This window comes from Apteryx mantelli, chromosome 15, assembly GCF_036417845.1.
Source record: "Apteryx mantelli isolate bAptMan1 chromosome 15, bAptMan1.hap1, whole genome shotgun sequence".
Taxonomy (NCBI): domain Eukaryota; kingdom Metazoa; phylum Chordata; class Aves; order Apterygiformes; family Apterygidae; genus Apteryx; species Apteryx mantelli.
In genome coordinates this window covers 6,164,558-6,235,646 of record NC_089992.1, presented here as the reverse complement: position 1 = coordinate 6,235,646, position 71,089 = coordinate 6,164,558, and the positions used below count along the sequence as shown (strand labels likewise).

General features: G+C 43.4%; 2 protein-coding genes across 16 annotated transcripts; one reads left to right on the top strand and one right to left on the bottom strand.

The window, feature by feature from the left end:
* Positions 1–14,489: 14,489 nt before the first annotated feature.
* LOC106485329 (uncharacterized) lies at positions 14,490–55,776 on the bottom strand. 14 transcript variants are annotated; one of them, XM_067305877.1, is made up of 10 exons: positions 55,350–55,531; positions 36,378–36,465; positions 36,113–36,209; positions 35,882–35,999; positions 35,382–35,731; positions 35,228–35,290; positions 34,301–34,373; positions 32,148–32,221; positions 31,388–31,546; positions 14,490–14,997 (listed from the first exon to the last, which is right to left on the bottom strand). In XM_067305877.1, exons 7-10 carry the CDS (start codon positions 34,338–34,340, stop codon positions 14,716–14,718), a joined length of 555 nt encoding a protein of 184 aa, XP_067161978.1. In that variant the 5' UTR covers positions 34,341–34,373; positions 35,228–35,290; positions 35,382–35,731; positions 35,882–35,999; positions 36,113–36,209; positions 36,378–36,465; positions 55,350–55,531; the 3' UTR covers positions 14,490–14,715. The 14 variants fall into 14 exon arrangements, 11 of the variants coding, with proteins under 11 accessions (XP_067161978.1, XP_067161981.1, XP_067161974.1 ...); XM_067305880.1 differs by lacking the exon at positions 34,301–34,373 and adding an exon at positions 16,645–16,735; XR_010885763.1 differs by lacking the exons at positions 14,490–14,997; positions 34,301–34,373 and adding exons at positions 18,307–18,830; positions 23,797–23,879.
* Positions 55,777–58,775: 2,999 nt separating this feature from the next.
* Positions 58,776–66,796, top strand: NR2F2 (nuclear receptor subfamily 2 group F member 2). Of its 2 annotated transcripts, none has more exons than XM_067305869.1 (3): positions 58,776–60,127; positions 61,731–62,279; positions 65,208–66,796. In XM_067305869.1, exons 1-3 carry the CDS (start codon positions 59,680–59,682, stop codon positions 65,480–65,482), a joined length of 1,272 nt encoding a protein of 423 aa, XP_067161970.1. In that variant the 5' UTR covers positions 58,776–59,679; the 3' UTR covers positions 65,483–66,796. The 2 variants fall into 2 exon arrangements, with proteins under 2 accessions (XP_067161970.1, XP_067161971.1); XM_067305870.1 differs by having other exon boundaries at positions 58,779–60,127; positions 61,752–62,279.
* Positions 66,797–71,089: the final 4,293 nt, after the last annotated feature.

Here is a 71,089-nt window from a genome sequence, read left to right as displayed (position 1 = left end):
AATATAGCTAAATACAGAGAGAGTCAGGAAAGAAGGCCACTTTTATAGAATAGGAAACTGTCTCAAAACAGTTCAAACGTAAGGATTTAGAGTTTAATCTCTACCTCAGCACACAGCTCTGTTTTGTGCTATAGCATAAAAAGGCTAAAACCCTCCAGAGTCCAGAACTAGAATGAAAAAATAAAGATCCAAGTAGAAACAAGGAAATGATCTTGTCTCTGAAAAAGCTGTGGTAAGATCACCACCAGAAAACAGTGTCCAACTCTAGTTTCAAAATGGAGGCAGAAATACTGAAGACCATAGGAGACAAAAATAATCTAGGTACTAGAAAAAAGCATTATTGTGCAAAGCATAATGAACTCAATTTCTGCAGTTTAACAAAAAGAAAGATGAAGGACTTGATTACTGAGCAGTGTTACCTGTATGCTGGGAGAATAGTGGATAGTATGTGGCTTTTCACTTGCTGTCAACAACATGACAAGATGCAAAGCTGGAAACTGAATTTACAGAAACTCGGCTATGAAGTAAGATGCAATTTCCCAGCACTGTAACCAGTTACACTTTGAGATAGATAACCAGTGGGCTTGAAGTGTTTAAGTCAAAATTTGCTCTCTCTAAAAAGAAATGCTCTGCTCTAGCTTTTGAGAGAAATTCTTCAGTCTGTATAAGCAATGGTACAGCTGAACATAAACACAGGTAAATGATGTTTACCCAATCTGATTAGGACAAAATAGAATTTATCTTCTTCATTGCCTGGTTTGGAACACCTAACGATTTATACACACTCATATTGGAGAAGACATGGAGAAGGAAGGGGGATGTGTAGCCAGATGGCTGTGAAATACCTTTCCAGCCATCCATAGACCAGAGCCCTTCTTCCTACTACTCCACGTATTCTGATCTTTGCCTTTTTATCCTTGCGGTTCCACATTAAGAAATGCTTCAGAGCATTAGAGAGGTACTGGCAGTATCAAGAATAATTCTCACACCTTTGTGATATAATTCAACTTTGCTTTAGTCAGGTAGTTTTTCCTTGGCTATATCAAAGACTTTCCAGTGCTACAGATGAGATACTGAATAGGTGGTCAAATTTTTAAGGGGAAAATGGGGCAATCTTACGGGTGGCGGTTGATGGGGGTGGTTTCCCTCATGCACAAGATCGCACTGACCACTAGATTCAGATCCAAGAAAGAAATTAACACCAAATCAGAATAGCAGGACAGCACAGGAATTCCTACAACATGGGATTACCTGAATATATTTCAGCCGGCCAATTTCCCCAGCCCCTGATGCTACCTTGATATGACCTATTCTCTACCTACAGTTAATATTTGGGCAACAAGGAAGGGCAGAGTGTAGGGAAAAAAATCTCATGGAGTTTTAAATAGGTTGCAATCTCTGGGCTTATCGTAGGTAATTTGTAGTACTTAATAGTCCTGATATACAGGAGGTCACATGAAATCATTTAGAAGTCCTCTCTGGATTCAGTTTTGAAGAATTTATTAATCTCTGCCTGGCATGAGAAAGATAATGGCATTTCCTTTAGTAGACCCTCAGTTGGTGCCAAAAGCAGAAGTCAGACTGTCATCAAATAAGCCAGCGAAAACAAGAGGGGTATTTGGTTGTTTATTTATTGAGTCATTCCAGCTTGATATTGGCTTTATGCCAATGCATATAGGTTCAGAGATAAAGAGTTATTCCTAACGATAGCAGGACAATCCGTCTCTCCACATCACAGCACAGAACTCTAGCACTAAATTAAATCCAAGATACGCACGTAACCTGAACCTCGACTTTCACAAGGGAGAGAAGGTTCAGGAGGCAAGCTGGGACAGATCCAGAGAAAGGTCATAAAGGTACAACGAGCCAGATCCCTGAATAAAAGTTTCACTGTCTTTCAACAGGCCAGCGCAGATTTGAACTTGGAAAAGTCCAGGGAAAAACTATTTAAGCCCAGGTCCCAGAATGCAAAGTGAACTAGTGGGATTGCTCAGGAGCCTGAAGTGGCATTTTTTATAGAGCAAACAATATAAAGTAAATAAGGGAGAATGACAACCCTCTGTGTACTCTAAAAGAAAACTAAAAGTCCCACTGGTGCGCTCTGCTTGTCTGAGAAGCACAGGAGCAAAATGCAAGCGTGTTAAAACGTTGTAGCCTGGAAGGATTTTTTTTTCTTTAAAGCAATGAAATGGTTCAACAACCTTCTGAGAAGGTGAAAAATCTTGCCTGTCTACATTTGCAAGAGAAGCCTGAATTACCTGCCTTTCCCTTTAAGCATTTTCAGATACAAATCAAACACAGATGGCCCATTATGTTTATGACCTCACTGTCAATTGCTCTAGATAGTGCATGCATTAATTATTGAAATATTTTCATAGTATACAACTTTTTAGTGTTCACATTGTCACAGATAATTTCAACTTTCTGATTAGAAGGAGGTATAAAGAGGGTTATTTATGAGAATTAATCTCTTGAATGCCATAAAAGCCACAAATACACTGTATTTTTTATAATGAATCCAACCTAAAAGAGAAAAAACAACAACAAAAAAACCTGGCCACAGTCCTAAAAGTCAACATTATGTTAACGTTCCCTGCGATACATAAGCGATGCCAAAATCCATTACAATTGCAGTAAATTTTGATTACAGGAGTTGTTTGTTATTTATGTCTAGAAGATAAAGATAATATTGGGAATAACCCTCTTTTCCATGTATAAATTACCTCCATAAAACATTGTGTTTTGTAAACAGTCAAACAAAAAAAATACTTGACTGACGTTTTCAAATTGTTGCATCTATTTTGGTTCAAAAAAAATTTTCAGAGAGTGAGCAGACAATAGCATTTCCTTAATTCTAGTTTACTTGCATTGGTAAAAACTGAACAACTATAGACCAAGTCAAGAGAGGTCCACAGAATAGCCAAAAGAGTACTGCAGTTCATAGGAGTGGAGAAGAAATCCTTTTCAGAATAGAGTTATCAAAAGTAACAGCTTCACCAGAAACAGCCTATTGACTGAGCGTTAAAGTAAGACTTAACTTTTCACACATTCATGAGCACAGAAGGGACAAAACCTAGATCTCCACTCCCTAGGGGTTATAAAGGATGAAAGGTAGAGAATGGCCCTTCTAATAGGGGAGTTTTGGGGGGGTGGGGGGAGAGTGGCTTGAGAGCATCAGCCAACTGTGAGTCTCCTGGCCATATCCAACACAGAACTTTTAACACCTTACGAACTTCTAGTACGCTCCATCGGTACTATATGTGCCTACAGGCTTCAGCCACCTCAAAAGCTGGATTAGACTTTTGTGACAAACTTTTCTCATTTCTATTTTTATGAACAGAGTAAGGTTGACTTGTTCTGGCTGCTGTACGCTGAGCTGGGTGGCATCCATCTGAGAGGGAAAGAGACTGCACTTTCCCCAAAAACAGGACGCAAGGAGAGGTTCCCCAAGTGCAGGTAGGGAGCTGCAGCACAGCAGAAGTGGAAGCTGCCAGGGAAAGTGGTGAGCAGGTATATAGTCAGGCCTCCAAGATGATGGAGCAAAAAAGATTTCTTTGAATTGGACAGCCTTAAAGCAGTGAAACAAACCTCAGAAACAAAAAAACTGTTAAGAACTGTAGGATGAACACAAACTGGAAGCCCCCTAAGACTGTTATAAAAGAAATTAGAAAGCCTAAAGGGACAAGAAGCTGAAGGCTAAATGAGGCCTATGTTAGAAGCTGACAGAAAACAGCAGGGACTGTTGCAGCTTGTGAACCTGGCCCAGGTCAGAAACACAGAGCAAGCAACCTTGAAAGCTCGGGAAGGGCTAAATAGAGACAGCCGGGTGGTGGTGCCTGGCATCCCATCCCCTTCACCCCTCCACAGGGAACACAGCCCAGGAGGAAACCCCACCTCCATTTCACTCACCGGAAAGCTCCCTCACCAAATGAGCCTTAAGAATTGAAGCTTAAGTGCATGTGTGTTTATCTCCTCCCAAAAGCCTAAATTCATACTGTGAAAAACTTTCTTTCAGGTAGGATCTATCTCTCCCCATCAGAAAAGCAAAGGTTTTGCTCATTACTATTTTAAAGAAACAGCAGATCACCTGCGAGAGGTGTATCTCTATCTAGAAAAAACCTGCAGCTTCTTTTACTTATACTTTTATTGCCTTAACATCTCTGCAAGGCACAACTAGAAAGGGAAACCTAAATTTATGGGGTGAAGAATTAAATAAGCTAATCCCTCCTAGAATATTCCAGATGAGTAAGAGAAAACATGCCTTTTTAATATTCCTGTTTTCAGAAAACCCTTCCAATAAACTGATGCCATCCAAAGCAGAGAGGTTGCGGGGGAGGGGGTGAAAGCAACATCTTATGGAAGTAGCCCAAGGGATAAATCAGTTCACAACTAGCACATTTACACCTTTCTTGATTTATTTAAGGTACAAAAACAGTGTAATAAGCCCTATTTGCTTCACTAAAAAGCTTTTGTATTTGTAGCGGCTCGAGTCCAGACCCACTTTCGGCGATGCAGGTGCCCCCCAGGCCCCACAGCGCAGGCCACACGCAGGCCGGGCCCTCGCCAGCCCCACGGCGCACGAAGAAAGAACAAAAAGCGCCTAAAGAGCCGTTGTTAGCCATATTTTGAAGTGAAGTAGGAGCATCTCCCCCCGCCAGGCCCCCCAGTCCCGCACAGGCTCTCCCAGCCCCTCTTTTCCCACCGAACCAGGGGCCCAGGCCCCCCCTCGCCCCGCGCGAGGAACCACCCCAGCAGGGAGGGTTTTGCGTCCCTACCTGAGACTGCCCTGAACGGCTGCTTTCCTTCCCTCAGGCCGCTTCTCTCCAAGGCCCAGCAACCGCTACAGGCGCCCACGTCGTCAAAGCGGCCAAAAAAAGAGGAGGAACAGCTGGCAAAGGCAAGCCCGAGCGCTCGAAGGCGGCATCACCTCAGGAGCGGGAAGCTGGCGCGTCCTCCGCGCGCCCCGGGGCTGCGGCGCCCAGCAGCGCTGCGCCAGCGCGGCCTGGCCGAGAGGCGCCTGCTCCGGGGGCAGCGCTGCCCCCAGCCCGAGGTGGGAGGCCGCGGCACCCTCCTCTGCCCCTCTGGGCACGCCAGAGCGGCTACCGACTCTTTCTTTTTCCCTTTTCTTCTCCCTTCTCCTGTTCCGCAACGGGAGGCCGGGGCGGGCGGCTGCTCTCCGGGCCAGGCAAATAAGAATCGCACCGCTAGGCTGCCGCGAGCCTTTCCTGCTCGTCCGGACGGGTGTTCGGGACGGGGCGCAGCCCGTGGCGGCGTGTTTGGGGCTGGCGGGGGCGCTGGCTGTGCCAGCACGTCCTCAGGGATTCGTGGCCATCCCTTTTCCACGCATTAGGAAAGCCCGCGAGCACGTTGTTTTTAAATGAGGTATGTATTTAGCACTGCGCCCACCACTCTTTCAGCTCTAATTTTAGAGGGCAGTGGACAACTCTGACACTATTGTAGCCTTGTCTACATTTAATATAGTTGAGCAGCTGCTTATTATCAGAGAGACTGCCTTTTTGCTCCTTAAGGAATCTTTCACTCAAGGAAGGAAGTCGCTGTGGAGTACTCTGCTCGGGGACTGTGCACGCTGTTGTGATACACGAGCAAGAAAAGTGTCCTCTGGGCTGGTCTTTTAAGACCTACCTCTTACCCGAGGCAGGGACTTCAGATACAGGATAAGGAAATAAATGTAGTTGGCCTCGGTGGTATTTTCCTTTCTTTCCTGCAGAAAGAGTAATAACTTGTGCTAGCGTATACCAATAGACTAGTCCTATCCCAACTCCTTATGAGTTCAGATGCCACTAAATAAAGAACAGAGCCAAGGATCTTCCAGTTCACTAGTTGCCTTGTGCGAGGAGTGAGTAGGTGAGGAATATCACTCCCTCGTGTTTGCCTGAATCCAAGGTTCAGGCAGTCCATCCGGAGCCATGATTTTAAGGTCAGAAGAGGAACTATTCTAGTAATTCAGTCTGATCTCTTGTAAGACAAATCCACCAGACCTTCCTCCAACTTTTGGCCATGGGTAAGCGTGGCTCTGAACTCCTGAGCTTGAAGGCAGTCTAGACCTGAATATGTTTGGGTTTTTTTTATTTGTTTGTTTTATGGCCATAGTAAGCAGTAGCATCTCAGTCTCTCCAAATTTGTCATACGATACGCCATTCATAGAAATGGGGAATGATGTGGTGCAGGGAGGGTTTTTTAAGCGTTTGTAAGTGATTAAAGGTGACATATGCAAACATTTTAGTATTAGAGACAAGCTTAATCTGCATAACTCTACAGTGTCAAAGGCTCTTTCTAGACAAAGGGTGTTTAATGAATAACTGTAAAAAGAGGCCTTGCAACTTTCTATAAATATTAGAATTTCTGCCTTCCTTCTGAAAAATATTAAAAGCCTTAAGAAGAATTGCTGATGCTGGCAACTAAGTTTAAACAGCCCTCTGAAGTTCCTGACACTTTGTGTACAACATTAGACTTTTGCATATGGTTCCCCCCACTTAAGTGTTTTGAGGTTGGGGTGACTGCAGGTCTGAAGAAAGCAAGATTGATACAGCAAAGCAATCAGAGTTATTTCCTATGCATGAAATTGATTAAATGCTTCACTAAATGGCTTATAAATTTGGATCTCATATTTCTGTCACCCACTGCAAAGATTATAGAAACTCCGTCTATAACCATGTTGTATACAATACCAAATTACAAAAGGTTGTAAAAACTAATGTTTTGTTTAAAGTTTTGAGCAGGACCATATGCCTTTGGTGACCTTGAGTAAGCTATTTTAATTCAAAACATTTCTAAGAGTAGAAGAGAAGGAAAAAAATCCATCTGCATAACAAAACCAAACTAATACAGTTTAAAACTTAGTATGGAGTATACTATTTCTCACTCCCAGAAAAAAATATATTGAATCCCCTTATACTAGAGTATCATAATTTTATAGCTACTAAGTGTATGTGGCATGAAACCTGGAAGACCAGGTTTCCCCAGATTCAGTTTGGTTCTCTTATTTTTATGAACTTTGTTATCAAATCTATCTAGGAGCTTATATGGTCCCCTTTCCTTGAGAACCAAAGTGCGTCAGGCACTAGTCTTTTTAACCTCACCCAGCCCTTTAAAGTGCAGCTTTACTGTTTCTGTGCTTAACAGAGTTTTATTATTATCCCTCAAAATACAGATAAGAAACTGAGGCACAGAGACACTAAGGATCTCAAGATCCCAAAAGCAGGTGGGAGTACAGTTTGCTCCAATATTTGCTTGCTTCCCTTTCACACGGGATCCCATAAACAGCTGAAGGACTTCTAGCAAGCTGCCTGTTGACATATAGCTGTGGAAGCACAGTAAGCTGCTAGAGGGCTACTGGAGCAATACTAAATTCCTGACAGTACTTAATCACGTGTAGTGTCCCACGCTCATTTAAAAACAGTTGCTGGTTATGAACTGAGTTCACACAGAATAAACTTTAGGTCAACCGAGTCTTCTGTTATTTTAATATATTGCATTGACTTGTGTGTTGGCCATTCTGGTATAATCTGATCTCATCTGAAAAGTTTAGCTAACCCAAACCTATCCAAATGCAGAAAAGAATGTTGCTTATCCCAGATATTAAACACACCAGACAAAGTTATAGGTAGCTGCACTAAAACAGGTAGATATGCTTTATAAATCCAGTAACACTGTTCTTTTGACAGTTGCACATAGGCTATATGGGACTCTTTTTACATATTTCTCCATTTTACAGATGGGAAAACTATGGTTCAGCAAGCAAAAAGGATTCGCCCAATGTCACCGAACAAGTTCTCTGGTGAAGTTTGAAGGTGAACTCTAGCTCTTCTGCTACCCAATGCTTTAAGAACTCAACCATACTTCCTTTAGCTATACAAATAAAGATCTGAAGCGATTAAACATAAGTACTGAAGCAAAGCTCATAGCAAGCAAGAGTGAGTCAGCATGAAATGCAAACGTAAGCATGAGAAAATAATCCCTGTGTTTTAACCATAAATGCCTATTTTCTACAGGAAAAGCTATGATCTCCTATAACATTTACAAGCCATCATGTCCCCAACAAGGATTAACATTTGGCATCGAAGTACTGATCTGGCAAAGAGCTGCCAGTAATGTAATCTTTTTTACAACCAATGACATGCTTAAAGTCTTGATGGACTTGACCTCTGCCCATTGCTAATCCCTCACTTTCTTGCCCATTCAAATGTACATCTTTAAAGAGATGATACCAAATGTATAGCAAACACAGCTAAACTGTAACTGAGGTGAAACAAGAGCTGCCCAGAGAAAAGTGTTGGGTGGAGGGAAATATGAGTGTTTCTTAACAACCAGTCATGAGTTGGAATTTTGCCCCTATCACGGGGGAAGAGATGCTTGCTTGGTTTTATACATACAGCTACTTTGTTTCTTCCCAGATGAGAGAGCACACCTTTTGGTAGGAGTAGTTATAATATACTTGCTTGGATTACAGGAGCCTTGAAGAACTATAGCTACAGTCAAACTCTTTATGCTCAGACTGTCTGAACAGTCCTTGATCCCAAAGGTTAAAACTAGACAAAGCAGATGAAGCTCAAGCATGGAAAAATGAGGTATAAAGTGACCTTATATTTAACTGAATCAGTTTCTCAACTCCCAGTTCAGGAGTCTGGTTGAAAGACCAAAGTGAAAGATTTACACTATGTTCACAGAAAATAACAGTCAGTCCAGTAAGATTCCAGCTGCCTTTTCTTTCATTCATATGACAACCAGTCCTGGGACACATGCCAGCTCCTCAGATATTGCTCTTCCACAGTCTAGTTATTCTAACTTCTGGCAACTGGTTATTTGACCTCTTGGTGGCTTGTCGTTTTAATATTGCTTTCTCTATGTGGGTAATCTAGTGGGAATCCCTTCTTTATAATGCAACAGTCTATACATGGTAATCAGCCAGAACACTGAAGTATTGTGCTGTTAAGTCTCATCTTGAGCTATAGCTGAGGAGCAGATATTGTGGTTCGAGAGTACAAAAATATGGTTTAGTCTTCTGGTCATGAATTAATGTTTTCCAGGCACTGAGAGAAGAATCTAATCCATTCTGTGCCATGTGTTGGATACCAATTTTGGATCACTCTCCTCTAAAGTCATGTGATAGCAGTCTCCCACATGAGCATAGCCCTGGCTCCAAAGGTTGTACTAAGAGGAGATCAGCTGAACAGCATCATCTCTCCCAGCTTTTTCTGGCTTTTGTATGATGAGTTCTTACTTTTGTGTAAGAAACCAGCCGGGTGTAAAAACTTATCTGTATTCTTCTGTCCCATTACCAGTGATTACAAAGTGACACAATAGCCAGCAGAGTGTTCTGTATCCCACAGAGATCCTCCAGTGAGTGGCCAGCACTGTGGGATGAGGGCTGTTTTTCATTAGTTTCCAAAGCGGCCTAAAAGCATCTCAGAAGAGTCCAGTGTCTCTAGACACTCTCTAATCTTCAAATATTATATTCAGTGAAAAAGAGTGCAAGCAATCCAAACAAAAGAAACAGCCATATATCTTTAATTTAAGGCGATATTCCGTTGTAAGCCCTTTGTCCCACCATGAACGGTCAGAACGCAGTCATAGATTTTTCCAGTAGTCTGGGAATGGGATCTTAGAAAGTGGTATATTCAGTCTGACATGGACTTAAATAGGCTTCAGAATAATCTATTATGTATCAAGTGTTTAATTGACATAATTAATATTTTTAAGGGGAGCCATTTACATTGCAGGTTGTATGCACATTATTTACAGTTTCAACAGTAACAGTTAATGCTCTGTGACAAACTATATTGTTTCCAGCTTGTTATCCATTCATAACAGGGTCAATCTATTGCCATTATTTTTGTGAATGTAGCTGTTACCTTGAGGCAAAAAGTTAATTGTAAATTACAGAGGAGGGATTACTGAGTTGTTTCTTAACTGTATTCACTGTAATGTATGGTAATGGTGCCATTTTACGAAACATTTACATTTAAAAGCATTTTGTTATTCATATCAGACATACTGGACAAATTCACTTCCAAACTTTTCAAGAACTTTCTTAATGGGAAGGGAAGGGCCATTTGAGAGGATCCAGCTGAACATTTCACAACTATTGCGGTTAAAACCAGATGCAGTCTCATCTGTTTTTCCCTTGTGTCTGACTGAGACCTGTCCCTCTGCCATTACCATCCAACACAAAACTCCAAGAAGTGCTCAGTGCTCTGAGTAGCAGGAACAGGCTTGATTGTAATTTAGAGTTACACTTTAGCCCTTACATTACAAGAGTCATCTGTAATAGAGATGTATCTTAAGGTTTTATTCAGCCTCTGATCCACACAAAGCACACAGTGCCACATGTCTGGACTCCTCTATCTCCTGATTTTTGCACAATTTCCACTGCATTGGCTGATGCCCTGGGAGAAAAGGTTAGGTCTGTTTGATATTTATGCCATGCTTTGTTTGCTCTCACCTAAGTAAAAGACAAAAAGAGTGTGGGATTGCTGCTTCCCCAGCTCTGCTTCCCAGAGCTCAGTAGAAATTGTCATTTATAAGGTTTCATAGAAAAGGATGGAGAACCATCATAAAAACTCTTTCCCATATCATTCTAATGATTCATCTCAGGGCAAAACCCAAGAGCTTTCCATTAGACTGTGGACTTGTCCATCTTAATGGACAGTGGAGAGCCAGCATTGTTTAACTTCAATCCAGACGGTATTTCTGTTGCTTCCCCAGATACAGCAGGTCTGCATGCCACATCAAGCTCCAGCTCAGTAAAGTCTTCAACATTTGTGCTTTAAATTGCATTTAGATTACTTATTTTACCATATTTGATTCTACCTCGAGTTATAACACTAACGCTAATTCTTCACGATCAATTCCACAGTAACAGAAGGCAAACTCAGAAACACTGAATATTTAGAGTTCACTAAAGGAAGCAAAAGGATGACACTGAGCAGATGCAGAGATTTATCTGTAGTAGCAAAGGAATAAGAGAAAAGTATGTTCATGTTTTATCTTCCTTTCTCTGTTGTAGAACAGGCTTAAGGAGGGTGATGGCTGTTGGGATATCTGCTTAACCGTTCTGTTAGAGTTAAAATGTTCTAACATCTTGGTGATTAAGTTTGTGTAGTATGCTAGTGGTATTTGGGCAAAAAGAAATTGTTCTCCGTAAAATTTCAGGGGAAATCAATTTAAATTTGTTAGACGCTATTGTTCCAACATCCAACTGCTCACCTGAAAAATCTATTCCTTTCTACCTTTAACTCCTAATGAGAGAGAAATTCTTCAGGCTTATATCTTGTATTTGAAAGACTTAATATGCCAGATTAGATCAGGTTTGTCTTTACCACATGGTCTCAGAAATTTCAAGACATTGCAAGATATTAGCATATCTAGCTTGTGAAGGGTTAAGCAACATTATTACTGTGGTCTCCATCACCGGTAGTATGTTCAAAGTGCACAAAGCTCAAGACATGTGCATTCTTCGTCCAATAACTTGTCCAGTAATTGGTATATTGATTGCTAATGTCATCATGTTTTAGTATATATAAACCCTCTCACTCTATCATACAGCCGCCAACAATCCAAGAAGTCATTGTTTATTCATTGTAACTCCCAAACTGGCCGTGTCAGATTCTGCTTGAGGCCTTGCTGATAAAAATCAGCAGATGATTGGGCACACACATTCTTAACATGGCTGACCCATGACATCTTAGGGCCAGCAGGGAGCCTGTCATTATGTGTACAATACTCTTCTTTCTTTCCCCTTATCTATTCCCAGATGACTTTGAGATTTTTATTAACTCATTAATGACTGAAGATGTCATTAAAGAAAGTGGGGGGTGGGAGAAGGAGGGGGAAAAAAGAGTATTTTGTTTGTTTGTTTTAAAGCGGAAAACAGCAAGCCATCAGCTCCAAATGGAGAAAGGTGGAGAAAGCTTTAAGTCATAACTGAAATCCAGAGCAAAAGATCAGTAATTTTTTAGAATGATTTAAGATAAGTTTTTTGCAGGGGAATAGTGGAAAAAATCTTAGGCCGTTTCTAAAATACAGTTAAGGAAGGAGGGATAGATTTCTCCACAAAAAGAAACAGCAAAGACTAGTTAGATTTATATAGTACAACTGGTAGTCTTTACAACTGCAACTGAGTATATTCTGAGCACTGTCTAGGTGTTCAAATATTTAAGTATTACTTAACCCTGAATATACAAACCATTCTGAGTGAGTTAAAATGCAAATCTTATATAGAGAAATAGTATCTGGTTTTTTTACTTTTTCCTTGTAAAAATATCAATTCAACAGATATTGAACAACATTATATTAATTACACCTGCAGTTCCTTCCCAGTTTTCTTTTTGAATCTTAAGTATGTGAATTCTATCTGTAAATGTAGCGAATTACTGAATGTATATTTGCATATTTGTATTATGTAGGCAGGATTTAATTGCATTAAAATATACTTTTGAAGCAGAATTTTCAGGTGAGCTTACTACTGGCCTACTTCTGATCTATTGCAGTTAGTCATTAAACTGTCCTTGACTTCAGGAGGAACAACTAGTGCCTTTTAGTGGTCTTCTTTAGTGGCTTTTTCCATCTTAAAATCTTGCCTGTATTTCCTAATTTCTCTTTAAAGCAATCACACAGCTGATATTTTGGGGGGGGGGGGGAAGCTGGATTCCTATGACAGTGCAAGTTTTTTCTCTTGGAATTCAGGTGTGCTTCCTATAATTAGGGGCTTATTGGTTTAAAACCAAGGACTTACTATTTTAAGGATTGTAATTATTTTGTTTTAATGATTGCCATTTGTGGACTGACTGAGGGACAGTGAATGCTTTTCTGTCTTGGGCAGTTGCACATATGATCAACCTTCATATGTGTCTGATTTCAATCTAGAAATCTCTGATATAATTCTAGTAATACTGGACATTAAGGTGACAGAGCTAGATGTCATCTACGTAGGCTGGTCTTTAATCTTTTTTTCTATGTCTATATTTGAGATGAGTGGAAGAAAAGAGCCTGGTTCCCTGAGAGATCCACAAGTAGTTGTATAAAATGTAGAACGCAACTCACTGCATGGGACCTGTGAAGAATTACTAAAACCAACTCAAACAAGAATTTGCCTACTCCATCACATAAACTGCAGATAATAGGAGACAGGAGTTAAAGAACAATTTAGTTATGCCATACTGGTTTTTGATGACTCTCCATTCCCTCCACTCAATAGATATTCCAAATCACCTAGGTCATAGGGGAAACAATTGTTATTTATTTGAACTTGCAAAAGTTTGAATAAGTCAAACTAATATATAACTACAACATATATTCCTAGGAATACTGTTAATTTTTGCCATATCCTGAGCTCCTGTGAATGCCATGCCTGCCTTTTGCATCACTAGCATTCATTTCTTGTTTCTTTTGTTTGTTTTTTTTAAGAGGATTTTTTTTCCTTTTTTGAGTCTCCTGATGGTTAGTAGAGTTTGTATTGCAGTGGGAGCTGGGGTTCTCCAACAAAGATCAGAGCTTTGTTGTGCAAGGTGCTGTTGGTGACTTTAAAAAGCTACATATATATATGACAAGACTGACAAAAAAAGAGATGAGGGGAACACATCACTGTGTTAATCAGCTATGCCCAACTTAATCAAGGCGTGCCATTTATCTAATACACCTTTTGGAGAATAAGCCTTCCTTCCACCTCACTTTCTAACATCCAGATCCTAGTCCATCCTATACCGAAGCAGGAACCTGTGATGAATCTTTTGATAATGGACTGTTGCTTTGACAAACTACTCCTCTAGTGAAACACGTGGCTGTCTTGGCAACAATAATAGCAAAGTGTGGATTTTGCAGAAGAAATAGAGGCTTTGAGGGCTAGAACACCAGGCTCTGAGTCTATAAATTGCTGGACTGGGATGTTAGATGCCTTTTAATATTTTCAAACATCCAGTAGAGTAATGAAAGAACTGTAGGACTATCCTGATGTAAGATCTCGGGAGAGTTGTTTTCAGAGATCGTGGGAGCTCACAACTTGTTTAAGAACATGAAGTCCTATCCGAGTAATAGCTGGAAATAAGTTGCTTGATTTTTCTATCCCCAAAGACAAATTCTTATAATAGCAAAAGTGTAAAATCCAACAAAGAGAGGCTTGATACTTTGAGATACTCAAGCCACTTCATAGTGGGGAAAAAAAAGACATACTGACAGTGAGACTATTTGGGGTAAATAATGAGGACAGACTTCTCGGAAATAAACTTGGCATGGATTTGGCCATGAGATGTCAGATTCATAACTTGGGAAATGAAAGTCTCTATATACCACAGAGCAGGCCCTATCCAGGCAGTGGCAATTCAGCCTGCTGAGCCACAGGGATTTCTTTATAAGCAGTGGTATATTAAATGTGGAATTGGGTAGGCCAAAGGGACAGCAGTAAAACAGAGACAACGTGCAGCGACCAAAAATGAGCTAAAGGCAGACACACTAATTACTTTGCAGTAATTTTATTTTCCTTTACTGTTGACTATTATATCTTGCTCCTGGAACGTAAATGCTTTTCTTATTACTTAGATTTCACATCTGGTACATTTTTTGTTTAACTGAAGTTGTGGAGGAAAGCAGTTTTTGTCTAATTATCCGATTTAGTGCCTTTATCAACGTAAAGTTGAGGGCCAGGTTTTTATACTGTGCACATAGCTGGAATGGGCTGAGGAGGAGCGCTTTTAGACAGGCCTAGGTCAACAAAACAGATTCATCCATCACATCTGCCAGAATAGAAAGATAGTTGTCTTGATGTTCGGTCAATCTGAGACCTTTCTGCTGAGTCAACTGACAAGATTGCAGATACTTGTGACAAAAAGAACATTTATCCACTAGTAAGTGAACTGAAGACCACCTACATATTTGGCACTGGGTCTTCAGCTTACGAAGCTCTGAACTCATCTTGAATGCCAGGATATTGCTGTTTGCAGTCGTCTTCTCTTTATAAGCTGGGAATCGACACCAAAAACTAACCTAAAATAAGAAAAAATAATAAAAGAAAGGAATTCGGAGATGATAATGGTGGAAGGTGTGAGAGCCAGTAGAAAGTACAGTAAAGAAACCCATGACAAGTCATGATAAATGGGTCGTTATAAAATTCATGTTTAGGCTGCACCAGTCTGGGGATAATGCCATTCGTCATGGCAACACTGGGGCACTAATGAGCCCTCATTGCATATTCATGGCTTTGGCGCCTCTCTTCTCTCCCTCCCTCCCTCCCACCCCGAACCAATGCCTGGTAAATATCTCCACCTCAAGCTGAAACTCGACTTAGGCTGCTTTTTTTTTATTTGTTATGTTGCAGCAATTACACTGTAAAAGTGCTGCACAAGATTGATTGCTCTGATCTGTAGTTCAATTGTAAATTAGAATACACATCCCCCTGGGGACACACGGCCCCTATTTGTGATTAAGAAAAAAGCCCCATAATAGACTAATAGCTAAAGTTCTCTCTCTTTTACTTTCAGGCAATTAGCTTGATGAAATGGCCTCTTTTTGTGTACCCTGGAAGTGTAAACCGATATCATAATGAAGTATATGATGTTTATTCTATTATTTTCACCTTGCCATGTATGCAGGAATGCATAAATAATGGCTGCTTTGTCTAGTACATTTACTGATTCAGAAGTAAACTATGTCTTAAAGATGCAGTGTATGATCCTGCAGCCTTATATGAAGCTGGGCACTGTGACTAGTCCCTATAAAAACAAATGTACTGCCTAAAGAATTTGGAAACCATTTTTAGTCAGGTGATTAAATACTGTTTGCAAGGCACTTCCATTTATAAAGAACTTTAATTGAAAACCTTCCTGATAACCTTGTGAGAAAAGTAAGGTGTCTCCATTTTAGGGAAAGGAAAACTGATGGGGAGACACTGAACAAATTACCAAAGCCCACACTGGACCTCAATAAGTGCTTAAGAAATCCTAGCTCTTTGGAGTTTTTTCAGGCAATCAGAAATGCCCTTTTTTCTCTTGTAAAGTATTATTAACACTGGATGGTTTGTAGAATGGCTCTGACCATGGCTTGCCTCAAAAATATAAAACTCTGTGGTGTCACAGTTGCCTTCATTACCATGTGACATACATGGCTAAAGCTCTTTCACCTGAATCCAAGGTGAATATGGTCATGCCCGTATCCAATATCATGTGTTGGATGTTGGCCTTCCCAAGGCTTAATTTGAGCTGTCAGTCTGAGCAAATGAGTCGTATTGTGCAACAGCACTATAAATGTGGTGAGTGTGTTCGTGCAGTTGAGTTCAAGATAAATATCTGTGAAGAAAACTGCCGTGTAGATGATAACTGTGCATACTTGCTTTGTGACAATAGGACCTTCAGCATTTGCGTTTCAGTTTGGCCCAGGAGTGCACTTTTGAAGCGACACTTCCAATCATCCCTGCTTACCATGCTCCACAATATGAAGCAATCTCAGAGCAGGCAAGCTGAATTCTTTGGGGTGAAACTAAACCAGAAGATGTGGTCTTGGGAGCTCCAACTGCTAAAGTGCTTTCAGTTCATGGATGCATACTAGAGCTAGTCCAAGTAAACCTCTGACACGCAGTGACCTGGGACAGGTCCCTGCGCTCACTTCAGTGCACAGTGTAGGCATACTTTTATTTACCTATTTGCCAAGTGAAGTGGGATCTCTATCCAAGAAGTTTTGAGAAGCTCATATATATGATAGGGAGGCCATGTGAAATAGCCAGAAAAACCTGTGGGAGAAAATGCACTGGTTTATGTATCACCCCGTTGGTTCATCTGCAGTAGAAACAGTTACATTTAGTCTAAACTGCTGTGAGAAGGAGGTTCTACAGGGAAATACAACACAGGAAACATTTTGCCAAGGAACACTACCAGTGCAAGCCTTTAAAGGTAACACTCTGTACATGGCTACAATACCATATTCTGTTTAAACTTGTTCATCATTGTCTTCTTGCATGACAGCCCTGGCATTTAAAATATGTTATGGGTGACACAATACTTTCACCTGGTGCAGACATATATCACTGGAAGGATGTTCTCATAAACAAAGTGCTGCAGGCTATGATCTTATCATTCTGCTCTTCCTTCTTCTTAGTTCAGTTCAATGACAAACACGTATTTCTATTCTTTGCTCCAGTTTCTGGTCTAGAGAAGCCTAGCATTGGAACAACAGGTGATGTTGCAAATCAGGAATGACAGGCATTGGTGGTGGCCTGGTGGGGGAAAGCAACAGACGGGGCAGAGAGAATGCAACATATTTTATAATGCTTTGACTGGTACACTGATTCTACATGGTGCTGCAATTTTACAGCATTAGTAAAAGTTTGCTCATGTGCCTGCCTGCACGTGCACATTCTTGAGAAAAACATAAAGAAAATTAGAGCTTTCACATGTAATTAGCTAACTCTTAGCGTGGTTCAGCTGAGGTGTTGGGCAGACAGTAAACTTCCAGATAGCTCACAAGTAAAAGGACTAAGGCTGTTCCGGAGAAAGCTGGGCGTAATAGTTCAGAAGAGAAATTCCCGACAAATTTAGCAGGCATCTAAGGATGTTCTTGCTCTATGCCATTACACCATAGTGTAGCCATATAGGACTTCCTCTTCCTCCTCTCCTCCCAAGCTCAGCCCCTGATGGGGTCCAAGGCTCCTTCTCCTTGGGTAGCCCAAGTTATCATCTTCAAATTATTTAAGAGTTAATCATCATTTTCTGTTTAAACACACTGGTCTGTGGACTAAAGCTGCGTGAAATTCCCTGTTCTTCCTGAACTTCTTCCTGGGACAATGTATGAAATAGGACCTATAACTCCTGTAGAGGCTGGAACACCTTTTACATGTAACCCTGGTTTTCCAGGTTCTCCAGTTATTTATCTGAGAGTGTGTATGACCAGGCCTAGTAAAAAGTATTGTCACTTACCATATATAAACATCATGCTGAGAATGAAAGAAACCTAAAGTGTGTCCGAGTTTAAGTTTGTGGAATTTCTACAAAAATGTGGGTATTTTGCAAAATTTTTGTGCTAATGAAAATGCCATTATATTTTTCTCTCATTTTATAGCTGGCAGGGAAGTACTTTTTCTGTCCTTTGGGTGTTTTTAGGATTCCATTTTTCCAACTAATTCTTTGGCTAACTGATAAGCTATAAAAAAATCAGAGTGGGTCATTTGAAATGTTTCAGTTCAGTAATTTCAAAATAATTCATTTTTTAAGTTTCATTTATAAATTAAAATTTGAAACCAAAACATATTTCAAAGTAAGTAAATATAACTGGTAATTTAGAAAATGTCAGGCTGGACACTTGAAGTGATTTTGAAATACTCTTTATTTTTTTCTCTCCTTTAGATTGTAAGCTTCATCAAAACCAGTTGTTTCCTGTGAACCTTTCTGATTGTTTGGCATTTTCCAAAACAAGGTTTTAATCAAAAACCTCAGACCAGCTCTACTATTTTTTTCCCTTCTATTCTGCACATAATCCACTTGTATCATCAATTCAGTATTTCGGTGTATTTTTATTTGGAATGGCTTCTGAGGTGAAATTATTGAGAACTTGGTACACTGAGTCAATCCAACATTCAAAATTTCATATGCTGTTAAAATTATCCATGCTTCTGTGTATCCATTCTGTCATGCATTAATGTAAAAGCTTATGTTTCTTGAGGCCTGCATACGTATGGTCTGTTGTCATTTCTGTTCCTCTCAAATAAGACTGATCTAAAATATTTCCATTGATGTAAAAATGTGTCTGAGGAGGCTTTGCACAACTTAAGCACTATTTCTTTGCCGGAATGTAAAATCCATAGCAAGTCTTCCTGTTAGGAGGATTCCATCCTGTAAGAAAAACACACCTGATATTTCAGGGAAAATTTTCTTCTTTTCCATCATGCAAACCACAGAATTCAACACCAAATAGCTGGCACTGTTACTGAACTAGCACTGTTAGAGTGGGTAGAGCTGTGTTCATTACAAAACATAATGTTATTTTTACAGACAAGGAATCACTTCTCAGCATATGATAAGCAACATTGAATAAATAGTAATCCTTTAACCCCTAACAAAATTACCAAAATTATTTTGAGGTTCATTTGTCCAAGGCTTATGTAGGCATTTGCCAAGGACAAAAGTTGGAGTAAATTCTCTACAGAAAAGTGTTGAGTTTGGAGTGCGAGATTGTGTTGATGTTTCAGTTCATCTTGAAGTAGGAGAACCTTCTGCCATAAATTTCAAGTGGTGCTCAAGAGGAAGAAGAATTCATACAACAAGGAGAGCAAGCGTGCCAGTGGCCAAGAGCCTACCACTAGAGATAACGCCTGGGTACTGTTGCAAGGTGAGGGCCCTCACAAGCCACCCAGCAAATGCTTTCAGTGCAAGTCTTGCTTCCCTCCTTTTCCTCTTTCCAAAGCTTGTCCTGTCTCTTTTCCTTATCCCAATGTGCAGAATGTCTAGCAAACCCAAGTTTTTGGACAGGCTTCTGGAGAGAGGAGCAAGCTTTCAAAACAACCATTCATCTTATGTAGGAGTAGCTGTACTGGGTTAGACCAAAGGTCCATCAAGCCCATTTTCTGATCTATGCCAGAAACCCCTAGCAGATATATAGGGAAGTGTGAAGCAGTCAAACACAGTGTTATTCTTCCCCAGATATATTTTCCCAGTTCCCATCACTCAGTGAGTTAGAGAAAGGCTGATAGTACAAGTTAAATAAAACCAGAATATTTAATGATATCAAAGAACTATCTTCCGTGAATCTCTAGTCCTTTTTGAATCTGTTTATATTTACAATATTCTGTGGCAGAAAATCCTGCAATTTAATTACGTGCTATGTAACAATACTCTGTTTTATTCACTTTAAACCTTTTTTGATCCTTGTTCTAAAATGGTGAATAAACATTCCTCTCTTCACAACATTCTTCATAACAACTGTCATTTTATAAATCTTAGTCACCTCTTTTCCAAGCTGAGGAGTTCTAAATTTACGTAGTTTCCCCTCACATGGAACTGTATATGCTACAATTATCCACAGGACAATCATCACCAAACCCAACTGTTGTTACTGAGAGATTCAAGCTCTTACAAAAATTAATTTATTTAAAATAATCCTAAAGGTGCAAATATCTGAAGATCAGGCAAATCTTTAAAACCTGCCTGCAGCAAAATCATGCAATTAGAATCATGCTCATAAGTGTTAGAGTCTTAAAACATTAATAGATCATTTTAATGGAAGGAGTTATTAAAATTTGTACTTGATTTGCATTATTACAACACTGAATGCACTATAGAAAGCTGAGTCCATGAGAGAAGTACAGTACAAAATAGTCTAATAGAGTTTCTTATTATCTGAGCTGGAACTTTAAAATAGATCATGCTTTACAGTTCTGCCTGAATTTTATTTAGTTTTATTTCTCTTCTAAATTGATAAGAACTCCTGTTTTTATATTAGAAAATGAGAAGGAGGATAAGAAAATAGCTTTAAAAAGAGAGTGAAAGATTGAAATGAAGCCTCAGAAAAGTAATATGAGCAGCAAAAAAATCCTTCCCAACATATGTAATTTTTATCATATATTAGAAGTGTTATGGTTCTGATCTTACTGTCTCATAACCACTATCAAAACTCCCTTCAACTGCAGTGTTTCTGTAGATGATTTAGGAAGAAGTTGCCCCAAATGTGGAAACAATTATAGAGAAATTCATGACTCATTAGTAAACATACCCTGTTGTATTTCTGTTACAAGTAGACTATAATTTCTGGATGTCTAGATGACATCTTTTCTATTGGGCATTTCCCCTCCATGATGTGTTTATAAAATTGCCCATGTTTCATTAGCCAGCCATCTCCAGCAAGCCTGATGCACAAATGTCTTCCTTAATCCAGTGAGAAGCTTCTCCCTAAGAAAGCTAGGCTAGTACTAAGTAGTGACAAAGAAGAGTTCACTGGAGTCAATGGAATAATTCCCGTTGATTTCAACAGAGTTTGGAATAAGCCTCCATGGGTTAAAAATACCTGTAATCACAAAATGGAGGCCAGATTACAGTGATCCTGTTCCTCAGCTGAGATATTTTTGGTTTTGAATTCTTTAGAATCCCTTTAAATATTTCAGGAGTATGACCCTGATGCATGGTTGTTGAAATTAATGTTTAGAGTTGAGTTGATTTGAACCATTATTGGAGCGTGCTCTAAATTTTTCAGGGCAGCGCAAATGTTTAAAAATGGTGTCTTTGTTTTCAAAAACTCCATATCATTTAGAACCAATGTGCCAGTAAGTTAAACAAAGGAGAGTAATTGTACCTATAGAGGTCCTGTAGAGACAGAAAAATGTTCTGTGGCTTCTGAACTTAAAATATCATGGTTTAAAATTCAATGATCGTATTCTTAGCAGGTGTAAGTCATCATAGCAATGATGCTGTACCGCTTCACATGATACTAGTAAATTGACTTGGTGGTAATTAAGACTATCCCCTGTGGAATAAGGACCAAGGACAGGAGAAAGTATAAGTTGATATTTTCTCATCACAAAGATGTGGTAGACAGAAATATTCATGCATATAATATACATCTTGCCTATATGATCCCCAGGGGTCTAAAGTAATACGTTCAGAATAATCTTGGAAAAGGCACTTCTCAATGGAAACTAAAACTCCTATAAGTACTCTGTAAGTTTCTCTTAATTATAAATGACAAAAACGAAAATAAAGCTTTAATAGGCATGGATTTGGGAAAAGTTCAACTTTCTTTAAAAATCCAGAGCGTCTTATACTCTCTTGTTTTCTCAAACCCAATTATTTCACATTATTTCATCCTAAGAGAATCTCCATTTTTTCCCCTTTCTGTCCGTGGGTTTATTATGTCTGTATTCCACAGCCCAAGGAAACAAATGTAATTTCTATTAGTCAGTAGGTAATGAAAATAGTCTGATGAAACATCACAAATTTTTACACTGAATTTGTAGTGTAAGTTTCAGGGGAGAAGGACACCTTTTAACTCAATAGCCACTTCCATGGAAATCCAATACAAGCTATACTGTCTGCCACAAAGATGCGGTTCCTTTAACATACCAGCGTAATGAGTCTTTTCCAGTATTACTTTTCTTTGAAAAGTGTTTTCTTTCCTCAGCATGAAAAGTGCATCTTTTCTGATCCTTGTGAAAATCACTTTTTTAACAGCTCCTTCAAGGAAATACACGTTTCCAGTAGCATAGTTTCAGGCCAGAGATCTCAGATGTTCATGAAAAACACTCTGACCTATGCATTATGCTCATGACTTTCTCAGTATGAAATGGATTTTTGAAATCACTTTTTTTTAAACTAATTGCTTCAAATCAAATCACTATGGGGATGGTAGGTCTAAATTCCATTTAACCAAACACATAGCTGATGACCAAGTCCCTGTATTCTCATTTCAGGTATTAAGGTCCCACTATCCCAAAAAAAATTTTAGAAATAGAGTCAATTAAGAGAGGAAAACTGTAATGCATAGTGATGAATGAAATTGGGATGCATTTGTTTAAAATGGCCTCTAAATCCAGAATAACCAGGATTGTGATGACATTAAATGACCAAATATTTACAGTAGATGAAGACAGATTAAAAAAGGAAAACTAGCATATACAGATTACCTGTGGAAGTCTTTAATTCAGGATATTAAGGGACATTTTAGATTAGCAGAAATCCAGAAATTATTACATATGATTATAAAATCACATTAATTGAAACCAGTTTTGTCAGCATTTGAATTATACTGAGATCAGTGTTTTATATCATGTGAAATGTATGAGGCACAAAATACTGTGTATTAAAGGTCACTGAACAAGAACCAATACCTAGGTATCAAGTGCAAACACATTACAATCAGAAGAGTTTTTTGAGGTGTGAAAAAATATATTAACAGCAGGAAGTAGAAATATTTGAACTCTTCTCTTGAAGCCCCCAAAAAACAAATCCGGATAACTTTGTGAAAGGCAGGCTCCAGGAGAATTATCTCTACAGGAACTCTGATTAGACAGCTTTTTCTGCTATCAATGTCTACGTAGTCCAAGTAGTGAAACATTGAACATAAGCAACTTTCTGAAGCTGGTTAACATATTATGCTCTTTTTTTACTTGTTGGTATCCTGACCTCTCTTGTATGATGTAGCACTGAGAAGCATCTTTTTTTCCTTTTTAATATAGAGCATACAGGTGCCCACATGTGAAGACTAGCAAAATGCTACCTGTTGTTGAACAGCAAATATTTTGTATACAAAGCAAATAATTTCAGTTCAGTTAGCAGAAGTCATGTGACACATGTTCATATGCTATAAAATTATATCCAATATCCAGGAATATATTTATTTGTATTGTCTTGGTGCCAGGAAGTGCCCTCCAAGCTTGAGCATTATACGTTACACTGTTACCTTATACTGTACAAAGTCAAGCATAGAACAAGAAAAATTTTTGCCTTGGAGAACTAACTATCCAAAAGATTTCAGTAAAAATATCTGTCTTGGGACGTGGGCCCTTAACTCATCTAAATGTATTTAAAAGCCCAAAACCACGTAGATTTAAAAAGCAGCAGATCAGAGGAGAGTCGGTGGCAGAGATGCCCTTATGCTAGTTTTTTTGGATAGTGGCAGAGTCACGTGTCGAGATTCTAATTCTGTAACCTACCTGTTAAGAGTAAAAGAGAAGCACAAACACAGTTTCTTGCATGCAGAGCTAAATGACCAGTGAACTAGTCCCATTTTGTGCATGTTGGAGGTTTGCACATCTCTGGAGTTTTTTGTTTAGCAAAGCAGATGTGCAAATGGATATACCGATGACCTCACCTCTGAGAATCAGGTCTTTTCATGTACTATTCTCCTGCAGGCAGCAAGAGACCTGTGGATCAGCTGGCATTTCACACTTGCAGCTAATGTAGAATTTGTGAAGATAAAAGTGAGCATTAGTAATAGAAGCAATATTTTGGACACAAATCAGCTATATTTAATGGGAAAGGTGCAAATCCACATTATGACTCAGAGATGTATTAGCTAAAGCCTTGCTTTAACCTAGAGAGAAAAAATTATATCCAAGGGATCTTACCTCAAAGAGTTTCTCTCTTCTTTGGCAAAAGTGATGATTAGGCTAAATCTGGCTATGGGTTTTATCTGTAGTTGGGGAATATATGATTTAGTTCATACAGCATTAGCTGATAGGCCAGTCTTGGTTCAAGATCCTGATCTGCAATAAATACCTGTTCATAATCAATAGAGCAATGAACTTAAAATAGAGCTGAGGACCTAGTCCCTGCTGCTTTGGCCTGGACAGAGCTGACCTGGTAAATCTTCGGGGAGATGAGATCTTTTTGCACACCCAGTGTTTTCCGACTACCCTCTGTGTTGGGAAGTCTGTGCTTCCAGATAGGCTCACAAGTCCAGAAATTGCAAAGCCTTTCACACGCCATTTTTTTGCTGATAACAGATGCTCTGCACTGCAGCCTGGGCTGTTTGGACTTCCACTAACACTGCAGCATGTATTATCCTACAGTGCTAATCACTGATCGGTGCTGTCTTCACTAAAACAAATCTATCTATTGCAGAGCATGTTTGTGTCCTCTGCCTCACCTAGAAGGAAAAATCATGTTTGGTGGCTAGAAAGGTATCATCAGCGTTTCTATATCAGTCTTCCTTAGTCCTGGGAATTCATCTCTGCTCTGCGGTTTTCTGAGTTTTCTTTGTCAGTGTCTAACAGGTGGCTGCTCTGATGTCTCCCAGCCTACAGTTCGATGCCTTGTGGCTTTCTTCCTGGCTGAGAAATGCCACAGATGGAAATGAGCAGTTTCGTTTCTTCCTGCCAAGTGTACGGTGATCAAGAGGTGGCAGCCATTCCCACCTGCCCCAAATTATGGAGCAGAAGTTATACGGGAGGCCTGCTGGATGGAAGCATAATTTGGTAGCACTAATCCATCTTTCTCTGAAAAGTTAGGGGATGTGGAAGAACATATTCCCACCATCAAAACTGGCCCCTTGGTGGTTACGTGCCATTCAGCTTGAGCAGGGAAACCAGTTTATCACCTCATCACTTAACTGTGTGATCTCAAGGCAAAGCTGAGGTATACCCATGGGCTCAGGAGATAAGATTACATTATCAACACTGTACTCGTGTTCTGAAGATTTTCTTGTTTTGCATCTCAGAATGTGGCACATTAAAAATGTGGTGGGATTCTCAGTTACACGAGTACTAATTTATAGATTCTTCTAGAAAGAAAGAAAGAAAACAGAAAGCATCTCTCCCTCCCCATCTTCCTGAGTTCTTTTAGAGGGTGTTCAAGGCCCCGATCTAGGTCAGAGCTGTCATAATCTAAAGACTCCTTTGGTGAAGAATTGTGTAATCATGTAGGAAACAGTTTTTAGCCAGAAGAACCTGAGCTATAGATGAAGCACCTGCACACTTTTGTGTAAAGGCAGGATGGTATGTATGTATTCTGCAAAGTGTATTTTGCACGTAGTTGAGAATAGTAGGCGTATATATTCAAAGAATAATCGGAGGTATATGGAAAAACATGTTTTGAGGGCTCATAGAGACAAGGAAAATACAGATGAAGGGGGAAGAAGGGAAAGAGAACAGACACGGAGACAACTAAAAGAGTGACAAGTATGACAGTTAGGAATCAGGTAGGACAAATCCAAATATGAAATCCAAGTTGGAAAAATGTGTCTCTGGCCTTGTACCTCTAGTTTATTTCTCCACAATGATGTTATGATGCTTTTTCTGCTCTTCTTTTATGCAAATGAAGCCTTGAGGTTCTCTTGATTCCCACCTCCTTATAAGATGCATCCTTTACACATTCAAAACATATTCCCATCTATCCAAGATTTAATCATTCCTTTTCCATCACAATCTGAACTTCACTACCATCCCCTTCATCAGTTTTCTTTCTCTGTGAAACATCAACAGCAGTGAAATTCACTGAGAGGAGTACTGTCTTTGTATGCTGGATTTACTGTGGTGAGATCACTGGCATACTGGTTTATTTTAATCTTCTCAGAAGGAATACCTAAACTGCAGTGAGGTCATGACTGTCATAATATCTAAAAAGACATTTTGGGGGGGAAGTAGAAATTTCCCTATCATTTAGTAAAACTAACAGAATTTGTGCCTCTCAAGTTTGTCGGACAAGTTAAGATTCGGGATTTTTTTGTCTGTTGTACAGCATATTATTGCAAAAAGCAGCCTTGTTCATACTCTTTTTTCAAAATATTGCATAAATCCAACACAACTTGCAGGCAAAGCAACCCATTAAAGCAGTGTTCCATTTTGAGCAATCATCTGGAAGTATCTTTACCTGTTATACATTCCCAGTCACATAAAGTCAAGAGGAGAAAAAAAAATCAAACTCTCATGATAACCTGAATGTCACCGCATTGCATTTGTTAGGCCTTCCATATCATTCAGAGCTGTGGATGCCTCACTGAGAATGTCCTAGTCCCCTTCTCTTCCAAGGAGAAAAATCCTTGGGGCATCCCTGGTGCCGTGGTATCACTATTTAATATGATGTATTTGTGCCAAATTGGTCAACGGAGTAATGCCACACAGGAATTTAGACCATGACATTTCAGGCAATAATGGTGACTCAGAGTGTAGAACTTTCACTGTTATTCTGATTTTACATCCAGTCTTTTCCACTTTGTTTGCTAAGTGAAGTGGCAGGCTTAATGATATAATTCTGAAAGGTCTCTAGATAGATTTAGTTCTGGAAGAAATGTGTAGACAGATGGAATAATATGCCTTGTTTTACCATGGCCAATGCATTGTATTTTAGTGTGTTCTAATGAACTTTAAAATGACTCCCCAGTGTGCTTGCTCCCTAGGTCATAGGGGTTACTTTGAGTTTGCTGTTTTCCTGGATTCTTGAGATAAATCCCTCCGGATTTGGTGGGTCAACAACAAAGTGCTGGTAACAAATACACTGCTGCTTTAATCTAGTGCTATGCTTTCTCCGTCTTTGCTATTTGTACATGCTAACAGTTACACTGCTCATAGTTTAGCAACTTTAGGGCATCAATGACATACAGCTTAAAACCAGGTTCTCTTTTGTACCTGGAGACTAAACATCCTTGATGATCTGTGTGACATAGCAGATGCCACAGGTTTAGTTTTGCTCAAAGTGTTTAAGAGCTTTAGTTACCCAGAGAGGAGTGGGAAATTAATGGAATTCGTTGATAGTGATAGCAAACTGTGTGCTCTAAATCCAATTGCAAGCAAAGAACCCACCTCTACATATAGCTAATATACATAAATATAGAAAGCCTTTCTGTTTAAAAAGAATAATTAATAATGCTTAATGGTCCATGGATTTCTGTGTATGAATTGTAAGGGATTTGAGAAGGCTTAGAGAGGTGGAGAAATGGTTTAATACTGCATTGTTTAAAATTATAGGGTTTTAAATTGTTTAAAACGATAAGCAGATAAGGTTTCCATGCCAGATTTGAGACATTTGTTCTCTTATTTGTACTAAAATTTCAGCTTGAGCTCACATTGTCATTCTATACAGACTACTTTCCAGACAAGCTAATTTGTCTACCTGTGTTCCATTTTAGGTCTTGATTTTAATTTGAGGATGATTCCTGCTAATACCAAAGACTGGATAGGACATCCATTAAAAGTCTACACAGCAATTGAAATGGAAAATTCCAAAAGAAACCCTATTAGAGTTTTTCTCCATCAAATCAACATTACAGACTTCTTATGCATTTCTTAATTAGACATCGATATTAACTGGACTGTTGCATGATTTAAATCTAGCTCTTAATCTCAGCTATTCTATGCTGCTGTAGTTTTTATGACATCCAACTAGCGACTGCTTTATGCATTAATCTATCTGGAAAACCACCTTCACATTTTTTTTTGTCTTTTTTTAGAAGAATAAAGGCCCCAAGAAGGAAATGAAAGCTTTTGGGTTCAGCCATTAGTAATTTTCTGCTTAGTATTTGAAAAATTGCTTATTTTAATTGCTTCATAGAAGAAAAAGATATCAAAGCTAACGTTCTTTCTCTCCAAACTTTGTAATTATTTCTCTCAGACTCTTATTTGAAATGCCTTGAAAGGATTTTCATTGAAATGTAGATTTCTTCTCTTTCAAAAGTACTTTTATTCCCTGGTGTTTCTCTCCCTTTTTTGCTAGTCACTTCCTCTCTAGTTTTAGAGCAACAATGCATAGACTCCAATCTGTGGACACTATGGCATGTGTCATACAGATGTCACTTAAGTGCCATCACCTTTAAGGTAACCTTCCCATGGCCCAGAGAGGTGGCAGTAATCCATAGGTTTTAGACAACATTTCCAGCCCATGAGCCTCATAACTTCTTTGCAGAGGAAACAGGCAATGCTAGCTCTCCTTTGACAGGGAAAGCATAGCGAGGAGACATGAAATGATTTGCCATTCTCTGTCCAATGGCCAGCACTGTCTCCTGCATCATCTGCTCCTGATCTTAACTTCTCATTTTTATGAGACCCTAGTACCAAATAATAAAGACCTGAACCTTGGCTGTTAGAAGTCAGTGAGGCTCTTCTGAGAGTAGCCTTGATAGCCTGAACAGCATCACTGATTGCAGTGATGCCTGAATACCACTGTTAGGACTTTCTGAGTCCCCTGTAAAATTCATAAGCCAAAGTCTTCAAAAACAGTTCCCAATTCTACATTTCCAGGTAGGATTTTCAGAAGCACCGGAATTACATAGATGTATTGGCCTCAATGGGGCTGGTCACAGAGAGTTTATTCAAAAGTGCCCTTAATAGTCACATATGATCAGTGACCTAATCAAGCTCTATGTCTAAAATCTTCCATTTCTGGAGTTTGCACCAATAATTGAACCTATATAGAAACAGAAATAATAAACCAAATGAAGTCCTTCAAATATAAATGAATATGAGCAAAAGAATCCCTAAGCTAGTGCTAGACAAAACTGCACATATTTTGCTGAGGAAGTTTTGCAGTTTCTCAATATTTTCTGTGCATTTTTTCTGTACAGAGAAGCAGTCTTGTCACACTGACACAGAATACATAAAACTCGTTCCCTCCCTCTTCCAGCCATGCAAAACTTGAGTGGTTCAGAATGAACTGCGTACCAAAACTAGATGTCTTTTTAAAGTCTGAATCAACAGAAGCTATGGTGTGCTTTATTAGAAACTACTGGCTTCATTTGTGTCTGTTGAGATACATGAAGTCATGAGCCCTAGCAAATTTTAAATGTGGAATACATTTGGTTTCAGTCAGTGTAGATTTCTCTGTATGTCCCCTGCACTCACATTAGAGAGGTAGTATCGTTAGGTTTCCTCCACAGACAATGAAGAAGAGTCATAGGTTTTATAGGGACTTGGTATATCACTGTCCTACTCATTCTGAAAACTGCTATCTAGTTTTCTAATTAATATCACTGCTAAAATCAGGGGAACCTAGTGGAAAAGTTTTATAAATGTTAGCATGTTACTGAACCTAAGTTTGGGGCTTGTGATGAAGTCTGGAGACAGGTAAGTTTTCTATAGTTTCAGGTTATGTTTCCAGCAGTACAAGCCCTGAATATCCTAATCTGGGAAGGAATTTGCTAACCAAACCCTGTAGTTAGTTCTGCATTGTATTTAAACATCAGTAGCACAAAGCCTCAGGATCATGTTGGTCTCATCAGTAATCCTTGATACCAATACAGCAAGAGTAGCAAAAAGTTCTTTATTTCACCTAGACATTTTCAAGAAACATTATATACTCATAGATTGTGATCTGGTCACAATGATCTATACATTCATTACATCCAAAGTGCTGCTGTATAACTCACAGCATCTAAAAATGAGGCAAAAAGCACATTTGTTTACAGTGCAGCAATTCTTCTGCTCAGCAGAAAAAGGTGCAGAGAAAATACTGTCCTACGTACCCTGTGGTCTACTCTGAGTCCCAGGTGATTTCTCATGCCAGTTCAAAAATGTCTTTAAGAGCCTCAGAAGAGTGGAGGCCTGGCTACCTCAGAGTCCTTAAAACTCAGCTCTCCTCTCAGCAAATAAGTGGCCCAGCCAGCCTAGCAGAGCTATATAGTTAAGGTCATCATATAAGGGGAATCTTCACAGTGGAAAAAAACATTTTGAGAAGAGAAGATTGAAATGAAGCTAAAGCATTCTCAGTATCAGATTTCATGAAAGATGTTTTTCCAGTAACACAAAAGGAAGAATGAGAACAAGAAAATGAGTTAGAGGAAGATGGAGAGGGAGATGCTCTATTAAGCAAAGCTACTTTTTTACTCCTTGAATTTACAATCCTGATAGAAATCTTGGTGTGAAATTACTCATTTTTACATGCAGATGCTACAGTTTTCAATACTAGGTCCTAGATCTATCCAGACAGATTACCCTCTTATCCCCACAATGAAACTTAATTATCCTTTTAGTATCATCAGATTCTTTCAGTCATTTTCGGAACTGTTTCTGGGGACAGAGAGCAGCTGATAGTCAGTCAGTAAAGTTAATACATCCCTTTCAGGCACACTTTTCTGAAGGCAGAAAACCTTCAGAGATGCAAGTCTACTTTTGTTGAGCTTTTTGACTAGCCAGAAACTTGTCATTTTCTCGTCACCTTTCTGAATATTTCTTGGAAGCACCTAATATCTCACCTGGAAAATGTGGAAGGCTATTTGAATGATTGATCTCTGAAATGAGAATAATTCCCTCATGAAATCCAGGATGGAAATGACTGCATGATCTAAAACGTGCCGTCTTGTATCACAGCTGTTGCAGCAGGAGTGAATGCATCTAAGTAGTTACAATCAAAATGACTAAATAAACTGGTTTAAAGCAGCAGTAGTAGCACAGAGGGTCATGCTGCTGGTATTGAGTGGTTTCTAGACTTTTGGACACTTCTCTGATTTCATCTGTAAAAAAAACTATAACAGACATTATCTGTTATCACTACCTTCTGTATTTCAACAGAACTACCGAAGAGTAAAACTCTAGCCAACACGGAAAGGTTGTGTAAGATAACCCAAGACCTACAAGTACCAAAGAGAAAATGGTAATGTGCATCTATTCTGTCTTTGAGAATTATTTTTAGATCTTATTATTTTTATAAAAGCCTCAGTTATTCAAATAAGATAGCAGAGAAATGTTACAGTACACTAAAATATAAATAGTCTATTTTTTAAATCATCCAATTCATCAAGAGTTAGAAAGGTAACACAACTAATGTGTGTTACTGAATCGCTTTTGAGTGAAATGCTAAATCACAAAAGGCTGACCTGGTAAAATAATTTGAAATATAAATGGTATTGCTATTGTATACATGTATGCTTTATTGAATTGAACAAACAGTCCTCAAAGACAGTTTCATGACTAGGCTGGAATTAAAGACAGACTTTTATATTGTATAAAACACAAATTGAACAAAAATCCACTTACACTGGAATAGTATTCATGTTCCATTCGCATCTTTGCATGGAAGTTGCTTCTTCCCAATGCGACTTCTAATTGCAGCCTGAAAGCAGAGTAGAACAGGACGGCGCAGTAGTCCCAGAGCCTGCATAGTCTGCCATACCGCAAGCAGAGGTTAAGATTGCACTGCAGAATAAAACACAAGGTTCTCAGTCCCACCCAACCTGCAGTTTTTCTTGATGAGTGTATCATTCTTAATATTTCCACCAGACTGAGAGAATAGATAATCTGTTCTCTATAAATATAATAAATAGTGCTCAAAAGGGCATGACATTTATTCAATTAGTCATTTCAGTCATTCAGAATAAACATAAAAAGAAAAGATGTCTAAATCAACAAGCCACACATCCCAGAATAGAGAGTCCTAGGTTGGGTTCGCAGCTTTGCTCCTGAGGACCGGTTATTTTAAGTCTCAGCCTGGATCCATCCATTTGCCTCTGTAAAGCAGATAACTCCTTTTGTAGGGCTCTTACTTGGAGATTGTACAATAGTTAGCAATAAACTAGGCCCTGATCTCATCTGTGCCCTCGCTCTGTGTGACTGGTAAACTAGTGATAAAAAATAATAATAAACTCTGAATAAATTATGTATTGTCTTTATAGTGAACCAAGCCTTGAGCATTGTGATCTCTCCACTGGGAGAAGTCCCACTTAAAAATCTCCCTGACATAAAAATGAATTGGATCTTGTCACACGAATAGCCTGCATTTACTGTTCTTTTCACTTACCTTCTTGTTGTTCATTTTCTCCGTTGACTTACAGCTGTTCCCTGGCTGTGAGCAGGAACTGGGCAACAAACTTGCTGGAAATGGGGTATTTAAAAAAAAAAAAAGAAAGAAAGAGTTGCTGACTCATCAGATGCACTATTATCACAACAGTATGAAAGGATCATGCAAACAGCAAATGCAAACTTCCCAGTGTCTCATGATTCACATTACAAACAAGGTAGAAAAGGGAAAGAGGATTTTTGACCAGTGGCAATGAGTTTGGAACAACACTGGATTTTGAGATCAGAAGAAAGCTGGGATGGGTTTGGGTTAAATTTTTGGTTTGTCTGAGCAACAGATGTTCTCCTTCCTGTAACTGTTACAACATTAAGCGTTGCATCTATCATCTGTAAAAAGGCAGCACTTTGACTATTTTTTACCAAAGACCGCTCCTTCAGAGCCAAGAAAATGAGCTTAGCATCTCTGCTCTGGGATATTGAAAATGTTTGGATAGTTCAGCTCAGGAGAACATCTCCCTCCTCCTGAGCTCCAAACAACTCTAGGTGTTATATCAGTAGGAAAAATGGGGACAAGCTTTCAGAATACTTGCTCCTCTTTCCTCACAAACAGGGGGGCTTCAGAAGTTGCATGAAATATCCCCTTGGCTACCCTGTTCTTTCAGATGTGAAAAACAGTGTATCCATCAAACCAGAGCACTTGCTGCCTGTTTCATCCAGGAAATGGGGAAGACACATGGTTCCTAGACTTTTAGGCTATTAGAAAATACAGCAGTTCACACAGTAGCTGCTACGTTGAGCTTGCCCCCAGGTGCGGATCACCTTCCCAGGGAGATGGAGCAGAACAGAATAGGGCAGAGACAGAAACATCATAAGTAACCTAATGGATGTTCTGGTGGGAGAAAGGAGAGGTTAGTTATTGGAAAAATATGCCCACCATTAAGTGTCCTGGAGCAGCTATTGCAGCACTGTAGCAGTGAGTTTCAGTGTGTCTGACATCTGTCCTAAGGAAGCATTAGCAATTCTTACTGGGTCCTCTTTTTCTTAAACCTTTGATTCCCATAGGCTAGCAGTTGCCTTGCTAAATGAAAGCTTCTTTAGGGAGACTGGCTAGCCCCAGGGATTGGTAATGCAATATCATGCCTTTCCTCACCCATAAACCCATGTCAAACAGAGTTTGGTAAATGACCAATAACCCTTACCATCCCAGGGGCTGTTTGGTGACCTGTGTGAAATGAGGATGGTCATCTCTGTGTCTGTTTACTGGAAGGCAAGTGTCAACCTCACTATAAAAAGGGACATAGTTACTACTCGTTATCACCCAATTTAACATTCTTAAGCTAAGGGCAGAGAATGAGCCCAGGAAACTCAGCCATCTTCTCACCCGCAGATGGTGGTCCCAGTACGTCAGAGCTTGAAGTACATCAGTGGGGACAATTGCATTGTAGCAAACCAGTCTGTGCCTCTCCTATAGGCAAGAAATCTGAAGTCTGAACTATTCCAGCTGGTATGAGTGGTCACAGTTCTCCCCAGATCTCTGTGTAAATACCCAAGAAGAACAGCTGGGTTTTCAGATGAAATAGGCACTAAAATATGGTTGCGAAGTTACAGGAACTGCAGATAACCAGCTTCTGCAAATTTGTACTCAGGTTATTAAATAGACACAGGCAACCTACATAGTGATACAGCATCCAGCACTGACAGAGTTAGTGTGTTGAAAAGTCCTTAGCTGGAAGGCTCTGTTCTCTCGCCATCATGGATATACTGCACTGGCTACTCAAATAGCGGTAATTGGAAGGGTTGAAGGCCAGGAGCTCACTCCAGTAACCATTCTTGCTGTCTTCCCCATGCACTGCCCTTTTTAAGGTCAGACCTTTAGCATCAAGGCCTGTTAGAAGAAACAAGAATTGCTTTAAAGGTTGTTGCCGTTCTGGTGGTTACTGTGGAGGGTCTGGGAAGAGAAAGCAAAGGGCAGGGGCAGGTAAACACTTGGCCAAATGAAAAATCGGTTAACCCAAAATTTTGCCAACAGTGTTTCTAGTCACCACAATCATTTTCTAGCCTTCTTGTGCCATAGTAATGATAATATTGTCGTTGTCAGCTACGAGTCACTGTTTAATCCATAGTATCTTGATTAATTGCATCAAATTGGTATACCTGTGTTAATTAAACAGAAGATGGCAGAGGCAGCTTTCATTTCTTATTCTTTTGTGTAGATCATTTCCCAGGGCTTCAGAGGTTGTGGAAAAATAATAATACAGACACATCACACACAATATTTCAGCTCAGCTGATAAAGCTATTTTACTCATACAGTGATCCACAACTTTTTTTGCACATCACAGTATAGGCTTAATTACCATGCTGCTGCTGCATGGCAGCTCCCCTCACTTTTTTTTTTATTTGTATTATTTGCAAGTTGTAATCATGTTTTCCTGTCATCCCCAAGCAATGTGCGTGCGTGCGTACAGGCAAATGTCAAGCCTGGAAAGGAAATTTGATGCGTGTCCATGAATTGGAGTTTTCAAACTTTGGCTGAAGTTTAGTACGTGTAAACATAGCTCTGCCCCCTTCATCTTGGATAATTGGTCACAAATGCTACTTGACACTTCTCAAATCAGACACTTTACATACTTCTAAGCATAGCTGAACTTTTTTGGCAGGAATTAATTTGCTTTGCAACTCAGCCACTCATTCCTGGCCTGATCCCTACTCCAGTGTTTTCAGTACAATGTTCTGCCAGAGTGAGAGAAGCAAAGAGGCAGGACCAGCTCTTTTTACTAGCGTCAACTAGCCTAGCTTTGTTGACTCCATCAGAAATACAATTACCCCAGCTAATGTTCTGCCCTTTGCCAGCCTTGATTAACAGTGGGGTTTTTATTTTCAGGGCACTCTCTCTATTCCAGTTACTGTTTAGGTTGCATTGCACCAGGGGACATGTAGAGTATTGAAGAAGGCAATATAGTGTCATCAGGAAATGCAATTTCTATATACCAGGACCCTTCCATGGCAGCATCAGCTTCTGTGGGAGATAGCTACAAATGCCCTTCACCCTGCAAAGAAAATTGTCTCAATGTTCTCCTACCTCTCCTGCAAGCTGTGCTTGCTCCAACAGCCCAGCTTGTAAGCAGAGAAGGGGAATCCATTTCTGAAGTATAGATAAAGTTTGAAGTAGCCACAGAATTTCATGCTATTAAACAGCCTACTGTTTGCTCTGACATTGCTGTGTGTTTACTTACCATGCACCGGTACTAGAAGAGCTAGGCAGACCATATGCTCACTTACAAGGGTTGACAGGCCTCAGGGAGCATTACTGCATGTAATTCCAGTAGTGTTTTGGGACAGGAACACATTCCGTAAAGATTTTCGCAAGGAAAATTGTGTTTTATCTGGTGATTTATTTCTGTCCAGTCTCTGGACTCAATGGCAGTTTATCATCATATCCATGTGCGTCCATGAATAACCAATGGAAAGTATCACCATGTATTCGCTGGGATGTTGATAAGCTGCAGCTTATTAAAAACGTTTGTCAGTTTGTTCTTTTCAGCTATCAAATGGGATGTGTCCAAGTATGCTCCCCTCGTGCTGGCTTATTCATTCAGAAAATAGAGAGAAAATGATGAAACCGTGTCAGTTCTAGCAGAGGATGAGGGTCTGCATGGGTTGCGTACATTATTGTCTTGCTCATCACTAACACTAAATCTGTGAGCTAGATTGAGCCTACACAATATGCTCCTACCTGCAGAAACGAAGGATGAAACTTCACACTTCAGGTATATTCCATGGGAGCACCAAATGCATGCTTGGTCATGCATTCACGTTGGCTTGTTTCTTAGTGCTTCATACAGCGCGAATCACTGAAGAGAGTGAGACAAGACAGGAACAAGACAGGAACAGTTTAACCTGTGCTTCTCCAGCCTCTGGTATTCTGAGATGTGACTGATAGCTTGACTGATAGCTGAACCATCACCTGGCAGCAGTTAGAGCCCCAACTGGATCAACCATTTGTGTGTGTGCTTGGTCCCCATGCTGTTCTGCCTTTGTCACAGTCTTGTGATGGTTCATCCCTAGAAAAGAAGGGTGTCGGTGTGTTACAAAAGATATGCCAGCTTCATGGTAGAGAGAGAGTGCCCTTATTTGCCCAAAATGGCTGCTTGCCCTTGAATTTGCCATGGAATAATGGAAAAGCAAACTTATTCCAGGCCAATAAGCCTTAGTTTTCCATAGAATCTTACCTTAAGTTAAACAGATGGGGACGTGTCTTGCTTCCTCCCGTTTGATTCTGACATTGGAACCATCTTGAGAGTGGTGGGTGTGATATTTCTAGGTGAACAAGGCACCAAACAATGCAAAGAGACGTAATGCAGCTCTAAAACCTGAGCTAAGGGGGAGGCTTAGTTTCCACTGCTATTATACGTCACTATATAAATTTAGCTTTCAGGTCCTAGGCATTTTAAAATAACATGTCTAGTGAAAGAATAGAAGAGTATCAGAAAAAGTGAATTACAGGTTATGGACTTCCAGTATTCGCAGTAAAAGAAGTAGTATTGTAATTACACCGACAGAGTACTCATTTACGTTGTTATTAAGAGAAAATGAAGGTGGCGCTAGTATGTATGGAAAGAAAGTCTTGCAGAGGAGGAGCCAAATAATTTAGCTGGGAAAAAGAACTACTTCCTGCAATGGCTAGCAACACACATCCATTTTCCGCACGTGTACTCACCAGATATGCGCGGATCTGCAATGTCCAGTGATTTAGGAGAAACCACTATAGGTCACTGATGTCAGGTACAAATGGGAGCGAAATAAAACTCAGAGGAGGATAAGACCTCACACACATGAGTTTGTGAAGCCTCAGCCCTCAACTGAAGCCCCCCCCGATACTGGGAACTGGATGCTGCCTTTGTACCTTTGAACCTCTCCGCAGTCTTCATTAGATGAGAGCAGAAATTATCCAAAATGACTCTGTGAGCTTGATACTTCACAGAAAATAATCCTTCCCCACCCCCAGAAAGAACAAACCCAAACTGTTGCCTTGTCTAAAGTGAGACTAAAATAGAAGAAGATGAAATTTTTCAATGAAAAGGTGAGCCTCCATTTTGAATCACTGTATTTCGCTTAGGCTTTTCCAGCCACTATTAGTACAGAGGTACCTCCTGTTGTAAATCTGCTGCTGTATTGCCTCCTGGAACTCTTTACTGAAAGTAAGTGAACTGTTGCTTGAGTGGGTAAAGATTTACTTGCTTAATGCCTGGTGTCATCAACAAATTCATGCTGGCAATGACATCCTACTTGTCTGAGCTAATATATAGCTTTGCACTCCCCTTGTTTTTCTTCCCATTCAAACTTATGGCTTAGTGTCAGTATCTACCACTAGCCAACATTACAGCTGAGTGGATGAAGTGATGAATGAACATACAGTTTGTATGTAGATAATTGGAAGTCCGACTCAATATATCACATTATTTAATGTATCATCATTATGTTTGTATTTAAAAGGTAAGTAAATAATATTGTTTCTTCTATAGCTCATCTATTCAGTGCTCTGACACCAGGAATGAACTGTGCTAGGTATTTTGGTAATGATATTTTTTCTAAAAAAATTATGGAACTACTTGGAGCTTAAATCATTGCTGTAGTAAGTTGTCCCTACTTGAGAAAAGTCTTGTGTCAGGAGTAAAACTCCGTGTTTGACTGTGCTGCAAGAAATAAGATGATATTTAATTATGACAATTCAAACTCATCTAGGTTCCTCCAAGTGCAGAGTGTATTGATTTATAGTGCTAATACAGAAAAGGTGGAATTAAAAAGCTGGTTTATTTAGAAACTTACTTATTCCTAAAAATGTCTGTTCAGCTCATTTTTAAATATGATTTCTTATCCCAGGTGAATTACATGGCATTTCTGAATCTCAAGAACTGTTGGTGCATGATAACAACTACTAAGTACTAGAACAAACAAAGTACTCGAATTTTTTGGTTGTTTTGACTGTAGGGTTTGGGGTTTGGGTTTTTCAGTGGAGTTTTTTTCTTTCTTGGTTTATTGGACAGTGATATTTGGAAAAGCAGGATTAAGAGCACCAGAGCCTGAATTCATGACCAAATCTGGTCAGTACCTGAAACTCCATATAAGTATAGGACCACAGTCTGTAAGATTTGTGACAACTCAAACCAGCTTTCTGGCAGAATCAAAGTCTTGTTCTGAAAAACCAGTAAGAGAAATCCATGTCAGTGTTTCAGCCTGACGAATGAACTTAGGCAAGTTGAAAATAATTGTGATTATTTAATATTCCACAGTTTCATAATTCAATACTCTGTGAACAAAAGATCAGAAGGCTGCTGAGTCCAAACTTTTGAATCTTTGGGTCAATATGCTTTTCATGTCTTCAACATTTAGTTTAATTTAGGAGGAAACAGTTCTGAGCTAAGATAAGATCTCAGACAAAATTGACATGGACTCACAACATGGCCTAACATAACAATTTAATCTGTCCTGTGCTTCCCCTGAAAGAAGGCTTAATAACTATGGTATGAGTTCACCTGCTGCTTCTAACATTTGCTCATTCTTTTTTCCTGAGCAAATTTGGATTATCAGATGGTGAGCAGCTTTACTCATGGTAGACAAATGTAAATTCATTTAGTAATAATAGGGCGTTCAGTCCGGGTTCAATGGCAGTCTTAATGAATGGAGTCTTTGGAGGACAAACATTTGTTTGGGTTGAAGAGAAATAATTAAATTTCAATTTTCCAGGATGTCGGGTGATTATAGCAGATATCACAAAATATTTTCCCTGCATATCCACGCTTGGGCATAAAAACTACAGAAATATTCTCCGACCCCTAGAGTAACAGATATAGGGCATCTTAACCTTGTCATTTCAAATTCCAAAGATTCACAATGAATTATTTGGTGTGAGGAAAAGCATGTCTCTTGTTCCAAATATTATCTCAGACTTTCTTGGTCGTCTAATGCCGAGGAGTAAGGAGAGAGAAATGTCCATGTCGTTACTATCCATCAGCAGTCATAGTTTGAGACTGAAATACTCAAACGGAGGAATCCAGGATGGATCTGGATTTTGGCCCAGTCCTCACCATTGTCTTAGACATAGTTATCTTCCAAATTCCTACAGGAAATCCTACGTTCTTTATTACTCTCCCGATCCCTAGGGAAACAACCAGAGCACATGCCACCGCCGTTCCCAGCCACGAAAGAGCTGGCTGACCTGGCAGATTGGGCTGCAGTACACCCCTCAAAGTTAAGGAGCTAAGTGCCCACAGACATCGGTAAAAATTAGCAGACTTCAGTGAAATTACCCTGCAGACAGTTTTACCCTGGAAAAATATCAGCTGTGTTGCTAGGGTTTGGGACACCAGCTTAGACCTTTTCATACACAGTGGAAGCTTTTTTTTCTTTCTTTCTCTTTTCCCCCAGTAATGTCCAGTTGCTTAATTCCGTTTGAAATCAACCAGGGTAGGCACCTAAATACCTTTAACAATCTTGTCCTTCATGCCTGTCAACATCTTGAGGCACCTAACCACCTTTAGAGGTCTGGTGTGAAAGCTTGTGAACGATGCAATCGAGAAGGGAAACAAAAGAGAAGTATCCCTATTTGCTGCCCAAGAATCCACAAAGAATGCTGCTTCAGCTCTGCCCTGATTTCTAATTAGATTATGAGTGATGTAGGACTCTAAAGCCAAGCTGGAGTTTGTGCTAGCACTTTGCATGTATGAATGACAAAAGGACACCACTTTCATATTGATTTAAGTGAGCGAGTGGAAGAATGTTTAAACATCAAGTGCCTTGATGCCCCAGTATGCCAGAGCACCTGGAAATATCAAATTAATTCCAGGTGTTCTGCCATTAAGACAGACTCGCTGCTTTTACAGCCACACGCACAAAATGTGGCTCCCAGTTCCACAAATAAAAACTGAAAGGTTTCTGCCCCTAATGCCTTGATAACTCTGACATATTGCAAGTTCTGGAAAGAATTTTAATCTACATAGTTTTTAAATGGGGAGGGAAGTGTGTGTGGGGGGATTTTAAATATGCTGCATACAATTTGTGATGGTCATCTCTAAAATGCAGCTCCATTATCCTTTTCCATTTGGAATGAATGAGACTAATTAATTTCAGGCCATACTTGATGAGGTCAGCACCATACGAAGGGTGCGTGCTAGACATTGCTAATCTCTTTCAGCTGAGAGTGATGAATTAAAGATGAAGCATTCCTTTGCAGGCCTAATTTAGAATGTATATCAAAAACCTACAGCAAATAATACTATACCCTACAACAAAGGAAAACTTGTTCTCTCAGGCTCCCATGTAGGGTTGATTTTAAAGGCATTTTCATTTCACTTTGGAATTCCAGCTGTGGATGGGTGAAACAGTTCAGAAAATTCAAGCTTTCTCTCTTTCTATTGCTTTTATGGACAAAAGTAGCAAGGCGGGGGGAGAGCACTAAGGGGAGAGAGAAACCAGTCAGTGTTTGATCCTGTATATATTGTGATTGTGACTGTATGTTCGACATTTAGGAAAGCTGACAGGGTCTCGCATTCCCCAAGTACCTGTGACGTGACCCCCCCCAGCGCACACAGAAATTTTACCAGCAGATTTGCTAAGTCTGAGGCGAAAGCAGTCAGGTGTCCCATTTTGTTAAGATTCATCACTGAGGATGTTTTATTGGACGTTGCAGGTTTTTCCCTACGAAGTAGGTAGCGGCCAGCAGTTCCGCTGGGTCATCCAACAACAATACCAGAGCTTCCAAGCCAACACAGGGCTGCGTTTCTCTATACGTCTTTGCACTGAAAAACACCATCCTGAGCAAAAAGTCTCATCACATCCATGAGCACAGGTAGTGAAATCTAGCAGAGAAAGGCACCGTGAAAGCAACCGCACCAGGTCCCGAGGCAGTGCAAATTGCTACAGATCTCTTGAATTTTACTGTAGTTATGGCTCAGCCAAGTTTTGCCACCCACCCTTTAGGCAAAGCCCCCACTGAATCCAGTAGGAGTTTTGCCTGAGCGAGGAACTGCAGAATTCAGCCCTGTGTGCGGCAAGAAATTAGCCATAATTGTCATTTCGGTAAGACAGGGACGATGAAATACAAACCCGTCCTCTGAAGGAGGAGGCTGAAAACAAAAGACCGCCAGCTTCCCCACCACTTTGTTGCTTAATACCTAGCAGTTCCTTGAAATTCTTGACAGGTTACTGCAATGAATTGAAGTTCCCAACTGGTGGCCATAAGCGGCTGCTGTCTTTGTATCCCAGTAGTCCTCATTAGAACAAAGCTGCTTCGAATTAAATCCAATCTACATGTCGAATCAATCTTTCAACCCTTTGATTGCTTCTGAAAATATTTATATTTCTTAATAATGCACATTTTGTCCCACAGCCTGTGATTAAACCCAGACAAGGTCCGGAGAAGCCTGAAGTATATGTGGAAGGGGTTATTTTGGACAGGAAAAGAAAGATAAAGAACACAGGTTTTTCTTATTGTGAAACCATTAGCGTGTATAAATCTAGCAATTTCAGTTGTATAAGCATCAGAGTGGGGCTGTAATAAATACAGATTGGAGTATTATAGTAACCAAATAGAGTTCATGGATTATGTTCACTAGTTCATATTTCTCAGCTACTACAATCTAAAAAGCATTTTGCTGCACCCGACTCCATTAATATTCTATATTAATATTCTCTTTACATGTTTGCGGGAAAAAAGTTAAGAATCCACTGCTGCTCTCTGTAAAACAAACATGTTTAAAGAATCATGCCCTCCAAAGAAAAAAATAAACAAGGGGATGCTGTAAAGGAACTGTGTTAGAAGGGCACGGACCGTGGCTGCCTGAAATCGGCTCAGTTCTACTTAAAGTTAATAACTTCCATCTGATGGAGAAGCTGGCCCAAATAGAGGACATTTTCTGTGTGAAAATTAGGATGTGAAAACGAAGGCAATAACTGCTACTATCCCTTACTGGCTAATTTTTTGGGTGGTAAATAATAAGCTTTGGCTGGAGATGAGAAACACAGACAGGCTTTGAAGCTGCGCCCTGCGGTAAATAGCGTATTATTCCTTTCTCCAAAAGTAGCATGCATCACAGGTAAGATATGTGGAGGTGAAGGGAAGGATGTATCCCTTGGCTGAGAAGTAGCCCAGATGGGGCCTGATCCTGGACAACAGGAATTTGCCGTTGATTAAGAACGTGGATGTGGTTGAGGATACAGATCAGATAAAGGCACTGTACCTGTCTCCCTCCCTAAACATAAATGACTGCACTTGTCTATAACAAAAGGGAAAAATTGACTTCCAGAAACATGCTACAGTAAATCTCCTTGGATGAAGTAGGTGCCTGGGTGAGAGGGAGAGAAATCTTAGAAACTAAAAATACATAATGCTTATTTAATATTAAATCATTGTCATCTGCACATTGTAAATACAGCTAATATACTTTTTCACTGGGCTGGTAGATGCTTGTGATGGTTTTGCAAGCTCTTTTATAAAGGAGGGAAGGAAATATTCTTACCTAAAATACTATTCATAGATTCTTTCATCACATATTTCATTATATTAAGCTGTCATTTCCTAAATATGTTTGGGGGAGTATTATTATTATATGTATACCCTCAGTCTTGACAACTGTGTTGCATTAATATAGGATTCGGATGCTCAGTCTTTATGGTAGGGAGAAGTTTATTATCATCCCCCCCAAAAAAGGGAGAGAGTGATGACAATAAACCGCTCACAAAAAGGGCCTGATCCAAAGTCTAATGAAATGAATGAAAACAGGTTTTGGATCAGGCCCGCAGCAGAAGGTTATATTGTACAACCTGTATTTTCTGAATAACTTCTATTGTTTGACAAGCCCGATTTCACACACAACTTGGAGCTTCTTACTGAAAAAAAGCTTTTTGTGTAGAAACGATAAAATGTATCCTTTAGTGAACACACACATACCACAGAGGATATTGTCTTATTAAAGAGTTTAAGCCTAAAGGTGTATGCCTATTTTTAAAAGAAATTTTCTGATTGTAGATAACTGCTCAATTTGATTTAGTATCCAATGATAGTGATGGGGTTGATAACTGAGCATTCATCGGTAATTCATCTTGTGCTAGTAGAAATTTACAGCAAAGCAGTGCTTTCCCAACACTGACAAGTCCTATTAATCTTCTTCAGACACATTTCAATAGGTGTCTCCATCTGTGCCCAACATCTAAACACTCTGGCATCACTAGGGACTCGGAGACACCTTCATTTCAGGTTACACTAGTGAAAATGTGATACTAGATTGTACTCTATTTTTAACCTAATTCTCTCTTTTCATTCAATTAGCCTTTCTTGCCTGCATTTTTCTACTCATGTGTAACATCCTTTTCCCAGGAAGAGCTTAAAAATAAGATTTAGTTACTTCAAGAGACATAATCTGCCAGGGTAAGAGCAACCAAGAGCTCAATACATAAAAACAGCATAGTAAAGCTCACACATACAGTGTGGAGACTGAACTGCCAGCCACAAAACACGTCCTGCGCAGCATGCCCCCAATATACCTGTCCTGAGGCAGCTCTTGCAGGCACTGTTAGGTTAGGTTAGGTTAGGACAGGTCTGAAACTAAGTGCCCCATCTCCAGCTTTCCAAATCTTAAAAGAATTGCAGAGTATTTTTGGTTTTGTATATACTGAAACATCCCTGTTTGTTCAGGCTGTACACAGATCACCGCCACACATCCCCACTCTTTACGTATACAGCTAATGCATGAACAAACATAGCACAATCAAATTACAGTAATAACATTCATGGGTGGATTATGTTCCAACTTCCTTGCTTATTATTAAATGTAAGTAAATTGCAAAGCACGTGGAAGAGGTATGGTGCAAAAGCAAGTGAATTTCCACTCAGAACCAAATGTTGTTTTTTCACTTTCAAAGCTGTGATGAGTTTGCCAGCAGAAGCGGCACAACTTTAAAGGTTATTCATTTTAAAATGTTTGGTTTGGTCCTTTTCTTCCTCTTCTGTTTTGCTTTAAAGGAAGAGCCAACGTACACCATTCTGGTTAGGGTGGCTCCTACTGCTCCGAACTTTCTTCTGGAAAGAGGCAAACAACGAGCTGTGTACGTGCACGGGCAGCCGCGCTCTAGAACGCAGTTTCAAACTTTGTTTCTCGCTTTATGAAGTTCTCCTGTGAGTCATATTATAGATCTAAATGACCTTATTGTAGGTGGCAAGTTTAAATGTGCCATATTAATAACTTGTTATCCAAGACAAATTAAGTCCTTATGTGTCAAAAGCACTCTGCTCTGGATTACCTACAAGACAAGTATTTATTGAATAAACGTTGGATCCAATTTCATTTTAATGTGACTGACTGTATGCTTCAGCCCCTTAGAATAAGATAAAAACACTCAGACCTGTAACTGCGTTGCAACATTACACCTAACCTGTCTATTTCTATTATTGTCTTTTTAACATGGGATATCAAAAGCATTGGGGGGTTTTAAGGAATTATTATTATTGTTGTTGTTATTATTATTATTATTATTATGAGCAAGGAGAGAGATAGAAAAAAAGACTGGCATTCAGCCTAAAGAGAAATCATTGAAACAAATTAATCCTATGCCGTTTAAATTGACATGGTAATCCATCATCAGCAAAGGGAAACTCTGAAAGCAATCTAGAATCTGCAGTGTTCTTTCACCGGCCCTCAGGCACAAAGACAGATAGTAAAAGAGGAAGAGAAAAAAAAATCATAAAAGTTAGCAGTGCCTTAGAAAAGGGAAGGGATAGAGGGAGCAGCTTTCACTTTTTCCTGCTTTCAAATGTCTAGTTCAGAAAGCAACGCTGATTAACCTTCAGCCGTTGCCTACTAGCATTTACTTCTGTATGTCAAATCGTCTTCAGCTGCGGAGATACGAGTAATTTCAAATAGCGCAGAGCCCCATCCTATATAAACTCTAGCATTGAAAACTACACCAAACATCAACTTTGGCATTTCTGCTTACAGAGGACCTTTTGTTAGCCTAAACTTGGTCGTTCCAAATGGACAATAAATTCTATCTTCTCAGCCCTGGAAAAAGGAACTGTACTATCCTAGGAGTTTAATCGCCAGGATTTTCATATAGCTACTATGGAAAAGCGCTTTTTTTTTTCCTTTTTGTCTATCCCTGCTTTCTCAGCAAGGCTTCCCACTATAATATATGTTTCACAAGGGTTTTTTCAAACTAGCTTTAAATATCTAAAGTGATGAGACTTTGTGCACCTTTAAAATTTTATTATACTTATGGTCAGAAGAAAACATAAACCTCCTGGGCCTTGAAAGCCAGTTGCAATACAGCCATTATCCCTATAATGTCAACAGAGCTACAAACCTATCTAGAAATAAACCTTTTAAGAACAGCTTTCCCTGCCTTGTGTTTTCTTTTAAGGTCAGTGGTGCATCACTTTTTGGAAAATGTTTCCCCTCTCTGGCCAGGTTTAGCAATCCGAAATAGAATGTATGTTACTAAATGAATAGGTTTAATTTTAGACACTGAAAAAATAAATACGAGAAGAGAGCTAGGGCAGGAATAATACCTTTCAGTTAGAAACAGACATAGTATAAAGAAAAAGTCAGAACTTTAGTGCCAGGGGCAAAGGGGTGAAAGGCTGGCTAATATGAACCATATCCAACATCTGCCCTATTTTAATTTAGCAGGGATAAAGTTTCTTCTTTTTTATTATTAAGAAAACTTTATGTGGCAGAGAAACCCATGAGCTTTGTTATCAAAACTGTTTTATTGTCACACTGAAACTTAGAACTGTTAAGAGTTTGCAAGGGGAAGAGATAAAAACTCTTCTCCCTCCTTTTTCAGCCCGTCACAGGCGTGGGCTCCGGTTCTAGTGTCTGGGATGTCCTTTTCATGGCTTTATGAAGTGCTGCACTTGGGTCTCTAATGCAAAGGGGAGGTTAATTGTTCGGGATGGGTCCAAATGATTGATTCTCCAGGTGAAGAAAAATCTGAAGATATAAAACAAAATATTGCTTAGAAGACGTTTGCAGTAGTCGCTCTCAGAGAGGAGCGATGGTGGTGGTGTACAACAAGTGTAAAGAGCGGCTGAACTGGGGGTCTGTATGATAAATAGCACAAATTGCACGGGCAGAACGTGATCTCAGTCCGTGTAAAAGCCTCCCACCTCCATAGTGCAAATTCTGATATAAAATAACAAAATATACTAAAACACATGTGAGTGACTACAAGAGTAAAAGAACAAATCGGTTTCTGACGGAAGGATGAATACCTTTGGAGAATCTAAAGTTAGAATTTGATTGAAAGCATAACATTCCTTTAAGCATCAATATGCTTAGGATCCAAAATATGGTTATTTTATTACCAGTTAATACTTAGATCAAAGTAAAACACTGTAGCTGGAAGGAACGTTCTCTCTGGAAATAAAATTCTATGTAATTATTTCCTATTAAAAACTAAAACCGGTCTTAGATTCAAAAATTTTTGCTTCCTAACATGTGATATAGTGCAAGCTTATCAAGGAAGAGTAGATGTGCCATTTTTCACTGTTTGCTGGTATCCCTTTGCTTTTAAGTTTTCAGTTTAGCTTTAAGTCTTAATGTGAAAATTCTTCGTACAAATTTCCCTCGGTCAAATGCACTGGATTATTTTGGGTAAGCTTGATTAATTTCTTACAGGTAGAAATTAGAATTCGATATAAACTAATGTTGTATCATTTTAAATATAGTCTGCAAGTATAAGGAGGGGAAATATAAAGAAAATGATATGGAGATTGATAGGCAGTTGAAACTTAAACCTTGAAAGCAGACAAGTACTTTACTATTGGGTAAAGCAGCTCATCTGAATTTAATTCAGGACATGGAGTTTAAAATATGCACTCAAAATATTTCCAAGAAAGCTGCAACCTTTCAGAGGAGAGAGATAAGAATGTATTTTAATTATAAGGTTATAAATATGCAATTTTTTAACAATCCCCTAATGTAATATGTAATAATGTTCAGATGCAGTTATATATCTCTCTGTCTGTATGTATCCCTGTCCAGGGTTTTGGGACTTTTTTTTTATTTTTTTTTTTTTTCACGATAGTTCAATCTCTATTTATGCCATGTCTCAGGCAGGCCCTGGAAAATAGGAACTGCTAGCATAAATAATCTATCTTTCTGTATTTTTAAACTATCACAGAATAAATAAATAATGGTTCCTTTTTACAACTGATGGGTTAGTATTAGAAGTAGGAGTATGAAATATTTAGACACATTATTTCAAACTTTCTAATTGCTTCTGATTCTGGTAATTATTTTTGATAATGTCACTCAGAAATCAAAAAACCCCTAAAGAGTTCATTATTAGGACTGCTGAAAGGAAAAGGAGTCAGGCAGCAAGTATAATTTGGTTTTAACTTTTTTTTTTACTTTCACTGACTTCTAAGCTATATTATTTAGCAGAATGATGGCTACAATTTAATTCTATATTCAGAGCTTGTTAAAGAGGGAAGGAGTCGAGACATTCAGCTGGGATATTGTTTGCTAGCTCAATTAGTATCCAAAGAATTTGAAAGTACAATAAATGTATCTGAAGATCATAGCTAAACAAACTTACCAAAAAGTACCCACCTCTCTCAGCAGCTCACGTATTTCTGCCTTCTGACTGGGAGAAAAAAGCAGTTCAGATGCATAGGTTAAGACTGGCGTATGGCAAGGTTTGTGCGAAATACAAAGAAACCTGTATTTCACTCAACAATTTCATTGCTTAAACATATAGTTTAGAAGCATCTTTTCCTTAAACATGTGGTTCAATAGCATTTTCTTCAAAGGAACAATTCAATGTGTTAAAATATTTAAGAACAAAGAATGTGCAGCAAAATGCAAATTTTTACAGTGTTATACTGTGTATGCAATTATGTATGTAGGCAGATAGATATAATTTGAGAGTTATTAACTTTCAACATCAATGATGTATCCTGAATCAATACAATGTAACTACCTATTAAAATATAAACCAGGTGTGTTACTAGACAAATACAGGCTGAGAATCTTTTCTTTTTTTTTTCTTTTTTTTTTTTTTTTTAGCATAGCTCTACTATGGACGAGAAGCTAAAGAGATCGCTGCTGGTCCTAAAGATGGAGACTGCTTTGCTTTTTGCAATATCTGACGTTTCTAGAAGGTTTCATTTCCTCCACGTTTGAAAAAAAAAAAAAAGATTAAAAAAAAAATCTGAAATGTTGTAAAGGGAATGAATTGTCTCGCAAACGTCCGTATATTTAGGCACCTCCCGGTGCATGGGAAAGAAAAGTTCCCTTTCGTTTCCATTTTCCTCTGGATCAGGGGAGGGGAATGCAATAGAAGGGAGCAGAAATCATTTTCAACCTTGCACCCCCGTTGAATCTCCCTCTATTGCGGATCCCTTTCTCCCTCCCTCCCCCAAGCGCACACACACACTTTAGATTAGCGCAGTTAACCCTGGCTCTGCGCTGGAGAGGGAAGGGTTAATGAAACCGAGCTCTTTACGACCTCCAGGGTCAGACTCTTCCTATCTGCAATCTAAGGAATTAGGTAAGGAGGTTATAAGATTATAGTGAAAGGAGTTATAGGCCCTCGTAGCCTCACACCTGAACATATTGGTCTAATCCACTGGGATTCTTAAAAATCGCTTCAGCTATGGAAAACTGTTAATTAGGCTGTGTCTATCCCGAGGTTTCCTGTTGCATTAGTGATCCAGCAGAGCTGCCTGAACTCTATAGGCTAACATGAAACGCAGTTAATATGCCTATATTTTCCCTCTCCACAACCAAAAACAGCAGCAGCCACTGATTTCGGGAGAAAGCAGAGTTTGGATGAAATGCACCCCCCGAAATGAACTAAAGTCACTTTTTTTCCTTCGTGCCCTAGCCCTGAGTGACCGGCAGGCTATTTGCAGCTGTTTCTAACTTCAGTGTTTGTTTACAGTAGCAAAATTAGCACTTTGAGGAGAAGTGAAAAGCTGTTTTCACATCAGTTTTCCTCCCCGGTTCCTACCTTTAGATAGCTTCCCTCCCTCCCAGCGAGCAGCATCACTTAAACTGCGGCTCAAACTTTCCCTCGCTCCCGTGACTTAGTTCTCTGCAGTCACATCCTATTTCTTCCGAAGAAAAACACGCGCAGAGAAGGTAGCGTTTGGACACGGCCCAAATACCAGTGAATCGAGGCAAAAACTGCCGAGCTTCCCTAAAGAACCTCTTTCGGGGTCGGCTGGCAGAGCCCTGCCCTGCTCCCAGCCTTGTGCCCTTTGGCACTAACACATTTGTGCGTCTCAGGCAAAGTTTTCCTTAATCTGCCCGGACCCCTCGCTGGAGGCTGTCACACCTGAGACGCCGCCGAAGGTTCCCCTGCGGCAGCGACTCCCCAGCCGAAACACTTTTGAGCGCGGGCTGAGTTTAGCCATTTTGTCATTTTCAGAAATGCTGATTTTTGATGCCACTTGTGGTCTCCCTCGAATGGCAGTAATCTGTAGATTACATATTACGAGACTTGTCATTACGTGGATAAAATGAGGTGGTTAAACGCTAAAATCCATTTTACTCACCACATTTGCTTGGGGAGGGGGGGGGGAGGAGAGGGGAGAACAAACTTGGACGCCAAGGATTTGAAACCCTCGCATCAGAGGAGCATCTGCCCTCGCTGCTGGTGTTAGAGACATCCCTGCCTGGTGGACACCCAGCTCTGGAGTCCCCTCAACTTGATCTCAAAGCCAGGCGGCCGCTTGCTCCGTCCGCTCCTTCCTCTCGCTCCCATGTCTTTTGTCCCCACTTTCGTAGTGTCTCAGGCATTGCTCTACGGGGGAGGCAGATTTTTCCCTGCCTCCCCTGTATTTACTCTGTAGCATTTCTAGCCTCCTCCTTGCCTGCTCTCCCCCCGTTTGCCTCTTTCGTGTGTGTTCCTGATTCCTCTCTAGCTGATGTGATTCTTTAGAAATGTGGGTCTTATCCCGTCCCTACCTTTGCCGGGTCTGATTAGATATTATTTTTTCATTGGCTCTGCTACAATGGGTTCCTCCCTTTAATCTCTCGATACATTTTCCCCCTCCCGGTATAACCAAATCCATGAAATTCACAGCCTCTCTCTTTGACACGACTGGCTCGTCTAATCACTCCATATCGATTTCCCTAACTCTTTTCATCCAGCTGAAGACACATCTTAAAACACTCCAAGCCAGAGTGTGCTCTTTGCTTTATACACACTAATAAAATGATTTACCCTTCTCTCTCTGCTCTCCTCACAGGAGAAAATCGTTCAAGTCCCGGCTATTTGTGTGTGATCAGTAAATATTTAGTGTGGCGACATCTTCAGCTCCTCTCCTGATCAATACGCAACCCAACAGGAGGTGGACTATTGTCCGGGAGTGACTTGCTGAGATCTCCTTTAGATGAATACTTTGCCCCCCATACAGTCTGTTAGGATTTATCCTCGAAGGTAACCCGTAAAGAGAGAAATAGAGCCTTTAAAAACGTCTGTTTCTAACCTGTTTACTTTGACATTAACCCACCTACACTAGGAATGGCTTATTCCTCCCTCTCTCCCATCTCGCTCTGATGTTCCAGCACTTCCAAACTGCAGCTAGAAAATGAATATCAAACCAGGCGGTTGCTTTGCTTCCCTGCACCCCTCTATTCCCTCTTCCCCGGCCCCTCGAGTTAAAAACCGTCCTGTCTCTACCATGCAGTGTCACATTAAAGGGGCGATTTCCGTGAGGGTCTGTTGCTCGGTCTCCCTGTGCAGCATCCCCAGGCACTGGCCGTGCTCGCACGGCTTTTCTCGGCGTGGGGCTTAACGAAAGTGCCCAGGACCACAGGGCGCAGCAGCAACTTCTCTCTGCTTCTCCTCGTAGCACCCTGGAGCTCTGCCTGAAACAGTTTCAGCCTGAGTCAGGACTGAGGGTGGGTTGGGATTTTTTGGTTTGCTTGTTTGTCTGTTTGCTCGTGTTTTTTAACGACATAGAAAATCTGCAGAAGAAGGAAATGGAAAGGGAGAAGGGCTGAAAGCCCGGCTCCTGCGGTTATCCCTGCCCGAGCCTTTCCCAGGGTGCCAAAAGGACAAGGAGGAGAAGTTCGCGTGCGTGTGCGTGCTGCGATGCTTTCTCCTGATCTGTTATTCCACTCTTGGGAAAGCCTATGCCTCGAATAGGAAATATTTCCAGGTGTAATTAGCCCAGGATTAAGTAGCGTGTCCCCGCCGGCCGCCGGCGCGGAGCTGCGCGGCGGCGCCGGGCTGCGCGGGGCTGCGCGGCTGCGCGGCTGCGGGCGCCGGAGCCGAGCAAGGTGCGCGCACACGAAGGTGCCTCGCTGTGCCCGGGCTGCGCGGGTGCGCTCGCACACGCCGTGCGCCGCAGCCTGCGGAGGTGCCCGGCTCTGTATTGCATTTCCCCGTGGGTGCTTTTGCACACAAGCTATAGGGCGAAGGCATTTCTTTCTATAAATGTGCCTTGCGTGCATACATGTTAAATAAATACGTGGCTACGTGCTATAGATGTGCGACTGTTATTCAGATCTAAAGCCAGCTACGTCCACCTGTTAACTTTGTTTAGAAACCACTTCCACTAATGGCTTTTCGCTAACTTATTCAGTCCGTTACTCGAGTATAGGAGGCAATGGAGGGGAAAAATCCATATGAAAACCTGCTTCAACCTCTCTTCCAGAGGACACTTTACACACCTTGCCTAGACAGGGCTCCTATAGAGCGCTTATCTCTCGAATATATCTTTATACTAATGCATACTTAATTGGTCTGTCTTGACTGTCCATATAAAACAATTTAATTAGGGTGCTTTCTGCTTTGGAAAGAAAGAAAAAAAAAATCTGCCCAGCATTTATTGTATTTAGCACCAATACAGGCAGAAAATGTTGCACAAGTTTTTGGTTGAAAGAGCACCTATGTGTCCATTGAAGGGCGTTGATCCGAAAAGACAGAGAGGACAAGTAAAATCGATTTGAAGCGACCCTCTCTGTCCCTTTCACACCATTCAGACACTCCATTCCTTCTAAGACAAAGACCCAGCGCCTTGGGAATGCTGGCAAGGGGGAAAAAAGGGAGGAAAAAAAAAGGGCTTCAATCCTCCTAAGCAAAAGGGAGAGCTCTGAAATTCCTTCATATTGCTGTTATTTCCCCCCAAGATATGATCAACTCCAGGATTTTCTTCAATTCAGCGTCTAACATTTCTGCTGCGAGGAATGTCCCTGGAATGGGAGGAGGTAATTATGGCTATTAGTGCTGCGAGCCCAGCCTCAGCCCTGGTCACTCGCAGGCTTTTAGGGTTAAAATAGCCCTCACCTCTGACCCCTGCAGAGCAAAGTTGTAGCTATCGCCACAAGTTGGGCCAAAGTTTTCAAATCCAGGGCTGTGCAACACCGGGGGGGGGGGGGGGGGAGGAGGAGGACACGACTTCTCCCTGGAATTGTTTTTGGTTTGGATTTAAATCATATTTAAATTGCATTTGCCTCCTCTTCTTTGCAGATAATACCTTTTGGAGGGCTGGGGGGAATCTGAAAATGCCCTGTTCCTGCTACCTTTCCCCTGCTCTTTACATTTCTGTTTAATTTGGCAGTTTGTTTTCAAGCATGAAAATGGTTATCACTGAACTGAATTACTAGGTCATCCTTCCATCCACCGAGCTCAAGAATAAACGGGGGGGGGGGGGTACATCTCCCCCTCTTTAGGCTTTCCCCACCACCACCACGACCTGTTCAGCTTTACAGAAAAGGAGTATTTGGAAAAGGAGGAGAAAAGCTTCAGTTTGTCTCCTGTGCCTTTTGCACACCTTCACGATCCTCCGTTAGGGGCTATTTTGGAGCTGGGGGGGGGGGGGATCAAGCGAGGAGCGGGGGAACCTACAGATGCGAGAATCCCTCTGGCAACAATAAAAATCCATTCAGCCGGGCTACGTCTCCATCTTCCACGCACTGCTCAGACGTAACAAGAGTGGAAACTTGTGTAGACCATATTTATGGTATTAACGAGCAGTTAAAAGATTTATCCTTCTCCTGATCAATAGCGGTGGCGGGCGCCGCGGCCCCCGGCCCGGCCGGCCCTCCCCGCAGGCCGGGATGACAGTCGCCTTCCTGCCTTTGCAGCCCGGTTCGAGGTGGCGAAACCCCATTGTAATTTTCATTAGCCCGGTAAACACGCAATTAACATGCAGCACTGTGGTTAACTTAATTCCTGCTGTAAGGCAAGGACAAGCAAGAAATGGAAGAGCGTTTGTTCCATTTGTCAAGTATGACACACTCCTCGCCATAACAGTCCCTCACAAGAAAAGCTCGCCTCCCCACCACCACGGCCACCACCCCTCTTCCCCGAAACCCCCCACACCGACACACACACACACACACACACACACACAAAAAAAAGAAGCAGGAATCCATTAGTTGGAGAGTATTCTCCTGCCAAAGGCGGTATAATGTATTCCAAATTTTCCCAAGCCCTCACTGTACTGGGGTCCCGTTACCCCCCTGGGGAAGGGGGCTGAAGAGCTGATATTTCTTATGGGCAAAAAGATTGAGCCTCCTCCTAGCCGTATTTTTTAATAAAATAAAATAAACGTGCTTCCCATGCCTAAAAGTTGCCATGTTTGTGAAGGGGGTGGGGAAAATGTCTCCAAGGGTTTCAATTAGCAACAAATGATTATTGCAACGGATTTTTGGTAATGAAAAAATGTGGAGCACCTCTTTCTAGCTGGGATCTCAGGGGCAGTGAAAGAGAGAGAGAGGGAGAGACAGGGAGAGAAAGAGAGAGAAAGAGAGAGAGAAAGAGATTCCTGATTAGCTCGGATTCTTTCCCAACTTGCTTTAGCGTGTGCTTGCGTTCCCTGCCGACCCTACACAGGACACTATATATTTTTTCCCCTTCGGTGCATGTGTTGATAGTTCAGCCTGTAGTTGTTTGCGGTTGGCTTTTTTTTTTTTTCTTTTTTCCCTGCCGGGGAAGGGGGGAAGTGGGGAGGAGGGGGGGCTGAAATCGGTCGCATCCATCCTACCCCCACAGTCATTAAGTTAGATTTTCCTCTCTTATTTTTTTTCTCCCCAATTGGAAGGGTGGGTTGTGATTTTTTTTTTTTTTTAAGTCTCGCCTTTCCAGCTCCAAACAAGGTGTAGCGAGACGCTCTTCCTTCTAAGGAATGAAATGAGAGACAAGGATCACTCAAAGACATCTCCTACCTTGGGCTTGGGGATTTTTTCTTAAAGGCGAGGCGCACATTCCTAAGCAGCTATGTACAAAGCCCCCCCTGAAATCTTGTCTGTGTAAAGTTAGAGTGTGTTCAGGATTTTTTTTCCTCTCTCCCAAGGCTGATCGCTAATAATACATCGAAAGCACTTCCCTTTAGGTTGTGGGAAATCTATTCCCTTCACCTTGCCTCCTTTTTTCCCCCCCCACGAAGGCTGTAACTTTACTTTTTTTTTTTTATCAGTTTGCACAATCGCTTAGATAAACACCAAGAAGGAGACTTCTCTTTAATTAGCCAACGCACATCTTTCTGGGGGGCAAACAGCGGTTTGATTATTTTTTTTGTTTGTTTGTTTCACCTGCCAAACTAAAGGAGAGGTAGAAAAAGGAAGATGCAAGCGATTTGGGACCTTGAACAAGGCAAATATGGTTTTGGTATGTTTACTTATAGTTTTTTTCCTTCTTCTTTGACACTTTTTTTTTCGGGCAATGTGTTGTGATTCTTGTGTTTCTCTTTTAAGGAAAACAAAAAATCCAAAAAAGCAAATGTTAGCTAACGTGCGTCTTAAACGATCGTTTCTAAGGTTACGTGGGTTGCTCTAAGGAGGGGAAGAGGGGAGGGGGGGGGAGACCCGAGCGGGTGTAATTGCAGCACCAGCAGTTCGCACGTCCTTTCGCTAAATAAAGCAAGCAGCAAACAAACAAACAGCGGAGCGGAGCCGGCGGCGGGCGGCTGCGGCGCGGGGCAGGGCAGGGAGAGCCGCCACCGCCACCGCCACCGCCACCGCCACCGCCACCGCCGCCGCCGCCGCCCCGGCCGCCGCTCCGAGCCGCGGCAGCTCCCGGCTCCCGGCGCGGGCGACGCTGCGGCGGCGGCGCCGGGCTGCGCGGGCGCGGGCGGCGGCGCTTTCGCGGGCAGAGGTCGGTGGGGAAGGTACCGCGCCGCGAGCCCTCTCCCCCGGCGACCCCTTCCCCGGCTAAGCGAGCACAATGGAAAGAAGCCGGAATATACTCACCCTCCGGAGGTGTGGTTGGCACTTCGGCGGAGGCTTTAAGGCAATGGTTTATCCTTTTTATTATTATTATTATTATTATTATTATTATTATTGCGAAAGACGTAGAGCTGACTTTAAGCGGCAAAAGTGTTTTGCTCTGGCAACAGCATGCGAGGCACGGTTCCTCATTAAAAAAAAAAAAAAATCACAGAACAGGATCCCCCCCCCCCCTTACCACTGTTCTTTAAAAATACCTATTCGGCACAGGGCTCGCAGAAAGCCTGATGCAGAAATCTTACGGTCCGGTCTAGGAGTGCCCAAGCCAATTAATTTTAAATCCTTAGGAATTAATCAGATTAAAATGTACAGAAGTTTCATTCTCGAATGCATACGTGAGCCAAAAGTCGTTTCCCTTTAAGAGATCCTTTTCTTTTAAAGTTGAATTTTAGGCAGATAAGAGACTTACACTAGGGGGCAGACAGATACTGTACTTGCTCCAATCTTAAGCAATTTTTTTTCCTCTCTCACAGCATATGCTCTGATTTAGCACTGTAAATTTTTCAGAGGACCCAACTCTGACAGCCCCTGGTGATTTTCAAAGTACCACAAGCCAGTGGTTAAAAATTGCATTGACTTGGAAGTTCAGAGGCACACAATAGGAGCCACTTTCCCTATTCATGGAACTTCAGTGTGGTGGAAGAGAAAAACACACACATACTACATTGAGGGAGAAGAGGAATTCATTGAATTCTGTTAGACGTAACTGCTTTCCACTGAGTTCAGAGCGAAACTCGGTATTTGTTCGATGTTGTATTCATATTGCGATTTAATCTAGAAAGAATTAGAGGACTGTTAGGCAGCTTTCTGTCAGGAAAGCAGCTTCCCTTTCCTTCCTCCTTTTTTTTTTTTTTTTTTTTTTATCCTAAAGATTTACACCGGCTCTACCCTAAACTCTATTTTAGCAAAATAAATCCTTCCACTCTCTCTCATTAAAATAAATTTACATCTGCAGTAAAATGGCAGGAGGGATGTATTTATCTATTTGGAAAACCAGTGCAGCCTTACTTTTAAAACAGAGCAGTGCCATTGTGATTGGGCTCGGAGAAGGACAGTTGAGAATCTGCCCCTTCTTTGCGAGGCGCTCAGGTTTCAGATATTATTTAGCGAAATTAGCTACAGTTCATTTTTACATTCGTCTGTTCTGCCTCAGCCCACTCGCAGGGGTGTTTTGAAATAAATAGCAAAGCATCTAATGGTGCTAATAGATAGTTATATAGTTGCATCCCTCGAAGAGCAAATAGTTAATCTGGGGCATTCTTCATTAATGCTTGAGCAATCAGCGTATACGGCAGCTTTTAAGCGTATATCAATGGCTTTTAATTTTTACGACCATACGTTCAAACTATTAATATTGTAGGTACTGTTAAAACCGCTTTCTGTTCTGATTTCTGCGTCTGTGGAGAAGGTATTAATGTTTTTCATATGGCGAATTAATCCTGTTTACGTTGTCAGATTTGAGACAGGAAAGCTATTTTTCCCCAGGAAATTCAGCATCAGCAACAATCTGTGACTATCCTGCATTTTGAACCCCCCCCCCCCCGGTGTGACCTCCTCGTGTCTGGGTTATTTGGGAGACTTCAGGCAGGTCCCCACGTTTCGGCGGGGAGAGATTCCTTCGCCCCCCTCTGCCTCCCCATTCCCTCCCGGTCCTTGCCGCAGGGAAAGGTTATTTTGCTGCCTCGGGAGCAGCGGGAAGGCTGCAGCCTGCTCTCGGGAGCCGAGCGGCAGCACATCCCCGTCTGCGGGCTCCCCGCACACCCGGCTTATAAACAGGACGGTGCCGAGTCTAGGCGCTTTCCTACAACTTTCCAGCCCGCTCAGCACCTGCGGCTCTGGCCGCGCATCTCGCTCGCGCGGCAGAAGCGGGCGTGCAGGCGGCGGCGGCGGCGGCGGAGCGGTGCCCGCGCGGGACGCGGCGGCGGGCTGGGGCGCGGGCGCAGGCGCTCGCCGGCCGCGGGGGAAGGCAGCGCCCGCGTCTCGCCCCCGCGCGCCCTCCGCGTCCCCTTGCCGGTGCCCGCGAGGCGGCGAGTTGATGAATAAGCACGTAAAGTTGAAGGGATTGAGGCGAGGAGCGTTACAGCGAGGCGCCGGGGGCATAAAAGCGGAGCGCGGCGACGGGCTGCCCGGCGCGGCCGCGGGCAAGGGGCAGCGCCGGTGCCCGCCGGGGGCTCCGCGGGGGCTGCGCTCACCGCGGCCGCCCGCAGCGGGCCCGCGGCACCGCCGGGTACGGCCGGGCCCGGCCCCCCCCGCCCTGCCTTGCCCTGCCCGGCCCGGCCCGGCCGCCGCCCGCCCCGCGCGGGCACCGCGTGCCGCCGGCGGAGCCCGCGGCGGCGCCGGGCCGCGCTCAGGTGCCCGCGGCAGCCGCCGGCGGGAGGCGGCCCGGGGAGCGGGCAGGCCGGGGCCCGGCCCCGCGGCCAGGTGAGGCGGCCCCGCCGCCCCCCCCACCGCGACCCCAACTCGGAGTTTGGAGCCGGGGTGAGCGGGGGGGGGACGGGACGAAATATTTAAAAGAGAAAAGAAGAAAAAAAGCCGCGAAGCGGCGCGGAGGCGGCGGCGGGGCAGGGGGCGGCCAGGCCCCGGCCCCCGCCTGGGCGCGGGGCGGCGCGACGCTGCCTCTAGGACCGCGCGTGCGGCGGCGGCGGCCATGAGCAGGCCGCGCAGGGCGGCGCGGCCCAATGAGGGCCGAGGGGCGGTCCGCGAGCTTTTGACCAGTCAAACGCCGTCGGTTGCCTTATAAGGCGAGCGGTCGCCATGGCAACGTGTGCTAAGTTGCAGCAGTTCGTGTCAAAGTTCACTCCGTAGCGAGCGGGGCGAGCGGCTGCTGGCGGGGCGCGCGCGCGCCGCTCCGCCGATAACGCGCCGCCGCCCCCCCCCCGCCCTCCCCTCCCCTCCCCTCCGCGCGCGCGCGCGCCGCTGCCCGCGCTTTCGGGGGGCGCTGCCGGGGGGGGGCGGGGGGGCAGCGCTCGCTCCCCCCCTCTCTCTGTGGTGATCCCCCCGCCCCCCCCCCCCCCCCGCGCGGCCGAGGAGCGATGCTGCGCGCTGGGTTGTGATCCTTCCCGCTCCCTCCTCCTCCTCCTCATCCCTCCTCCTCCTCCTCCTCCTCCTCCTCCTCCCGCTCCCCCTCTTTTATCATCCCGGCCGGCTGGGCGCTGCGCTGGCGAGTTGACTCCTTCCCTCCCCCCCTCCCTCTCCTCCCCCCCCGCGGCCCCCTCCCCCCGCCCGCCCGCCCCGCGCGCCGTGAGCACCGGCGGCGCGGAGGCGCGAGCCCACTTGCGAGGCGGCACAAGCAGCATAAGGCAGCGCGCGGCGGCGGCGGCGGCGGCGGCGGCGGCGGCACCCGAGCGGCGGCGGCGGCGGCGGCGGCGGCGGCGGCGGCAGCGGCGGCAGCGGAGCAGCCCGCCAGCGGGGCAGGGAGCGGCGGGGAGCGCCGGGAGGACGCGGCGGCGGCGGCGGCGGCGGCGGCGACCCCCGGATCGCCGGGAGAGCGAGCGAGCGAGCGAGCGAGCGAGAGGGGGACGCGCGGCGCTCTGCCCCCTCCGCGCGCACACATTAAAAATAATAATAATAATAATAATAATAATAAAAGCGGCGCCCCGGCGGAGCGGCGGAAAGGAAGAATTAAAGCGAGAGAAGGAGGGAGGAGAGACAGAGAGAGCGGAGGAGGAAAAAAAAAAAGAGAGAGAGAGAGGAGAGGAGGAGGAAAAAAAAAAAGCCCACAAAAACAAAGCGATCGCAGTTGATGTGGCTGCCGCAAGCTGGACTTCCCCAAACTACGGCGAGACCGTCCGCTCCCGGCGCCGAGGAAAGTCTGCCGCGCGGCGCGTGCTTTTTTCCGCCGCGCGTGTAATCCTTAACCTTTTATTCGTCCTTATTTTGATGGCTTTCCTGAATGGCTGACGGCGAGCTTCCCTGGACCTGGCCCCCCGACGCCCGCCTCGCCTCCTGCAACTCCGCGGCCGCCGCCCGGCGCTGAGGGCCAGCCCCGAAGAGACCCGTCTCCTCTCTCCCCCTCTCTCCCCCACCCCCTCCGCGCCCGCGGAGCCCCGGCCGCCGCTCCGCCGCCCCCGCGCCCCCCTCCCCGGCAAAAAAAAAAGAAAGAAAGAAAGAAAAAAAAAGAAAGAAACGAGGCAAAGCAACAAAAGGGAGAGACGGGAGAAAAAAAAAAAGCAAAAAAAAAAAAGCAAAAAGCAAACAAAATAACTAACAGCAAAGCTGCTCCGCACGGCCGAGCCCGGCAAACTTGGCGCATCCGAGGGGGAGCAGGAAGTTTGCGCGACGCGGTCCCCTAGATATGGCAATGGTAGTCGGCGCGTGGCGAGACCCCCAGGACGAGGTGGCCGGAGCCCCCGCCGGGCCCGGGGCCGCCGCGGCGCCGCCGGGCCAGGGGCCGCCGGCCGGGGCGCCGCACACGCCGCAGCCGCCGGGCCCCGGCGGCGCCCCCAGCGCGCCCGCGCAGCCCGCCGCCCCCGGCCAGCAGGGCCAAGGCGACAAGCAGCAGCAGCAGCAGCAGCAGCAGCAGCAGCACATCGAGTGCGTGGTGTGCGGCGACAAGTCGAGCGGCAAGCACTACGGCCAGTTTACCTGCGAGGGGTGCAAGAGTTTCTTCAAGCGCAGCGTCAGGAGGAATCTCAGCTACACTTGTCGTGCCAACAGGAACTGTCCCATTGACCAGCACCACCGCAATCAGTGTCAGTACTGCCGCCTCAAAAAATGCCTCAAAGTTGGCATGAGACGGGAAGGTATTGGGATTTCATTTGTTTTCCAATTCTCACTCACTGCGCTGTTTGTTGTTTTTTTTTATATATATATATATATTATTATTATTATTACTATTACTACTTTTAACACCCCCCCCGAACCCCGAACCCAACCAGAACCTCCCCCCCCCTTTCCCTGAATAAACGTAGAGAAACTTTCTCTTAATGGAAGGAAGAGGTGCTGGAGAGGGTGGGCTGGGAAGCGGAGGCAGGGGCTCTTGCATGCTTCCCCCTGCCCTCCTAATTGATTTGTGTTTGTTTTGATTTTGCTGATGGAGGTTTGCTGGAAGTGGAATTTTAGTTTCACGCCGCTTAGCAGCGAGATGACGGTTCTGACGTGTGCTGACTTCTTTTTTTTTTTCTTCTTCTTCTTCTTTTTTTTTTAATACTTCCCCCCCTGCATGTCCAGCCTTACCCCCCGTGCCTGTAGCAGCCCTGCGCGCGTGTGGACACACACACAGAGCCCCGCCACATAGGCACACACACACATATAGATATGTATCCCCCAGCCTCAGACTGCAGTTTTACACAGGCGGTTCAAATTACTCCTACAATGGGGCTCAGCCTGCCGAGGCTCCGCAGCGCTCCGCTGTGGATCCCCAGCCGGATTGTGCTCCTTAAAAAAACAATAATTATATATATGTTATATGTGTATATATATATGTGTATATATATATATGCATGCGTGTGTGTGTGCATGCATATGGCAGCGTGCCGTCCCTCGCGGTTAGGGCCCTTTCGCTCCGCCGCCCGGTGCCGGCTCGCCCCGGCGGGGCAGAGCGGAGCGCGGCTCGGAGGCGGCGGCGGAGGGGGAGCCCGGCCGGGCGCCGCGGGCTCCTCGGGCTCCTCTTTGTGTCGCTGCCGGGGCGAGGGGCCCCGCGGCGAGGCGGCCCCGGGGCGGCCCCGGCCGCTGCCTCTGCCTCTGCCTCTGCCTCTGCCTCGGCCGCCGCTGTCACCGGCGCGAGGCGGCAGCCAGGCGCCAGGCCCGCTCTGCGCCCCGGCCTCGCGTGGGGACCTGCCGCGGGCCGCCTCGCCGCCGCGTCCCTTTGCGTTTCTCCTCTAAAAGGGGAGGGAAAAAAAAAACCATATATATATATATCTATATATCTATAAACAGCGGCCGCCTGGGTGGGGGAGCGAGGCGTGCGGGACCGGCGCCGGGGATTTTGAACTGAAGTGCTCCTTCCCTCCCTGCCCCCCACCCCGCTGCCCCGGCCTCAGATCAATGCGCCGTTTTGTTGTTGGGTTCGGGGGTCTTTTTTTAAGCCGTAACGAGGAGAAATACCCCGGCACACAAAGACGTATGCTGCATAGCCGAAGGAGGGGGTGCTGGGGGGGAGGGGGGCACAACCGGGCTCCGGCGCGCTCGGGAAGCGCGGGGCTGCTGCTGCGGCGGCCCCGGCCGAGCGCGGAGCGGAGCCGGCGCCGAGCTCCGCCGGCGGCCGCGGCTGCGGGGCCCGGGGCAGCGGCGGGAGCGCTCGGGCCGGGGCGCCGCGCTGCCCCCGGGGCTGCCGGGCCTCCCGCGCCCGCACGAAGCAGCCCTGGTGCGAGCGGCTCGTAGCAATTCAGATATTAATAGCTGTAGTTTCTTCTTTATTCACTGCAGCGGTCCAGAGGGGCAGAATGCCACCCACACAGCCAACTCACGGGCAGTTCGCCTTGACAAACGGGGACCCTCTCAACTGCCATTCCTACCTATCCGGATATATCTCCCTTCTTCTGAGAGCAGAGCCCTACCCCACCTCCCGCTTTGGCAGCCAGTGCATGCAACCCAACAACATCATGGGCATCGAGAACATTTGCGAACTGGCGGCTCGGATGCTCTTCAGCGCCGTGGAGTGGGCCAGGAATATCCCCTTCTTCCCAGACCTCCAGATCACAGACCAGGTGGCCCTGCTGCGGCTGACCTGGAGCGAGTTGTTTGTGCTCAACGCCGCCCAGTGCTCCATGCCCCTCCACGTCGCCCCGCTCCTGGCGGCCGCCGGTCTCCACGCCTCGCCCATGTCCGCTGACCGCGTGGTCGCCTTTATGGACCACATACGAATCTTCCAAGAGCAGGTCGAAAAACTGAAAGCCTTGCACGTCGACTCCGCAGAGTATAGTTGTTTAAAGGCCATAGTCCTCTTCACCTCAGGTAGGCAGCCTTTCTTTGCTCTTCCCCCCCCCCCCAAAAAAAAAACCGACCCCCCGCAACCACCCCCCCGGCCCCCCTCTGCGCGCTGCTCCGCTCGCTCGGCTCGGTGCCCGCGGCCCGGTGCGCCCCGGCGCGGCCCCCGCGGCCTCCCCGCCGGGCCTGGGCCGCGCATCCCGCCTGCGCCGCAGCCCCCGGCGCCCCGGCCCCGCTCGCCGGCAGCCCCCCCCTCCCCCCCGCCCCGAAAAACAATATTTTATTTAACACGGCAGCTCTGGGTTGTTGCATTTAATGACACGCAGCCGAACAGCAGCGAAATCGGTTTGGTGGTGTTTAAATACGAGTCGTCCTATCAGCGGAACCACTTAAAAAAAAAAAAACAGATTTTTTTTTTCTTTTATGGGCAGCCAGGAAGAGGGGAGAGAAAAAAAGCCCTGCAGGATTAAAAATTGAATTAAAAAAAAAAAAGTTAAATGTGCAAAGCTGACTTTAAAATATGTTCCCTGCCATCTCGTAAAATAAAATAAATCAACTTCCCAAAGAGCTGTCTCTGATTTAAACAGAATGTGGCAGTGAGCAGTTCTGTGTCATTTAAGCTAAGGGGAAAAGTTTGCATTTGCACCCAGCAGGAACTGGATAGTCCAAAGCGAGTAGCGGGTGCGAAAAGATCATTACCATAAGTAGAGAGGGATAGTATGAAAAAGTAAGAGGAGAGGAGGACACTGAAGCTGCTGCTCCGCAGTGTAGTTCCGGGGTGGCACGACCATGCCTCTGCCGAAGAAAGAGCTCGAGGTGTTTCTTAGATAATCAAGGGGGGGGGGGGGGAAATATATGTGTCAACTTTTGCTGCCTTGAAATAGTGCATGAGTTATAAAGCAATAATTGAGTGCGTTGTGAAATCTAATTAGCTTGCACTAGAGTTTAACCTGAGTGAGTAATAAACCTGATATTAACTCTGGAGGCTAAATATTTTTTTTTTTCCTGAAAAAAAAAAATCTGCTCGCTAATTTGTGCAATACGTTATCTCAGATTGCTAACTTTAAGGTTGCATCGGCAACACACTGTGCTGGAGCCCTGGAAGTTTTGAGATTAAGCTTAAATACATATATATTTATTCTGTAGCTCATTTGAAAGCTTGGGAAAGTGGCCACGCGATAAACATATGAATGGAAGCAGGACCTGTAAAATAATTACTCATCGGAGTTTTTTAAAGCCTGATATCAGGAAACAGGAAAAAAATGTAGTTTATGTGGGAAAAGAAGGGCTCACAATCCGTTCCTTGTTGTGTTAAAGGGGGTCTGGGGAACGAAGTCATTTTCTGGACTTTGTCCAGGTTCTGGGTCGTGACCTAAACTTCCTTTTATATATTATTGCTTTACACATAAAAAACTTCTTCCCCCCCCCCCCCAAATTACTTGTGCTCGAGTCCGAAGGTGATCAATTAGCAGGGCGCATCCAGCCGTAGGGGGCACAGGGAGCCTGAGCGGGACCGTGCGGCTGAGGGGCGCTGATCCGATTCCCTGTCGTTTTTCCAGGATGCCTTTTCCTCTCCCTTGCTCGAGGGCTCAGCTAGGATCCCACGCGCGCGCCCCGGCGCCCCCGGCCCCGGCCGCCGCGCCGCCGCCCCCGCGCCGAGGAGCCCGCTGCCAGCCCTGCCTCTCTCCCAAACCGCTTCTTAGCCCTCTGAGAAAACAATCGTCCCATCCTGTCGTGACCGCTTAATTTATTGCTATTTTCAAAATGTGAGGCCTGGCGTGGAAATTGCCTCCCAACTAGATAAATGTTGCTTGTTATCTGATTCGGGGGAAGAGAGCCACATGCGAAAAAAAGAGGGTTATGCATGCAGCTGCTGCAGCACCCCAATAAGAGCCGCTGATGTAAAGCAGACGCACATAGATGCATATAATGTTTGCTGCTGCCTCTTTTAAGGGGGGAAAAAAAATCTGGGTTCTAATGACTCGCAGAATATGCATGTGTTAGCCCTGTGCCTAGGAAAGCCACAGGGAGGTCAGGTCACAACCTGTGCTCTTTCAGCACAGACGTCTCTGATTTAAAGGGAACTTATTGTATTTTAGCGTATCAGAAAAAAAAAAAAATGTCCAGACCCTATCAGGGAGTTTTCTTCTTGTAAGGGCCTTTAGGTTTAAAAAGAAGAAGAAGAGGAAAAAAAAGAGGGGGGAGTGGAGGGGGGGGAAGAAAGAAAGAGAAAAGAAAAGAGGGGGGAAAAGAAACAGCTCAAATGAACAGAGAGATCACAGTTTGCATGGCTGCCTCTGAATAGCCTAAACTGACAAGATCAGTTTTAAAGGGCCACTTAAATCAGTTTCAAAGACTGAAGAAAAACGCGTTGTCTTCTTTGGGGGAGAATCTGTTGCTGGATCCGGGGCGCCATTATCTTTGGCTGGGCCAGTTTTTTATTATTATTATCATTATTTCTACCACTGTTATTAGTATTCCTTCGCAGCACATGGTTAGGCTCTGCGCAATTATTTTCCGAGTGGGAGAGATACAGTGGCTTCCTATCCCCCTTTCTGCTCAAGCCTTCCCTCCTCCCGCCAGCCTTCCCCCCTAAAAATATACAGATAGCAAATTATGCTCGGCCAGCACCTCGCTGTCAACCCCGCAGGTCTGTAGTGCAATTAGAAATCTCGAATCTTGGAGCTGTGCTCAATCCTAGAGGAGACCCTCCGGAAGAGAGAAATACAAACACACACACACACACACACACACACACACACACAGAGATTGTCCCTTTTGGTAAAACCTACCTAAACGCTGGGGGGCAAGGTGATGGCGCACGATCTACACTTAATTCTAGCAATTAAAAAAAAATCACATTAAAATTAAAAAAAAAACCTTTTTAATCTGATGATTGTTTTCTTTTTTCTTTTCTTTCTTTTTCTTTTTTTTTTTTAATACACTTTCTTCTAGATGCCTGTGGTCTCTCTGATGTAGCCCATGTTGAAAGTTTACAGGAGAAGTCACAGTGTGCTTTGGAAGAGTATGTTAGGAGCCAGTATCCCAACCAGCCAACACGATTCGGGAAGCTATTACTACGTCTCCCCTCCCTTCGCACTGTCTCCTCTTCTGTCATAGAGCAATTGTTTTTCGTCCGTTTGGTAGGTAAAACCCCCATAGAAACCCTAATCAGGGATATGTTACTGTCTGGCAGCAGTTTTAACTGGCCTTATATGTCCATTCAATAAAATATTGGAGAGAGAAAAAAAATTTAAAAAAAATTAAAAATTGAGAAGGGAGATGAAAGAGAGTGAAAGGAAAGCAAATGACGTTTGGGTTCTGGTTGTTTCTTAAATTTCCTTCTGCTAAGAAAGGATGTAAAAGGATGTTACAAGTTTGCTAAGAGAAGACAGGAAAAAAATTAATGGACTGTGAATTAAAAAAGAGACTGTCAAATGAACTTTTACAGAATGCATTAAAAACTCCCGTGTCGTTCAGAAAAAAAAACTTGCTACTTATCATTTTTTGTAAAAAATTAAAAAAGAAAGAAAAAAGAAAGAAAGAAAGAAAAAAGAGAAAGAAGAAGAAAAGAAATGAGGGTGGGTTTTTTCTTTTTTTCTTTTTTCTTCCTTTTTTCTTTTTTGGGGTAAACTTTTTAAAAAAAATCTCGCTTAAAGTGCATTTAAAGGAAATTTGGAGAAAATTAGCAGAATGGAAGAAAGTAAGTCTTTTTTTTCCAAATTATTAATTGTCCTATGTGTCTATGTACCTATAGCTGTTCTTTTTTGTATTTTTCTGGTTTCAAACCAGTTTATTCTGTGGTTCTATAATAATTTTTGATATAATCTTGGCTTCTTTAAAAAAAACTGTGTATCCTTAAAATATATGTTCTGAAAGAATTAAAACTGAGTCCACGAAAGTATCATAGGAAGAAAGGAAAAGAGAAAAAAAAAAAACCCTCAACAACACAATGATGGAAGCGCACTTAAGGTGGTGACCCAAAATCTAGCTTGAAGCTGAGAGAGCTATAATTATATAGACCCGAATGAACCACACGTGTCATATAACTACCCCCAAATCTAGGTTTTTGATATTTCAGACAGAAAATGAACTGTGGGGATTTATTATAGGTAGAAGGAATCGTGTCCAAGACACACTACGGTTTTGATTTAAAAACAAACAAACAAGCAAAGTGAACTTTTGTAATTTGAATTGGGTTCCACATAGTTCTTCATGAATTGTTATTAAACTCCTCTATCTGTTTGTATATTTGCAAGCCCTTTGTATTATAATAATTGTTGATATTTTCCCTTTTTAAAAAATACCATTGAAATCAGCATGACAAAATAACACTGTTGGCACTTATAGATAACGTGATTGATTCAGTATCTTAGAGTTTACAGTTTTGTGTTTAAAAAAACTGAAGGTTTTTTTTTTAAGTGCAACATTTCTGTATACTGTAAAAGTTATAATAACTGAACTGTTTGGTCGAGTCTTTGTGTGTTATATTCCAAGGAAAATTGAAAGTATTCAGAAATTAAAATATTATTTGATATCTGAAACTTGTTTGGCTGTCATAAATGTCTTTCAGAAACCACATTACTTCTCTATAGTTTGCAGTCTTTTAAGTCCATAGGCGATTGATTTGTTTACTTGTCACAGTAAGTTTGTAGCAGATGTATTGTAGTGTATTTACCTGTTTAATTCCGGGCTGGGGGTGGAGGACTTAAGTTCGTGGTTTATCTGTGGTTTTAGGAAGTACTATGCTGAAATGGTAAACCATCAACCCCCATTCATCTAATCCTCCTGTTAATTAAAAATGGATTTTCTGGGGAAAAAAAAGGCCCTTATTTTTGTCACACTTAAGTGCCTGCGTAGGAGAGGTATTGTTGTGAAAAAGTATGAGAAATCTGGAGATCAGGATCTATTTTATGATCGGAATGGGGCGAAAACCCTTTTGTACGTTTCTGACAGAGGCGCACAAGAGCGTTCGAGCAAGGTAACGGCGGTTTTGTAAATGCAGGTCAGTTGTTGGCGGTGGGTTCCCTTGAAGTACGTGTGATTTCTCCAGTGCTCTGTAGTTGCCATCTATCGTTGTCACTGAGAGGTCTTCAGATGGAGTGGCCTTGGCTCCTGGCTCTAGGAGTCGGTCTGTCGTGTACATACACTATCGAGTGGGTTGTGGCTTTTTTGTTGCTGTTGTTGTTGTTGTTGTTGTTGTTGTTGTTTTTCTTTTCTTTTCTTCCCCCTCCCCCCGTTCCCCTTTTTTAACCTTAGACTGTGAAAGCGCGGCCGCAGGTCAGCTCCGTGCGCGCCCGCGCCCCGCGCCCCGCGCCCCCCGGCCCCGCTCGCAGCGCCCCGCGCCCCCGGGGCACCGCGGGGGGGGGGGGCACGTGGGGCCGCCCCGAGCAGGCGAAGGCCGAAGCCGGAGGCGGGCGAGATGCTGCGGGTGCGAGGGGGGCTTGCGCTCGGGTTTCGCGCGGGTGCGTGGCGGTCCTGCTCTCCCGCGGCCCCCGGCCGCCCTCCCCTCGCTCGCCGGCGGAGGCTTTGTAGGGGAAAGCGGGCAATTCGGTGCTCGGCGGGGCCTTGCCCCTCTCCCCTTGGCCGCGCGGCCCTGCACCACGCGGTGGTTTCACGGAAAGGGCGAGCGGGAGGGAGAGGGGCCGGTCTGTAAAGTCGATTAAAGCCTGGTCTTTAGGGTGTTCCAGTTAGACACATCTGTGCTGGGGGCTGGGGGCTGGGGGCTGGGGGGGGGCGTATGACTGTGAATTCGAGCAGAGTTTTACATCTGAATCATGGCTCCTTTTCTATAAATATATAAATATATATAAATATATAAATATACTATTATTGCAGGGGATTGCTGACCTCTAGATTTAGCTTTTTCTATTGCAAGTGCTATCCATGTGAGTGTGTGTGTGTGAAGTTTTTATGCTTACTAAGAACACAGGATCTTGACTTGTTTGTTTTGTGTTAGTTTATTGTAAACAACCATTTGTTGTAAATTGTTATTGGCATTAAATTATAATTTATGATTTTCAAATCCAAAACATTCTCTGCTTTTTATGTTTTAAAGCCTGTAAGCTATCTCTATATTTATAAGTTTCTTGCAGCAAGCTTTGGTTCACAGAGAATAATAGTAAACAGAAAATGCACCAGGGTTAAATAAAAACACACACACACACACACACACACGCACAGGCACACGCACACGAGCCCCGTGTATATATGTTTGCAATGCTCAGAGGAGGATTTGTTTAGGGACTTCAGTTAGTTTTAAGTTTATAGCATTTAAAGAAAGTTTCTCTTTTCATGCTGAGTTAGAACAAAAGATCTATCCAAAGATTGAATTGGACAAAAGAGGAGGGTTGGGATCGAGCAGCTTGTTCAATGTGGAATTGAGGAGACCTTTTTTTAAAAAAAAAAAAAAAAAAAAAAAGCTGCTAAACATGGCGACTCTTTCCCTTTAAGTCTCTCTTTTTTTTTTCCTTGCGGTTTCCCCCCACCCTCCCTGCTCCCTCCGCTCCCGGCCGCTCGCTTCCTTCCCCGGGGCCGGGGCCGGGGCCGGCGGCGCCCCGCAGCGCGCGAGCCGCGGGCGCGGGGCAGAGCGCAGCGCGGCGCGGCGCGGAGCGGCCCGCGGCGCGGAGGGGCGCGCAGGGGAGGCGGCTCGCCCCAGTTGAGACAAAAGCGAGGCCGGGGCGAGAGGAGGCGCCTGGCGGGCGGTGCCGGCCCGCGCGTGGGGCGGCGGGGCCGCGTTGCGACCGCGGGGCTCGCCCGGGGGCCGGGCCGGCCGCGCCGCCGCCGCCGCCGGGGACGGGCGCGGGGGCGGGGAGGGGGGGGGCGCGGAGCGCTGCGCGGCCGCGGGCCAAGGCGCGGAGCGCGGCGCCCGGCCGGCGCGGCCAACATGGCGTCCCGCGGGCCTGCTCGCTGCGCGCCCCGCCGCGCTGTGCCGCGCCGAGCCCTCCGCGGCCGCGCAGGGGCCGCTCCGCGGGGCGCGGGGCGAGAGGCGGCGGGTGGGCGCCGCGGCCCCTCCGCGGAGGCGGTGCCCGCCCGCGCGCCCCGGGCCCCGCGGAGAGCCTCCCCCTGGAGCGCGGCTCCGCGGCCGCTGAGCGACGGCGGACCTCCCCCGGGGCGGCAGAGCTGGGTCTGAGGCAGCGGGGCCCTCGCGAAGGTGTCTGAAAAGCAAAATAAAATAATAATAATACAGGGGAAAAAAGAGGGCGAGAGGCGGAAAGGAGAGGAACAGGGGCACGAGGAAGGGACTGGTTCAAGGCTCCGCGTACCCGCCGCCGCGCTGGTAACGAGCGGGATGTGAAAATCGAGATGGATTTTATTTTTATTTTTTTTTAATTAAAACTTTAGTGGGTCCTGGGGATCGTGCTTGCTTCGCTTTGCTTTGTAGAATGGAAAGAGATACACGGAGAAATGCAGGCCTTGTCAGGATTTATTGAAGTTGGGTTTAAAAAACGTGCTTCAGATGATTTTTCCCATTTTCTCAGATTTCAAAGGCTCCCCGCAGTGCGGCTGCCTAATTAATGGTGAAATTCAACTAAATCTAATTATGCAGTAATTTTAAAGCAGTTAGTCCTGGGCGCTGCTTTGTAATAGGAACCCAGTTTTTAAAGTTTGCTTAATGTGTTGGTTTAGGGAGCTGGGGAGGAGAGGGGTGTAAGAGAGCGAGGTTTTTTTTTTTTTTCCTTTTTCCGCTCCCCCCCCCTTTTTTTTTGTAAAGCAAAGAAATGCAAAATATAGATCCAAAATACGCAGCGAAAGGGAAGGAGGGGGACTGTGTTATCCATCGTATGTGATACGGGTATTGAGTGAGAAGCACCAGCGAAAGTGTAAATAACACAGTAGTTAATAGGGACCATAAAGGTATTCCTGGCCTGTGGGTTTCCAAGTGCCAAGCTGTTTTAGAGAGGATCTTGAATCCGACCGTAATAAAGGGGCAACGGAGACACACAGCGTCTCTTCTTGGAAAATAGAAACCAGATTTCTGCTATTGAACATCTATTGTCATTAAGAGGAGACGCTTGTGCTCACGAAGTTATAAATCTTATCACCCTTTTGATAACACAGTTGTAATCAGTTAGCATCGCATTCAAACCCAATTGTAAAACTGCCTAATTTAATATGTCATACATGTCATTAAAACTTTATTTTTCCCTTTCTTTTTTTTTTTCCCTTCTCTCTCTCTCTTTCCCCATCCCCCCATAAGTAAAATGTCAACAGCTCTGGCGTGGTCCCGCGCAGCGCGGATGGCTCCGCGGTCCGGGGCATCCCAGGGTTACGGTGAAGGGGGTTTGCACTCTTCCCAGCTAGGTAATCGGAAGCGTTTATATCATATTAGAAGGAGCAAAAAAAAAAAAAAAAAAAAAAGAGGGGGTGGGAGACGAGAGAGGAAAAAGCAATCCTTCTCCTGCCTTCACAATTGCAATCGCTCAATGAAGTTCTTTGAAAGAAACTTGTCTTATGATTAGCTAAGCAAACACATCTGCTTTCCTAGTTTGGGCTTAGCTAATTATCAAAACAAAGGGGCCGTTTCTTCTTCTACCTTGCTGCAAAGAAGATGTTATTTCAGGAGTCCTGTCCCTCCTCCCCCCGGGCGCGCACACACGGCCCCTGTCCCAGCCCTTCCCGGCGCGGCTGCGGGCGCTGCCGGGGAAATGAGCTGCCGCAGGTCTCTGCCCAGCGCCGCGCTCCGCCGTCGCCTCCCTCCGCGCCCAGCGGTTCCTCCAAACGCCCCTGCGGCCGCCGAGGCTGCAGGGGGGGCGGCGAGGGAGGGCAGGCAGGCGGGGAAGGGGCTTCTGCGTCGCCGACCAACTTCGCAGCTATTTGAATCAAGCCTGCACTCG

Coding starts and splice junctions, on each gene's coding strand:
- NR2F2 (XM_067305869.1), top strand. CDS start 59,680: ATGGCAATGGTAGTCGGCGCGTGGCGAGACCCCCAGGACGAGGTGGCC. Junction 60,128..61,730: donor AGTTGGCATGAGACGGGAAG/GTATTGGGATTT, acceptor TAATAGCTGTAG/TTTCTTCTTTATTCACTGCA. Junction 62,280..65,207: donor CATAGTCCTCTTCACCTCAG/GTAGGCAGCCTT, acceptor ACTTTCTTCTAG/ATGCCTGTGGTCTCTCTGAT.
- LOC106485329 (XM_067305873.1), bottom strand. CDS start 35,415: ATGGTCTGCCTAGCTCTTCTAGTACCGGTGCATG. Junction 35,291..35,381: donor TCTTCTAGTACCGGTGCATG/GTAAGTAAACAC, acceptor TCTATACTTCAG/AAATGGATTCCCCTTCTCTG. Junction 31,547..32,147: donor AGAAAATGAACAACAAGAAG/GTAAGTGAAAAG, acceptor TTTATTCTGCAG/TGCAATCTTAACCTCTGCTT.